Raw genomic sequence first — 71,327 nt, 5'->3', positions numbered from 1 at the left:
TGGGTTGCTCTGGCTGGCTAGGGATTGAACTCGTGCTGCAGAGGCTGTGGACCGCTTCATAGTGCAGTGCTTAACCCCTTGTGCCACCAGGGAGGCCCAACTTGGGTTAATTTTGATTGTACCTGTACAGTGGTGAGTTAATGGAAGTATGTTAGGCCCCCGCTAAATGCTAAACAAAAGACAAAATGAAGTTAACTTACCGGGTTATAAGTGTGTGGTCTAAATGGGGCACAGCTTCAATTGTTACAGTTTACCTAGAACTTAAGGGTTTCCAAGGAAGCAGAGCTTTCAGTTTTCAAATCAGGATGGTTGTCCACCCCAATATGGGATCCTGTACCTACACAATGTAAGCACAGAAACCTTACCCAGGCTTATCAACTTGGCGGAATCCAGGCTCTGCTTTGACTGTCTGGATTCCTGGTGGGGACATGGGTGAGGAGGTACCCAGATGAATTGACTCAGGTTTGTGTCGTAAGTCCATCTGATACTTGATCTGGTATCTTGAGTCAGCAGAAAACCAGCCTTTGCATTTAAAAGCCTATCACTTTGGACCTGCCAACTTACAACCTTCCAAGCTTTATGCTTTATTTATGTTCTTTATTATGAGAGACTTTCAAGACTTACCAAGTCCTAAGAGTTAACATTTGTCTAAGGTGGGGTCGTCAGAGGTAGGAATAAATTGACAAGAAGAATAGAAAAAGGGAAAGCAAGTAGACATGGGGTGGGGTATGTGGTTCTAGCAAGACTACACAGTTCGGCCCTCCCCCTGGTGCAGTGGGTTGAGCGCACACCTGCAGTGCGGGTCCGATTCCCAGCCAGCCAGGGAGATACCCAAATGGTGTGGCAGACCTGTCTTGCCGGCTGCTCCCCTCAGCAGTTCTTTTGGTCCATCCGCCTGTTCTGCTCCCCGCTCTGTCTTTGGTGATCCTCTCACCCCCGGCAACTCTGGCTTATACCTCAGCTCTGGCATAAATAAATGTCTTTTTTTTTTTTTTTTAAAGTGCATAGTTCTCAGCCAGAGTGCTGTCATCTGGGGGCACATAGCAAACAAAGTGGAGCAAGAAGTCTTTGCTATGGTGTTTGAGTAATGTTTGTGGGATGAGTGAGCCAGCCCTCGGCATCGGCTGAGCTGAGTGGTTTGGCAGAGTGTGTATACTAGCTGGTTCAGATAGTGTGCGAGTCATCGGACAAACACCTTGGTAGCCATCGTATATTGTGTGTGAAGGAAGCAGAAAGGTAAAGTGAGCCCCTAATCCAGATGTCCTGGGTAACTACAGTTTCGAAGTTTCTTCACTATCCCCTTCACTATGTTGGCCAGGAGACTGAAAAGATAACAGCCTTTTGTAGGGCAAACAGAAGGAAAAGGATTTAAAACTCCACGGAACAACTTACGGAGCACCTGTTGTATGCCAAGTGTCATTAGCTGCTGGGAATAAATACAGTGATGCATAAGACCAAATCTGTGCTTGTGGAGCTTACGTTCCTGAGAGACAAAAAGTCAAAAAGGAATAATGTGCTATGAAGAAAAATAAAAGTTGGGTAGGAGGCATAGGGTAAAAAGAAACGTACCCTTTTTAGCCAGAGCCTGTACATGCTATTATGCAGGTTGTTCACTGTATAATTTATCAACTTTGTGAATTAGGACAACTTTTTGTCTAATGGTTATATAATAAATTTTGATGTAGCTTTTAATTTTAAAAATCTAGATAAATTTTAACTGAATTTAATAATATACTGATTGGGCTACCAATAAGACCGGTGGTTATTGAGGAGGTGACTAAGCTGAGACCTAAAGGATGAAAAGGAGCTATTCCTTCTTGCCAGTCTGTTAAACATTGTTTATCACATTTTTTTCAATTTCCATTTTTTTTTTTTTAAGATTTATTTCCATACACAAGAACTGGGGACAGGCCAGAGGTGTGCGGGAAGGTGAGAGGATTCACCAGAGACAGAATGGGGAGCAGAATAGGCAGACTGACTGAAATACCCTGCTGAGGGGAGCAGCGGACGAGACAGGAGAGGTCTGCTGAGCCATGTGGGTATCTCCCTGGTGGGCTGGGGATCGAACACGTGCCGCAGAGGCTGCAGACAGCTTCATAGTGTTGTGCTTAATGCCCTGCGCCACAAGGGAAGCCCCTCAATTTTCATTTCTGACACTTTTTTTTAAAGGTTTATTATTTATATTTGTGCATATAAGAACTGGGGTGTAGGCCAGAGGGGTATGGGGGGTGGTGAGAGGATTCACCAGAGACAGAGTTGGGAGCAGAACAGGAAGATTCACTGAAATACACTGCTGAGGGGAATAGCAGGCAAGACAGGAGAGGTCTGCTGTGCCATGTGGGTCCACTCCCTGGCCTGGGATCAAACTCATGCTGCAGTGGCTGGCAATAGCTTGATTAGCACTGAGACTTTAACCCCTGAGCCACCAGGGAGGTCCTCTGACATTTAGTTTAAAAGAGAAAAACAACAGCTTGTAGAGCAGCACTGACCATGACCTGACAACTGGGAGCTGGAGGTCAGGGAAGCTGCTGGACCTGTTGTAGTCTGGGCTAGAAGTTTCCTTTATTTATTTTTTTTTCCCTCTTACCAGTTTAATGACACAAAGCTGAAAAATACAGGAAATCTGGAATATAATCTGAACTATTAAACAGTTTTATTTGACTAAGGTATTGCGGGGGAGAACTGGGGTATAGACTAGAGGCACAGGAACGGGGGTGAAAGAATAATAAAAGACAGAATGGAGAACAGAAAAGCCGGATTTATTGAAATACACTTCTAAGAGCAGCAGTGGGTGAGACTGGAGAGGTCTGCTACCTAGGCTGGAATTTTCTGACCAGAGCGTAATGCCTTCACTGGAGCAGCGGGACATGACTACAGAATTCAAGTGATTGTAGGGACTCATACTCATGCCAAGCAACCACAGTTACTACCTGACAACCCTTCTGCTTTCTGAGTTTCTTAGGCTTCAAAAAGGAGTGATTCAAAAAGGAAAAAAATACAGATTCACAAGGTCTCATCTCAAATGGCCAATCCCTCCCGCCCAAAACTGGAACTGATGACCCTGCCTATTAATACCTCAGAATACAATCAGACAACATAAGATTTCTTCCTACCTGCCACCACCTCCAGCCTTTCTGCAACTTAACCTAAACCTCAACCACCTCAATTCAATTATTCCCAGGAGCAAACACGACTAGTATCTTCAACCACAAAACCAAACTTTGACCTGACAACCACCCCTGACAACCCCCCTCTTAAATGTGTGCCCCCTTTGTAGGCTCCTCATTAGCAAAACTTGAAAGAACTGTTAGCTACTCTGTTCTCATATTATACTCTCTTCTCAGTACATAATTCCACGGAAATAATTGGATTTATCAAGGTTATTTTCACATTGCCAAGTATAATAGTTTTCTGACTTTATTAAATTGCAGTTTTTAGCATATGGAGCAACTGACCAAAATAATTTCCTGGAAATAATTTCTTCCCTTGTTTGCCATTGCACTAGATTTGCTTGTTTTTCTTCTTCCCTTTTGACTACTACCTCCCAAGTTTCTTGGCTAACTTTCCTGTCCTCTAAATATCACAGTGAACAACGCTTAGTATCAAATCATTTTTTCTGTTCTCCTGTGATTTCATCTAGTCTCCTGTGTATGCTGAAGAGTCACAAATTTACATCCTTTAGCCCAGCTTCTCCCCTCAGCTCCCCTATATCCAGCTGCCCATGTGCAACACACATCTCAAACTGAATTTCTGGCCTCCCACCCTAACTCTTGGTGTGCTTTTCTCTCAATAAATAGTAGCACCATTCATGCACTTACCCTGCACACCTCTGTTTCTTGTACATGGAGCCCATGAGTTATATACCTTCAAATTCTTCCTCCTCATCCCCACTGCCCTGGTCCTTGTTCAAGTCTCCTAAAAGATCTTACTATTTCCCTTCCTCCCCCTACTACAATCCAACCTCCACACCATCGCAAGTGAGCTTTCTAAATCAGATCATGTCACTGCCACTTACCCTCCATTCCCTGAGATTGCTAAGAGCAAAGTCAGTCTACAAACCTCCTCATGTTCTGGTTCTCACCTGCCTATCTTCAGCTCCTCACTTTTCCCCTCAGTCATTAAGCTATGATGCTGCCTTGCTCTTCCTAGTACATACCAAGTTCGTTCTTGAGTCAGCACACGCTCTACTTCACTTCCCAGCTCCCTTCCATGGCTGGCGCTTTCTTCAGCGGGTTTCTGTTTAAATACAGTGCTGTTCCTCCCTCCTTCCACTTCACTTTCTAGGCCAACTCTTTTATTTTCTTCACACTATTTACCAACCTAACAAACTTTTATTTATGCTTATGACATCTAACCCACTAAAACACAAGCTCTCTGAGGGCAGACGTCCTCTTTTTGCCTTGTTTACCACTGCCTACACCATGGAGAGTGGAGAGGGTGCTAGGGATTCTTTGACTGATCGGTGCAGTCCACACTGGGAGATTTCCAGGCCAATCAGTGGGTCATTGACCCGACCTGGACTCAGAGTCTCCTGGGGAAAACCTTGCCACTCTGGGGCCCCTTGGCAGACAGTCCTTCCTGTGCCGGTATTCCTCAGGGTTGTGACACATCCCCATGTCACACTTACCTTCACCTCACTGATTCTCCCCAAGTCAGGTTCCTGGAATGCTTAGGGCCTGGCCCCAAGCCCCATGGGCAGTTGCTTGGGTGGCTGAACTGCAGCTCTTTCAGACAGATTGCCCTCTCCAGTGGTCTTTGCCTCAGCGCGCTCGTTCCGGAGGCCATATCCTTTGGGTCCCTACATGGGCAGATGGGTGAAGGGAACAACGACAGAGGGTGGGTTATGCCTGTTCATGGTTTATCATCTGCAAACGAGCCCTCAATGCTCTACACTGCCCTGCTCTTGGTGTAGCCTACACAGCCCTTCTGCCAGGACTTGTGTGTGTGAATTCAATTGCACAGATGGACAAAGGGATGCAGGCTACTTCCAGGATCACACTATGAGTGTGTGATCAAGCTTCACTGAGCTCCAGCCTCTGATGACCACACCAGGGCTCTTGATAGGACTCTTCTGGAAAGGTGAGAGGGCAGCTTCTTTTTTTTAAGATTTATTTTTATTTATTTCTGCATACAAGAACTAGGGTGTAGGCCAGAGGTGTAGGGGGTGAGAGGATTTACCAGAGACAGAATGGGGAACAAAACAGGTGGATCTACTGAAATACACTGCTGAGGGGAGCAGCAGGTGGACAGAAGAGGTCTGCTGTGCCATGTGGGTCACCTCCCTGTTCTGGTTCAGACTATTGCCACAGTGGCTGCTGATAGCTTGATAGCCCTGAGAGAGAGAGAGACAGAGACCAAAACAGAGACAGAGAGAGGGGCTCCTTACTGAAGGTGCAGGATGGAGAGGGCAAGCCTGGTAGGAGGCAGGTGCTTTGAAGACGCTCTCTATGTACAGCTATCTGGCTCTCTGGCACCATCTGCTGACCAGAACCTGGCCCTGCCTTTGCGGCACCCAGCAGACCACTTTGAGCCCACAGGGGCCACCCATGTATCCTCACAGATAGGTGGAACATACACTCGTGGAGAGGGTGGAACAGAGGGTAGCCCTCGTTCTTCTGGGAAGTTCTGACTCGTGTGGTGAGCCAGCTAGACCTAGGTTCAAATTCCACCTCCCCACTTCCCAGCCGTGTGGCCTAAGGCAGCTTACTTAACTCATCTCAGCCTTTGGGAGAGAAACACTTTGGCTTGACAAGATCTTCTAATCCAAGGGCCTCCCTGGTGGCGCAGGGGTTAAGATGCAGCACTATGAAGCTTTCTGCAGCCACTGCAACACAAGTTCAATCCCTGGCCAGGGAGGTTACCCACAAGGCTCAGCAGACCTTTCCTGTCTTGCCCACTGCTCCCCTCAGCTGTGTATTTCAGTCAATCCGCCTGTTCTGTTCCCCACTCTGTCTCTGGTGCATCCTCTTACCCACCACACCTCTGGCCTGCACCCCAGTTCTTGTATGCATAAATACATAAATCTTTAAGAAAAAATCTTCCAATCCAGGCTGGGCCCACAGTTTTCTGCTGGTGCTGTGGATATGGGTCAGGAGATTTAGGTGTGGCTGCCACTTCTGGATAGATCTTCCAGAGCGGCTTCCAGAGTGTCCATAGTCCACCCGGGGAAGCATTGCACTGGCTGATGTAGAGGCAATAGAGGTGACAAGTGGCTCTTTCTGAAGCTTTGTTCAAGGTATTCATTGAACTCTTAGTCCGGGGCACACAAATCCTCCCTGGGCACAGGGGCCTTGCAACACCCTCCCCCACCACACACACATCTTCCATTACTCTTCTAGCCTTACTTGTGAAGGGTTGGGCTGCCATGTGAAGGAGAAGCTATAGGGGCTCAAAGTTCCTTCAGAAATTGACACCGGTGCATACAACAACATATACTACTGCATCTTCACACACCCTTTTTCAAAAATTGAGTTATGACGTACATGCAGTACACAAGTGTGATTATAACATAATAAAGTTTTATTATATTATACATATACATACACTCATGAAACTACCACCTGGATGAAGGTAGAGCATTTCTGCTATCCTGGAAGTTTCCCTCATCAATGCTCTCCCAAAAGTAACTATTATACCATTTTCTCTAACCTAGATTAGTTTTTGCTGCTTCTTCGTCTTTATAAGTACACATATCTAGCTGCTTTAGCTCAATATAATGTCTGTGAGATTCATTCATGAGATTTTTTTTATATTAATAGTCTTTTTCATTGCTGTTTAGTATTCCACTGTCTGAATATACTACAGTTTATCCTTTCATTTTCAGTTGATTTGCTATTTATTCCTTTCTTCTTTTATGAATAAAGTTGTGAAAAATTTTAACTATACCTTCTGGTGGACATAATACTTACTTCTGTTGGGTATTTGTCCAGAATTGGGAATGCTGAGCCATTGACTATTTATATGTTTAGCTTTAAGAAATACTGCAAAATTTCTGTAGTGTACCAGAAACATGTGAGAGTTCAAATTGTTTCACATCTTTCTTATTTTTTTAAGTGTGTATTGTCATTCTTTAAAGTTTAGCCATTCTGGTGACTAAAATAATTATCATGAAAATCCTGTAAGTGCTGTTATAAGCTCCATTCTAAAGATGAGGAGACTGAGGCTGGAAAGGGAAAGCAACATATCCCATCCAGATCACAAGTGAGTAGCAAGTGGGAAGCAGCAGGTCTGCATTATTCCTGCGTACCTGTGGCCTTGTAAAACTTTTAGGTCGGGAAACTTGGTGTGCCAAAATAACTCTCTTATTTTTTAAATTTCTTTCTCTTTTTTTGTATATTGATTTTATTGGTGACAAAAGAGCTTAAAACAAATTGACCAAAAATCAAGTTATGTTGCTATTTTTTTTTCATAGGAGAACTGGGATGTGGGCCAGAAGTGTGGGGGTGAGATTCACCAAAGTGGGACAGAACAGGTCGATTGACTGAAATACACTGCTGAGGGGAGCAGTGAATGAAACAGGAGAGTCTGCTGCAACATGTGGGTCACCTCTCTGGCTGGTGATTGAACTAGTGCTGTCATGGTGGTAGTGCTAAACCATAACTCCTAAGTCACCAGGGAGGCCCCCTGCCATTTTTTTTAAATTACTTTCTGCAGTATCTATGCCCACTTGCTAGCAGAAATATAACCTAGTCAATTCTTGGTTGAATTTAGTCAAGTGAGTGTATGATCACTCAGGCATTTCAGGTACTCTCAGTCAAGTTGAAGGTTTTGTCCCTCTTCTATCCAAGGTCACAGCTGCATTTTGCAGAGGTTATGTGGTCATGGCATGGAGTGGGAGGTGAAAGAATGGAAGTTGTCATGTCCTCAGTCATCATTCACTATCCTCTACTGCTCAGGAAAGCAGGCATCCTCACCTCTGCCAGTTGTGAACTGTCACTCTTGGTTTCTGCTGTGCCCACAGATGTCTGCATTTGTGCCATGGTCTTTGGCTTAGACTACTAAGGTTAATCTGCTTTAATGGTCCTTTATTCCATGCTAAAAGCTGTTTCCTGGACTTCTGTCTCCTTTCTGAGCAACTTCCATGCTGATTTAGGGCGTCAGAACATAGTCTGATGTTCCTTGGGATCCTTATACATTAGGCACCAGACTGATATGCTTCCTGGCCCACCTGCCCAGGCACACCAGCTACTATTTCTACTCCTCCGCTGCCATACTTTCTCATCTTAGAAGACTTTGGACCTTACTCACACGCCAAGGCAGATTCTCTACACCCTCACAGCCCCTAAATCTTTCTGGGGGACCTAAACTCTTGGGAGGTAGAAGTGGGAGATGCACCCAATAGCTAACTGCAATGCTCGCTTCTCTGTTTTCCGACCCCCAGCCTTTTGGGAAACCACCTCTAGCATCATCACACCTTCTTTCCAACAGTGCTGTTGCCGGTATAAAATTTAATATTTTAGTGTTTCAACCTCGAGGGCTTTCTGTGCTAAAACCAAACCAAACCAAACCAAACCAAACCAAACAAACAAAAAACCCCTTGCTTTAGAAGCCTGGGGTTTCAAAAGTCTAATTTGCAAATCAAGATTTAAGAATTTGACTTTTTTTGTCTGCATTTGACACTCTTCTCTGGATCAACAATTTGGTCTCATTTTAGGTGGAAGGCCTGGCAGTAAGGAAGAAAGTGGGGCTAAGCAGAGGAAAGTGAGGCTGAGAAACTTACCTAGGATCACATAACGGAGTAGCTGTGCTTACCATCCCATTAGAGGAGCAAGACTGAGAAAGCTGACACAGTGGAGTGCAACTATGAGCACGGGACTGGGTTACTTCCTAGTTTACATGCTGGAACCACATCTAGAGTCCAGAGCCTGGGTGGGAACCTGAGAAAAGGGAATGTAAACTGAATTCTGGGCAGCAAAATCCTTTTTTTTTTAAAGATTTATTTGTTATTTTTTAAAAATCTTTTGTTTTTTATTATTTATACAAGAGCTGGGGTACAGGCCAGAAGCACGGGAGGGTGAGAGGGCTCACCAGAGATAGAGTGGGGAGCAGGACAGGCAGACGGACAGAAAGCACTGGTGAGGGGAGTAGCGGGGCAACAGGAGAGGTCTGCTGCGCCATATGGGAATCTCCCTGGCTAGCTAGGAATCGAATTCGTGCTGCAGAGGCTGCCGACAACTTCGCTGTGCTGCACTCAACCTGCTGTGCCACTGGGGAGGCCTAAAATTTATTTATTTATGCATACAAGAACCGCGGTACAAGCCAGCGGTGTCGGGGGTGAGGGGATTCATCAGAGACAGAGCGGAGAACGGAACAGGCAGATCCACTGAAACACACTGCTGAGGGGAGCAGCTGGCAAGACAGGAGAGGTCTGCTGCGGTATGTAGGGAGCTCTCTGGCCAGCCAGATCAAACTTGTGCTGCAGAGGCTGCAGGTAGCTTCATAGCGCTGTGCTTAACCCGTTGCACCACCAGGGAGGCCCCCAAAATCCACTTTAGATACTGGTCCTCATAGGAATCTTCCTGTGAACACTTTATATAGTGAAACTCTGTAACAGGAAATCATCTCTGAGACTGAATTCTCCATAAAAGTCAGATTTTCCCACCTGAACTGCTTGAATCCAAGGACTGGGGTAGAATGTTGGGAACATCGGTAATCAGAAAATGTTCCTGGCAAAAAAAAAAAAAAAGAAAAAGAAAGAAAATGTTCCTGGGCCTCCCTGGTGGTGCAAGGGGTTAAGCACAGCACTGTGAAGCAATCCCCAGCCGGCCAGGGAGCTAACCACATGGCACAGTAGACCTCTCCTGGCTCTCCGGCTGCTCCCCTTAGCAGTGTATTTCAGTCATTCTGCCTGTTCTGCTCCCCACTTTGTCTCTGGTGAATCCTCTCACCACCACCGTCCCCCCTGGCCCCGCACCACTGGCCTGTACCCCAGTTCTTGTATGCATAAATAAATATTTTAAAAAGAAAATTCCCTTCTCTTTGGTTTTATTTCCTTCCCCTATTGAACACAGAGTTTTGATTACATGATGAAGAGTGACTGAAGAAAGGACAAGAAGTCAGCATTTTCAGGGCCAGCACTGGAAACAGAAAACTCCCTGCCCTCACACCACACCACAGGATCCCTGAAGGGGAGGGAGGAGAACTGTCCCTTCTGACCTGGGATGGTGATGATGGATAAAACAAATGGGAATGAGTCATCCCCAGCCTGTCCCCCAAAACCCTGAAACATCCTTATTCTTCCGGGATGGGGGGGGGTGGTTTGAAAGAAGGTAGGTTGGTTCAGAAATTACAGAGCTAAATGACTCACCTTTGACAGTCACTCCTCAGCAGTGCTTCATTACTGAACCCCTATTACAGAGGTTTCTCAATTTACCCTACACTTAAGAATCCCCTAGAAAATGTGTTTAAAAGGCAGAAAAACCTATCCCAGGATGTCTGATTCATTAGTTGGAAAGTGGATCCAGGAATTTGCAATTTTCTTGGCACCAATTTTTTTTTGAAGCAAAATTTTTTGAATACATAATACATTCATATGGATCGAAACCCAAAACATAAAAAAGGGTATAAAGCGAAAATCACCCCCAACCTCTGGTCCCCAACCACCAAGTTTCTCTCCTGAGGCATGAATTTTATTGTGCATCTTTCTCAATACAATCTATGCATTTAACAGTACATATAAGTGAAGTATGCATTTTAAAAACAAGTATCTCTTGGTGGGTCCCCATACATGTTAGAAAAACTCATACCTACGTAACGCCAGGCACTGTATTAGGGAATCTCAAGCTAGATGTGTAATTTGGCACAGTTCAGAGACTATAGGTGCCACCGTCTATGCCATGGGCAGGGGAGCAAAGGCGCTCAAATGGAACTTACCTAGGAGAATTGAAGCTTCAGTTGCTCAGGGCAGGTCTGTTTTGTGGAAAGTATGAGAGTTGTGGGTCCTTTCATCTCCGTGTCATCAACTGTGGCACCAAACAGACACTGGATACTACAGCTTGTAGACAAAGACTTGGTAACCCAAGGAGCTACTTGGCCTCCCTGCCCAGTGCCATCCCATAAAACTTGAACGCCTCTGATTTCTTTAGGGGCCCTGTGTGGAAGTGTCTTTTGTCTCCTGGCGTCAGGAATAGCATCACGTGCCTTTTGGTTAGATGAGCCCGGCACCTTATCTCCTAGGGAGGGGTAGCAATCTTCCCTAAGCAGAGCAGGGCAGAGCTCGGCAGCCGCAAAGTCCCTGAGGGGGGCGGGGTGTTCATATTGGCCCCTTTCTTTTAGAGTTGAGTCCATGGTATGGACCCCATCACAGCCTTCGGGGAGTTTAGTCCAGGCTGGACCCTGACACACACACACACACACACACACTGACACACACACAGACACACACACACACACACACACTCTCTCTCTCTCCCTTTTTCTTGATGCGTGTTTGCTGAATTAACGGATCCTCGCTGCCTCCTCTTTAGCCTTGGGGTTTCCCTACAACAGTGTTTATTTCGGGCTTGGAAGCCTCTTCAGAAGTCAATAGTGGGAAAAAGTGTAACGTTCAAATCTTTGCTCTGCGACTGAACGCCCTGAAACTAAACCTGTTCCTGCATCTATAAAGGAGAAAAAAGGCAACACTATTTCACCTCATGGGTGCCGTGGAGGTGAGCTGATTCACATCAGGTTCACTGGAGGACACTCAGGCCCAGAGCAGAGTCTCTGGGCGGCGACGGCCACGCCCATCTGCCCTTCTTTCTCTGAGCCCCAGTTTTCTCGTCCTGAAGGGGGAGCCGCAGCCCCTCCCACCCCCGCTCTCTCCCCCGCCCCCGCCCCCGCCCCCGCCCCCGCCCCCGCCCCCGCCCTCCCCCCTTTAGTTGTTTCTAGGTTTTTCAGCACTGGGGGCTTTATTTTGGCCTAGGACAGCTCCTGCCTGAAGGACCCTCGCAGGGCGCGGAGCACCCATCCAGCGCCCTGTGCCCACTTTGAGGGGAGCAAGCGGCACTTTCGAGGGGGACTAAGAAACCGCGCCCTGCCCCGTAGCGCCCGGCACCGCCTCACCTGACCTGGCCCCGCCGGGGCCCCGGACTCGCCTTGTGTCCTCCGCCTCCCGTCAGGCGATCTCCGCGGCCAGCCCCGCTGGGGTCTGTGACGCCACGGGCCCCGGGGTCCTCGACGCCTGCGCCCGTTCTTATAAAAGCCGCCGCCGCGCCGAGCCGCTGTAGTGGCCTTGTTGTCCGGCTCTCTGTCCCGTGCCGACGCCGCCCCGCTCTCGTCAGCCCCTGGCCCTCCGTCTCCTTGAGACCGAGCACCGTGAGTAGCCGCCCGCCGAGCTGGAAGGACCGGCGGGGTAGTGGTTTGTGGGTTAGGTGGCCGCTGCGTTGCGCCTGGAGCCTTCCGGAGCGGGAGCCACCTGGGCCTGGCCCTGCCTCAGGCCGGGTGGAACCCGTTGCCGACCCGTTCTCTGGCAGGCGCGGGAGGCCCGCGTTCTCGCGTCCCAGCCCTCGACTCGGCGAGGCCTCTGCTGGCCGCGCGTCTTCCCCGCGCCCCGTGGGCGCCCGCGCGGGGGCAGGAGTGCGAGCCGAGCCCGGATCGGGCCTTTCTGCACGGGCAGCCTGGAGCGCGGCTGCAAAGGCCCAGCCTGCGGCCCGGGCCTCCCTTGACGTGGAGCCTGCCGGCGCCCGGGGCTCCAGGGCGCGGGTGGCAGTGGAGCTTAGGATGGAGGCCCCTTGGCCGTCGTGAGCGTGTTTTTTGGAGTCTGGAGGGAGCGTAGGGGGGCAGTGGTAGTCCGTGAGGCTGGATCCTTTGCTCCCATCCTTGGGTCTGGCGTCAGCCGCCGGTCCTGGCTAATGTGTTGGGCCCATCTTTGCAGATAGCCGCCTGCGCCTACTGAACCTATTTCTCCATTATTTTGCCACAGCCTGGAGTTGCTGAAACAATTGCAATAGCAGATATAGCAGATAACCATCACCGTATTGGTTATTTGTAAAACTCTGTAACTCTGTAAAACTTAAGTGGAAGTTTCTGACTTTTAAAGGAATAGGATGGTCACCTGCTTTGGGTCACTTTTTTTTTTTTTTTTTAGAATTATTTATTTATTTATGCAAGGCGCGGGAGGGTGAGAGAATTCGCCAGAGACAGAGCAGGGAGCAAAACAGGCAGAAGGACCGAAGTACACTCTGAGGGGAGCAGCGGGCGAGACAGGAGAGGTCTGCCAAGCCAGGTGGGAATGTCCCTGGCAGGCCTGCAGAGGCTGCAGACAGCTTCACAGTGCTGAGCTCAACCCGCTGTGCCACCGGGGAGGCCCAACTTTGGGTCACTTTTTGATGGCGACATCAGGTTTGGGTTTTTGGGTCATGAATTTTTCATCAGTGTAACAATAGAATGGGTCTGTGTCACAGTGCAATGCAGACTTTTTCACCCTGCCCTCTAAAAGGAGATGTCAGATTTTCGTGCCATTTTTGTGTCATTTAAAATAGTTGTTTTTTCTTCTCTTTTGCGATGTGATCAAACCCACTACAAGCTGTCCATGGAGGGTGGTTTAATTTTCATGTGTATGGGAGCCTAAGGAGTTTGTAAATACTGGAGCTTAATTAAATTTGGTGTAATTTCCAAGTGTAGCAGCCTGAAGAATGGTTTTGAAAGCATGTCAAATCAAAATTTGATCCATTATTATCTGAAAATTTTGTCTGGAATTCCATTTGTCTAACTCTAGAAAAAGTTCTCTTTGAGTATCCAGTCTAGGATTACACAGTGCATTGAATTACAAATTAACTGATTGCCTTCTTGCTATTTAATAAGATCTCAAGTCCCTTAAGGGTAACCTAATATACAAATTTGACTATGACTAAGCATATCTTGCTGGTTTTTTTCAAAAATTTTTTTTAAGAAAATAGAAATGGTCTTGTTTACAAGCACTTTAATTAGCTGCACTGCCAGACTTATTCTGTAATACTCATTCCAGCACTATGGAATATAAAAAGAACAGTGTTTTATAATTAAAAGTTGGACTCACATTAAAATATTTCCTTTGGAAATACCTTTCATTGTTGCCTTGTCACAGGGAAGGCCCTCTGTTCTGGGCCCTTCTCCATTGAGCCAGGACTACTGCATTATTGGCAAGCATTAAGTATTATGGAGAAGCAGACATATTTGTAAACTGAAAAGTGAAATCTGATTCTCTCAAACCAAGGATGATTGAGAGCAGGATATTTCATTAGCTGATTTTGAAACAGTTCACCTTTTCACTTCCTTTCCCTAATAGCTTTCAGTTTGGGTGATGGAAATACTCTGGGAAAAGCTGAGTGAATGTTTTAACTGATTTAATGGGTCTTAAGTATTTGAACATAAAATGGGTGCAGTGAATGCTTTAAATGCCACATTCTACACTTTCAAATAGTGACATAACAGGATTATGCATGTGGTGAAAATTGAGGTCTTAAGTTAATCTTTGCAGCTAGGTATTGCTGTGCCTCCATACTTCATTGCATCATACCCCAAAAACCCCAGTAAAAAATCTGAAGATGGTAAGAAATTTCTGGCCTTAGATTTTTTTTTTTTTGCTAGGTCTCTGTTCCATTGAAGTTAATTACTTAATTAACTTTTATGTAAGAGGTGTCTTTTTCTTAATGACTCAGTTAATCTGAGTTAATAAACACATTTTTGGAGCAAGTTATAGGTTATTACTATAATTATTTTGGCAGAAGATCTCAAACTTGGACACCTGGACAGTCAGGAATGAAAGATAAAATTAAGACTCTAAAGTGTATTTAAGGTCCTTATTTAGTTTAAGGGATTAGATTGATTCCTTAATTTATCTTTAAATGTTTTACTCTCTTGTGTATGGTTTTACATTTATCCAAACACAAATAAATGTATCCTGATCTACTCTTTGGGTCTGAACTTATTTTTCACTGCTAGGTCTCACTAAGTGAGAATTACTATCTTTAGGTAGTAGTACTTTGTTTTGGAATGACCTCAGATTCGCAGGTGATTGTGTCAGTTAACTATTCAAATAGGAGTTGTCACTATTCAGTGAGAGCAGAAAGGCAAGCAGAGAATAAATAAGTCCATTTTAGTTACATTTTGCATCACCAGTAGTGAATTTAGTAGGGCAGGCCTCAAAAGCTTCTGTTGCTGAGAGTTTTACTCTGAAGAAATTTTATAGAATAGCCTGTGAATAATCCCTTAATGTTTCTTACAGAGGTATATTCTACAGGTCCTTAAGCTTTTATAGCTAAGATTGAGGGCTTCCAACAGATTGTAGTTGATGGAATTTTGTATAGTACTAATTAATAACTCTTAAATTTCAAATTCAGTTTAATACTTTTTTTTAGATGCCTTCAATTAAGTTGCAGAGTTCTGATGGGGAGATATTTGAAGTTGATGTGGAAATTGCCAAACAATCTGTGACTATCAAGACAATGTTAGAAGGTAAGCTTATTAAAATATGATAGTCAGGGGAAAGGGGGAAAACAAGTACTTTGAGATAACCTCTGAACATCAAATTTACACAGATAATCTGTCATTAAAGTGCTCAAGAGTATTAATTTTTTTCCTCTAAATTATTAATTGCATTATTCTGCTACAGGTCATCCTTTCTGCATTGTTTGAATTAATAAATAATGAGACCATAAGCTAATACTGAAATGATTTTCAAAACCTCAGACAGTGGTCCATTTCTGTTTCAGGTAAATTTGGTTTCCCAATTTTTAAAGATAAAAGTTAAAAAGCCTTCGGAAAAGAGATACCCTGTTACACGGTAGCTAAATAGAGTATCCTTTTGAACTGAAGGAAATAAGCTGAGTAGATTAGAAACTGAGTAGAGGTCTTTTTTTAAACTAAGTTTTGCCTTTTGTCTGTTTTGTTATTCCTCTGAAATAGAACACAATACATAACAACAAAGGCCAGAAAAAAACAGGTCCTGAAGCATTTTGAAACTCTTAATGTAGTTAATGTAGATCTCTTCTTAGTATTACTAACAGATTGGTGGATGTTAATAGTATATGGACACATACAAATTAGAGTTGGTGGGGAAAACCAGTAGAAGGATGTTCTTCAGTATTCAAATATCAAAGGTTTTTATTATCTGTAACTTACACATTCTAAAAATTTATGTGCCAAGAACCAGCTAAAGGCTGGTGAAAAAAAAGGTAAATGAGAAATGGTTTTTGTCCTTGAATAATTGATTTTATTTTTTTAAAGATTGATTTTTATTTATGCATAAAAGAGCTGGCGTGTAGGCCAGAGGTTCAGGGTGGCAAGAGGATTCAGAAGAAAAAGAGGATACAGCAGAGGCAGATTGGGAACAGAACAGGTGGATCTACTAAAATACATTGCTGCGGGGAGCAGTGGGTGACACAGGAGAGGTCTTCTGTGCCATGTGGGTTAGCTCCCTGGCCAGGGATTGAACTCATGCCACAGTGGCTGGTGGTTGCTTTATAATGCTGAGACTTTAACCCCCACACCAGCAGGGAGGCCTTGTCCTTGAATAATTTGTAAACCAGGAGACAGAAGACAAGCAAAGGAAACTGTCATGTGATATAATTAGAACATTAATAAATTTGTGTGCTAGGTGGAGATGTGGGAATATTGTGACTGATGTTATTCTTGGGGTTTGTGTAGAGATTGTGATGTATAGTACTAGTGAGGGGCTATTTCAATAATAGTAAGATTAGGATGTTTTTGAAGATCATTCTGAGGTAAAGTAGATAGGGTGTGTTAGAAAAAAAGTTAAATTGAGGTTTTTAGTTTGGGTTTATTGGAGTGGGATGAGATTGCGATGATGTAGTTGGTGGAACTACAGGTGAAGAATGGGTTTGAGAGAAATGGAGAAAGAGATGTCTTCGAGCTTGAACATGTGTTTGAGAGTCTTTCAGAATGTCTTTGTAACAATCTAGTAGGCATTTGCATATGTGGCTCTTAAGTGTCTAAGTTGTAGACTGCTGAAGATGGACTTTGTATGGTGGGTTATGGCAGTATATATGGGAGTAAATGAAGTTGGGGACCCTTTCTAGGATAGGGTTAGGGGGGATTGAGAGTATGGAACTCAGAAGTAGAGAATCACTGTTTGAAGCAAAGGGAAGAGGGGGCCATTATGAGGTGACCAGAATGATCCAGATTCATGTGTTGCACACTGGTCACTTAGGATTTCATAGTTAATTTAGAGGATTTTTACCAAGGATGGTAAAGGCAAAAGCTGAATTGCAGTGTGTGTGCCTTCTGTTTTCTAAGCAGGTAACTTGGGGTTTGCTGATAAAAGCTGAACATACAAATTCCTTTTTGGTAATTGTTACCATCATATGGCACTTACAGTCCTGCACCCTGGTAACTCACATACATAGATCACTTCTATTAAGTTGTAAACCCCTTGGTACATCCCACAGTAACTGTTCATCAAGTACCTGTTGAATGAGGAACTGTGATGTGGTCACTAATAAAGAGTGTGAGAGCTATCCAGTTGTGTCCCTAAAGGCAGGTGAGTAAGGCTTTATCTGGAAGATGTAGAAACTGATATCACATTGCTGCCTGAATACTTGCTTTGGCAATGAAAACGTTCTTTATTTCATGTTAGTTGGTGCCTGGCACGCTAATCTGTCCCGTGCTGCTTCAAAGAAGCATTTGCCAGTATAGGAACATAAGGCTCTTTGAAGGTTTTCCACTCCAGCTTTGATTACTGCAGCAAGTGGATGGATAGACAGCAACAATCAAAGGATTCTTTTCCTCCATAGCCTTTGGGCATCAGAATTGAAGGGTTTTATCTTAAGTGTGTCAGTGGTTTATATAGAATTGTGGTCTCTTGAGGACTGGAGTCTATTGAATTTGGCAACTTGATGGCTTTCCTTGTTTTTCATCTGCAGTAGGTCTTGTTATGTCTTTTTTATGTGCGTGACTTATGAAAACACAAAAAAACAACAGGACGATGAGAAATGAAAATCTTGGCATGTGTACATGTGAATTGACTGCTATATTCAGGTTCAGGGTCTGGTATCAGGAATCCGCCTTCTCTCAGAAGCCCTTGAAATAAAATAGCTTAAAAGAATGATTGTTTCTACTTGTGCATGCAGCCTAAAGCAAAAAACATTGCAAATCCTTAAATACTAGAGAAGTAATCTTTTACAACTATAAGGTCCTTATTTTTGTGACGTAAGCTTTCTTTCAAAGAATGTTTGGATTTAAACAAGCTGGTTTTCTGTATTTAATATCTTAATTCCCCCAATAGAAGTATTTTACGGAATGTAATTTTTTTTTTAATAAAGATTATCTTTTATTTATACCATAGCTGGGGTACAGGTCAGAGGCGCGGGAGGGTGAGAGGATTCACCAGAGACAGAAAACACTGCTAAGGGGTGTAGCGGGTGAGTCAGGAGGGGTCTGCTGCACCATGTGGGTTGCTCCCTGGCCGGGAATCAAACTTGTGCTTGCAGTGGCTGTGGTTAGCTTCATAGGTTGCGTCCTAACCCCTTGCACCACCAGGGAGGCCCCAGAATATAATTTCTTTCTCCTCTGATTAAAATCACTTCAGGGCCTCCCCAGTGGCGCAGCGGTTGAGCGCTGGGTTGCGAAGCTGCCCGCAGCCTCTGCAGCGCCGGTTCAATCCCTGGCCACCAAGCGAGGGTCCCACATGGTGCCCAGACCTCTCCTGCCACGCCGGCTGCTCCCCTCAGCAGTGTATTTTGTCAGTCTGCCTGTTCTGCTCTCTGCTCTGTCTCTGGTGAATTCTCTCACCCTCCTGCGCTTCTGACTGTACCCAGTGCTTGTATAAATAAATAAATAAATAAATAAATCTTTTAAAAATAAATAAATAAAATCACTTCATACTCGTTCAGGAAAAGCATAAGTGATTTTATCCAAATTGAGATACTGCTATTTTGCATTGCCATTTACAAGCTAAGACAGGAATAGGTAAAGGCATGGGTGGGAATGAGGAGATGGCAGATGATTGAATGGATCCATACAGGATAACAGGATACTGTTCTTCACTGTTCCCCTGCACCTGCTTGTTCAGCTCCATGACTTTCATCTTGTCAGGTGCATTGTCTGTTTAATTTCTCTCAACACACACTAACAGCATTTAACAGCTGATCATTTCTTCTATATCTGGCCTGCAGAAGACTATGCTTACTCCTTAAATAACCTTCTGTCTCACCATCTTCAAAGCTTGAATAATCACCGGCTCTCTTCACTAGATCTATACTCATTCATTTCTTTGGTCATCTCAGTCTAGTCTTGTCAACCATCTATATTTCATTACCCAAACTTGCTTATTGTTCTGAGCTCAAAAAAACAAAAACAGTTCTGCTGTCCTTCTTCCTACTAATTAACTGGACAACTCCAATCACAGTTCTGTCCATCTAGTTTCTCATGTCATAACCCTTAGCTTTCCTCGACTACTTTTATATTTTACCTGCCATCTGTTGGTAGATCTTATTTATCTGATTGCCTTTAAAAATGCACACTGGGGCCTCCCTGGTGGTGCAAGGGGTTAAGCACTGCACTTTGAAGCAGTCCACAGTTTCTGCAGCACGAGTTCAATCCCTATCGATCCCTGGCTGGCCAGGGAGCAATCCACATGGCGCAGCAGACCTCTCCTATCTAGTTGGCTACTCCCTTCAGCAGTGTATTTCAGTCAGTCTGCCTCCTCTACTCCCCACTCTGTCTCTGGTGAATCCTCTCACCCGCCCGCATCTCTGGCCCATACTCAGCTCTTGTATGCACATGGGGGGCCTCCCTGGTGGTGCAAGGGGTTAAGCATCAGCCCTATGAAACAATCCTCAGCTTCTGCAGCATGAGTTTGATCCCTGGGCAGGGAGGTGACCTACATGGTGCAGCAGATCTCTCCTGACTCGCCTGCTGCTCCCCTCAGCAGTGCATTTCAGTTAGTCTGCCTGTTTTGCTCCCCACTCTGTCTCTGGTGAATCCTCTCACCCCCTGCACCTCTGATCTGTACCCCAGTTCTTGCATGCATAGATAAATCTTTAAAAAAAAAATAAAAATGCACACGGTTTTAGACCATTTCTTCACTTTCCATTTCTATGAATCTTGTCCAAGTTACCATCCTGTGCCTGAATTATTGCCAACCCCATAACTGTCCCCCACACTGTCTTGTCCCAATGTAATAGCCAAAATATGCGAGGCCTTTACTACCAGGTTCCTGTTGTTGAGCTCATCTGCTCAACAACAAAAAGTAAAATTGCAACAATTCTTCCTTCTCTCCTTTATACATTGCTGACTCTAGGCCATCACCTCATTTATATCAGAGACTCCACACTGGTTATGTCAGCATAACTGATACACTGCTATAACCAATATAGTGCTATTGTAATTTGGCCTCTAACTTGGTGATTGCTGTTACATATAACTTTTTGGCAGCTCTTTTTTTAGTCATGTAGAAACTAAGGACAGACCCATTTGGTTTGAAAAAATAATCTTAGAATCTTTAACATGGATTTTATTTTATTTTTTAATGATTTATTTTTAATTTATTTATGCATGTAAGAACTGGGGTGTAGGCCAGAGGTGCGGGGGGCAAGAGGATTCTCCAGAGGCAGAGTGGGGAGCAGAACAGGCACATCTACTGAAATACACCACTGAGGGGAGCAATGGGTGAGACAAGAGAGGTCTACTGTGCCATGTGGGTTAGCTCCCTAGCCTGGGATCAAACCCATGCCACAGTGGCTGGTGATAGCTTGATAGCACTGAGACTTTCACCCCTGCACTACCTGGGAGGCCCCATGTATGGATTTTAATTTTAGATTTTTACTTTGGAATTCACTATCTTTGAGAACCTGAAAGGTATGCCTTTTCACCATAGCAACCAATAGATTCAATATTGCAGAGTTAGTATGTGTGTGATGAATAACATGAAAAGGATGTTCCTCAACCCATGCCCTTTAACTTCCCTAGACATAATATCATTAACAGTTTCTTACATATCCTTCTAGAAATATTTTAAAGATAAATAAGCATATTTTCACTTTTATTCAGGTAAGTTTTATTATTTTATACTTGACTTGAAATTACACTAGTGTGAAATCATAACAGTGTAGCAGGAGCTGCTTGCCTAGTTTTCGTCAGTGACTGCATGATCTGTTGTGTGTGTGTAAGTACATTTGGATTTCAGATTTTAATAGATTGAGATTCTGTTGCTTGTAGTACTTCATCATTTGATTTTTCATAAATGTAATCTATCTAGAGACTTTGGTATAAAGAGTAAGGATAAGGGTCTCCTGTTATTTTTTTTTCAAATGGTTGACTGTTCATCTCAGTTCCTCTTGTTTAATCACATTTTCTCCTAATGAAGAACTTTTGTAATACTATATTTCTCTGATTGTCAGCTCATAGAGTTTAATATAGTTTTGGGTGGTTAATGGACCTGTTGTTAGAAACTGCTAGTGTTAAAGTACTGTGCTTAGTACTTTTTGTGTTTCTTTCAGACAACCTGTCATTCATGTTACTTGTTTGGTACATAGCCTGGTTGGTATGTGTTATAATGAAGTTAGGAAATAATGGCAGCTCTCTCCTGGTTTTCTTAGATTTGGGAATGGATGATGAAGGAGATGATGATCCAGTTCCTCTTCCTAATGTTAATGCAGCAATACTAAAAAAGGTAAGGTAGCAAACTGTACTTGTAGATGACTTTCTTTTTCCATTTAACAATATCCTGATGATCTTTTAAGTTGATAAATAGCTTCCTTTAAGCAAAAATTTTTATGTAGTATAATTATGACTTTTTCGAAAGATTTATTTGTTTATGCATACAAGAACTGGTGTGTAGACCAGCGGTATGGGGGGAGGGTGAGAAGATTCACCAGAGACAGAGAAGGGAACAGAGCAGGCGGTTTGACTGAAATACACTGCTGAGGGGAGCAGCGGGCAAGACAGGAGAGGTCTGCTGCACCATGTGGGTTAGCTGCCTGGCTGGGTATCAAACTCATGCTGCAGTGGCTGCTGATAGCTTGATAGTGCTGGGACTTAACTCCTTGTGCCACCAGGAATGCCCTGATTATGACTGTTTACCCAGACTATAAATATTTGATTTGTCTAATCTCTAGCATGAGGACATTTAAATGATTGAAATAGTATCTGCTTTGCAAAAGGACATTTTTTGTATTGTTCATAGAATGGGTATGTCTCAAAGGGAACTTGAGAGGACATGTACTTTTGGTTTTTGTTGTTGTTGTGAGCCTTACCTTGTATCCAAGCATAAATAACCCTCCATACTGAGTAGGCCTTCAGTCACGTGGCCCTTTAACAGACCCAGTTACTTAATTCAATAACTTATCTGCAGAAACAGAAGCCAGTTTCCATATTGAAGGGAAAATTGGCTAAATTAGAGATGGTAATGATAGACTTCAGCTGCCTTCCTAAGGCATTTTCAAATATCATTGATCATAAATAGTGTCATCTCATGCTTTCTCTTGAAATCTACATGAATTACAGCAGCACTGAATATTTTTCCATGATCTTACTAAGATTGGGTATTACCAGACTTTTTAATGGTTGAAAAGTGATTTTTTTTTTTTTAAGCCAGAACATTTTACATGTGTTACTGGCCTTTTTCTACTTTGTTTTCCTTTGCCCATCTTTATAAGGAACTTAAAAAAAATTTGGTGAGAAAACTGTATTTATTTGTTTATGTACAGGCCAGAGGTGTGGGGGATGAGAGAATTCACTACAGACAGTAAGGAATAGAACAGTAGGATTGACTAAAACACACTGCTGAGGGGAGCAGCGGGCGAGTCAGGAGAGATCTGCTGCACCATGTGGGTCATCTCCCTGGCCGGGCATGGAACTCGTGCTGCAGTGCCTGTGGATCGCTTCACAGTACTGTCCTTGCGCCACCAGGGAGGCCCCATTATTGGTTTTGAACCTTTACTTTTTATTTAGTTAGATCTCATTTCTAATGTGTGGGCATTGTCTTATAATGAACATTCTATTTTATATTAATATAAAATGTCCCTAAGAGAACTTTGCTTATATTCATTCAAATGCGTGGATGTGCTGGAGAAATACAGTGGTGAACCAAGGCAATAAGGTTTCTGCCCTTAGGGAGTTTATGTTGTAAACATGTGGGAAAAATAAGTAGCATAATAAATGTCTGTTGGGTCGGCTTTGGTGTTTAAGTGAGTTGGTAGGTGGAGAGTTAGCTATTTTAAAAATAAAGATGGTTAAGAAATGTCTTAATGAGAGGATGATCTTGGAACAAAGACATGAATATGTTGGGGGAAAAACTGTAGGGAATGGGAGCAAATGCAGTGATTCTTAAGACAACACAATGACCTACTTTTTGAGGATGGATGGGAGGCTAGTGTAGTGGCTAGAGCAAAGAGCTAGTAGCAGATGTCAAGAGTTAATGGACTGGGTGATAAGGGCCATGTTTTTTTTTTAACCTACTTGTATTATTACTTATAAATATTTAAACTTAAGTACATTAAATAATAATTGGGATTTAAAGATTGTAAAAGATGTACAATAAAATCTCTGACCCTTGTCTCTCGTCTGATCAGAAATTCCTTCAAGTAATAATCAACTTTAATTTCTTACATATCCTTTTAAGAGTTTTTTATACCTGAATAAGCAAATCCTAATTGTTTCTTACACAAGTGGAATACTTTTTAAAAAGCTTTTGTTTCTTTCATTAAAGCATACCCCTACTGGGCCTCCCCTGGTGGCACAGCAATTGAGCGATGGGCTGCAAAACTGCCCGCAGCCTCTGCAGCGCCAGTTCAATCCCTGGCCGGTGGCGAGGGTCCCACATGGCGCGCAGACCTCTCCTGTTGCTCCTGCTGCTCCCCTCAGCAGTGTATTTCGTCAGTCTGCCTGTTCTGTTCCCGGCTCTGGTGAATACTCTCACCCTCCTGCGCTTCTGACTATACCCAGTGCTTGTATAAATAAATAAATAAATCTTTAAAAAAAAAATAATAAAGTCTACCCCTACCATGGTTAGCTTTTCTTCTAGAAATAATTCTTTCCCTTTTTTGCATCCTGACAGTGTAATTTCTTGCCTCCCCCATTTTCTGTCAGCATTGTTTAATCTCTGAATATTTTACTATGAAAAAATTGTAATGATGCAGAATAGTTGAATTATAATTATTACAATTATGTGTTGCTTAATGATGGGTCAGTTAACTACTGACTATGTGTACTGTGGTGATCCCTATGGGCTATACAATATGTCCTAGGTATATAGTAAGCTATACCATCTAGGTTTGTATGATTAACACTCTGACAAAATTGTCTAAGGATTTATTTCCTCTCCTTTGTTAAGTGACGGGTGACTGTATACAGCAAACACCCATTTACCTACCACCTAGGTTCTGCAACTTAACACTTTCAGTGTTGATTTTATTTTCTGTGTTGGTATGCATAGTCTAGCTAATGAACATCCTGGAACTTTTAACTATACTGTATTAATTTCCCCACTAAGGGAACAGTTGAGATGTTCTTGCATTGTTCTGACACAGAATAGTCTTGTGAATATTTCAGAGATATATATTTATTGAATGTATTCATGTATTCAGCTTCACTAGGTAGTACTGCATTGCTTTCAAAGGGATTATGCCAGTTTACACTCTTCATTACATGAGTTAATGTTTCTTTCACACTATTAGCAGTGATAATAAACAAAACCCTGAAATTCTTTGGGTATAGGGGAAATTGAGTGTCTAATTAGCATGGCTAATTTTACATCTAATGAGACTGAGGTTTTGTTTTTGTTTTTTTTTGTTTTTTTTTTTTTTGGTGGGACCCTTGCCGGTGGCCTGGGAACAAACCAGTGCTGCAGAGGCTGCGGGCAGCCTCGCAGCCCAGCGCTCAACCACTGCACCACCAGGGGAGGCCCGAGACTGAGATTTCTTTTTTGAATTTCCTGTTCATAGCTTTGGCCCATTTCTCTCCAGTGAATTTTTTTTTTTTTAAAGATTTATTTATTTATTATTTATACAAGCACTGGGTACAGTCAGAAGCGCGGGAGGGTGAGAGAATTCACCAGAGCCAGAGCGGGGAGCAGAGCAGGCAGAAGGACCGAGGTACACTGCTGAGGGGAGCAGCGGGCAGCAGGAGAGGTCTGCGTGCCATGTGGGACCCTCCTCCGGTGGCCGGGGAGCAGCCGGGGATCGAACCAGTGCTGCAGAGGCTGTGGGCAGCTTCGCAACCCAGCGCTCAACCACTGCGCCACCAGGGAGGCCCCCCTACTTTTTTTTTTTCTTACCTATGTGCACACATTAGAGTTGTGAAGATGTCTGCACTTTATATTTACTTTTCAAGCTTGATTACTAACTTCATTATTCAAGTCAACCCTCTAGCTGTTCTTTAGTTAAGGAATGATTTTTCCTTAGCAGTGGAGTGAGTATTTTACCACAAAGAGATGAACTGTTGTTGTAGGTCATTCAGTGGTGCACCCACCACAAGGATGACCCTCCTCCCCCTGAGGATGATGAGAACAAAGAAAAGCGGACAGATGATATCCCTGTTTGGGACCAAGAATTTCTAAAAGTTGACCAAGGAACACTTTTTGAACTTATTCTGGTAAGTTTTTAATACATACTGTAAGCCATCTGTAGAGTGTTTTAGTACTTCTTACTGAGTTAAATTTGTGAGATTCATTGATAGTGCATTTTAACATCCTCTGAACTCAAATGCAGTGATATTTAATCTACTTATCAGTAATCATTAATAAATGTAAATGATTGGAAAACCGCAATTAAAGAATAGAGATTGTTGGATTGGGATTTTAAAAAAGGAGGATCTAGCTGTGCTCTCTACTCACCTTAAATATAAGACACAAGGTTAAAGTGTGGGAAAAGATAAGGTATCCTAAGGTTAATCAAAAACTGGAGTGGTTGTTAAAGTAGATTTCAAAGCAAAGAATATTAGGAGGGTTCAAGACCGTCTTTTATTGCATAATGGTAAAGGGATTAAATCTATAATCACAGTAGAACTTTCGAAACCTGTCTCTAAATAATTGATAAAATAGGTAGACAAAGTCAGTCAGGATATTGAAGGTTGGAATAACACTATTGACTGACTTGTCTTAATTGACATAGGATATTAAAAATTTTAGAGCAGAATACACATTTTCTTCAAGTGTATGCTACCAAGATAGATGTGTTCTGGGGCTGTGAAACAAGCCTCGGATTGAAAAATAAAATCAGTTATATAAAGTATATATTTTCTGATGATGGTGAAAATAAATCAGCAACAGAAAGATAGTTGGGAAATATGCAAATAATTGAAAATTAACTCACTTCTCGACAAGCCAGATGTCAAAGAAGAAACAAGAAAAACTAGAAAGTATTTTGAACTGAATGAAAATAATAAAACAACACATGAAAACCTGTGAGATATGCTGTTCAGCAGTATTTAGAGGGATCTTGAAAGCACTAAATACTGTGTTGAAAAGGATGAAAAGTCTTCCCTTGATCTACCTTTTACCTTAAAAAACTAGTAAAAGATGAAAATTAAACCTGAGGACAGGGAATATTAAAGAGCAGAAATCAGTAAAATAAAAAACTGAAAAAGTAGAGAAAATCAAAGAAACCAAAAGCTGGTTCTTCCAGAGGATCAATAAAATGTGCTATAGCTGCTTATGTTTGAATCTTCCTAAAATATTTTTGTCAAGATTTGCCTGTAGTGTTTGTGTATGCATGCCTGTGTGTACACATACCCACTCATAGTCAGTAGTGGCCACTGTAACATTGGAAGTACTGTAACTTGCTTAAGGCAGCAAAAGAACTTGTTACTGTAGAGGTATAGCAAAGAAGGGAACATGCAACAATTTTTTCCACAGAAGAATTTGACATTTTCTCCCTTTAATGTCTCAAAATTGAATAGTGTTTTAAACTTTAATTAGATGTGCATTGTCAGTTGCTAGCTTTAGAATTAGTTTAAATCATCGAATATATTTTAATGAAAACAATCCCTTTCTAGGCTGCAAACTACTTAGACATCAAAGGTTTGCTTGATGTTACTTGCAAGACTGTTGCCAATATGATCAAGGGGAAAACTCCTGAGGAGATTCGCAAAACCTTCAATATCAAAAATGACTTCACTGAAGAAGAAGAAGCCCAGGTAAGGAGCCCACAGGTACTCTGTTGATCACCTGCTTTTTAAAGCAACTAAAAACCCATAACATAACTAGAAAAGAACTGCCTGTAAGTATAGGTGTTTTCTCTTTGCTAAAATTATTCTTGTTTAGATACTGGTTTGAGTCTGATTCTAAATATTTTTGTGATTATATTTTAAATATAAGAAAAAGTTTCCAGCCCGAAGTTGCACTTTGATATTATTTAATAGCTGCTAGTTTTGGGCCTCCCCGGTGGCACAGCGGGTTGAGCGCTGTGCTGTGAAGCTGTCCGCAGCCTCTTCAGCATGGGTTCGATTCCCAGCTGGCCAGGGAGAAACCCACATCGCGTGGCAGACCTCTCCTGTCTCGCCCGCTGCTCCCCTCAGCAGTGTCTTCAGTCCATCTGCCTGTTCTGCTCCCTGCTCTATCTCTGGTGAATTCTCTCACCCTCCTACCCCTTTGGCCTGTACCCCAGTTCTTGTATAAATAAATAAAAAATCTTTTTTAAAAAATTAAAAAATAATAATAGCTCCTAGTTTTGGCACCTAGGACCTTATATTAGGCCATGATATTTGACTTCAGAAAGCAGGACCGATGGATGATTGTATGCCAGGATATTTCAGAGCAACTTAGTGAATGGGGAGGAGTGAATGAATGAATGAGTAAGTGAATCAGTAAGATTTTATTGACAGCTAGAGACTAAAATAATGTGAATGACTTATTTGAATTTCCTCTGTCAGCTCTGGTGACTGAAGCTGTAAAAATGTTTGCTTTTTTACAATTTTAAAAAAGAGTAAGCAGCAAGTGTTCTATAACCTGGTATTTTTCCAGTTTTCTCATCTATTCCTTTCTTACCCACTTTGCAGACTATTGCAGATTCATTGCAAAGTGGTCTTGGAAAGACTAAAGGTTTTACCTTATATCCGTCTCCTCTTCTAGGTACGCAAAGAGAACCAGTGGTGTGAAGAGAAGTGAAATGCTGTGCCTGACATTAACACTGTAAGGATTGTTCCAAATACTAGTTGCACTGCTCTGTTTATAATTGTTAATATTAGACAAACAGTAGACAAATGCAGCAGCAAATCAATTGTATTAGCAGAATATTGTCCTCATTGCATGTGTAGTTCGAGTACAGATTCCAGACATAAGGCTATTTCTTCTAGTGTGATCAAAAGTTACTTTTTCCTTTGCTCTGAATAAAACTGAACTCCAGTTTCTCTATAGAAAAGTGATATTTGGGCTTTCCCTCTTTTTGTAAAGTGATTCTGCCTAGTTTATTGCCCAGTTAACTTTAGTGACCTTTTAAAAGTTGACATTGTAAATAAAAACAACTTGCAAAAAGTTTTCTGAAATAGAATTAACAATGTATTATCTTTATTTGTGAGTTGGAAACTGGAAAAAGGCTATTCAAAGTAAATGTTCTGAGTGCGGTTATTAGGATGGCTTCCAGCTTCCTGGGGTCAAGGAGTGCCACAGGTATTGATTAGCCTGTATGTAGCTGGGCTCCCTTATTTGGATCTGAGGACTTGTTTTTGCATATTTAATCCTTTCAGCTTTGACTTTGTTGCCTAGAGACTCAGTTACTACTCTGGTTTTAGGGGGGAAACATAAGTAGACAGTTCGTTAGCTTTTCAATTAAAAAGATACTTAACCCATGTGGTATGTCATCTTTTTATAATCAGTGATCCCATGTGGAAAAGATACTCATTGCATGTGAAAAGTAATTTAACTTTTAACATTAAAATGTGCGGCAAAACACAAAGCATCCATCTTGAATGCAAGATACTTTCAATAAAAAGTAAGCTATGTAGTAGGTAGTAAATGGTTTTTACTTTTGTGTACTTAAATGTGTCTCTTCACTTAATAGTAGAAAAATTAATATACAGTTGTGTAGCTAAAAAAGACTTAGAGGCAGTTAAAATTCTAACTCCCTAGAGGCTGATGATGTAACTGTAGGGTAGGTAGTCTCTTCTAATTGTCATTGATACAGGTCAGTGGAGCCGGTGCTGCAGTTCTTCACTGGTATATGTGGGTTCTCAGAACTCTATGGCCATTGTTTATAGCCTCTTTCCTACAGAACATTGATGTTTTCTTGCTGGCTTGATGGCTCACATGCTTGATATATTTTTCTTTCTTGTGCTCCCTCTTTTCTTTCTTTCCCAGTGAGCATCATCTGTATTCACACATTAGTCTTGTTGTGTTCTCTTCATGTTTACTGTGAGATGTCTGGGCTCAGATTATTACTTGACAGTAGTTTGCCTTTATTGCACCCCTTATTTGCCCTTGATCATTTAATAAAGTCCTAAGTGCTGTCACATATTAAGCCCTATTTGTCATCTGTATCAGAGATAGCAAACTACAGTCTATGTATGGACAACCTATTCTTGCAGTCTGGGTTAAAATGGTTTTATATTTTGAAAGAATCACTTAATACAGAGACAGTAGTAGACCAAAAGTCTAATATACTTACTCTTTGCGCAGAAAAGTTTGCTAACCTCTGTGATTACTTCTGGATCCCTGAATCCCTTTATTCTCAGAAATTAAGCTGGTTTTTCCTTTTCCTTGGTTATAGGGGGGAAGATGGCAAGAGTTCAGACCTAGCTGGAGTGTCTCATCTGCTAATCCCCACTATAATGATCAACTCTTTAAAAAAACATATCCACTCCAACTATATCCCTCACAATATCATGCAAAACATACATCTTTACTGAAAGTCTGGGATTATTAGCATATGCTGTGTTTAGTTTGGAAAGCTTCTCAGAAATGGGAGCCTATTAATACCAGATATTGATCTATATAATGCCCAAGAACTATTTGAATTACAGAGGTCGTAAATAATATCACCACCTATATTAAAGTATTCTGGGATCTTTCTGAATATTTAAGATTGCGTGGACAGATACTATAGCTTAAATTTTTGTTTCCTCCCTGACTTTTTATAGACTATGACCCTAATTTTTAAACAAAGTTCTGATACTTAGGTTTAATAAGATCTTGTAGCTCATCCAAGAGAAAGTAGGCCCTTTGTAGACCGTATGTGCCCAGTAAATCATAGGCATCGTGTTAACAGGCCCTTAAAGCTAACTGCAGCACTCTTTTCCTGCCCTTTTTACCCTGCTGTGTGCTTACTGTTTCTTGTCTGCAAAGAGTTTTCTAGGTTCTCATCTTATCCAGGGAAAATGAGTGGCCCTTACATGTAGCCATATCTGTCTTCAAGATACTTCTGCTTATCCTTTCACTTCCCAGTAATTCTAAACTAAAATTGTAACATGAGGCCATGCTGTGAGGCTGGTGTCCTGCTCTTCCTTCTTAGTGCCTGCCTGCATGGCCTTGGATGAGTTGGAAATAGTATTTACTATAGTTCACCGTTCTAGTATAGTCTACTTCATATTAGGTATTAGGTGGTCTAGTACTGAGAGACCGCTTGATAGCAAGACATAACATGTATTTAACAGCACTGTTAAAATAATTAAAATTGAGGGGGCACATCTGTATGAATTTTTATTAGGAACACAAGTGAAAGATGCTCGTGCAATGAAGGTCTAACATAATGAAAACAAAAATAGCTATTCCAGGGCATGGGAGGGCAAACCGGTGATAGCCTTGGTTTTGGAAGGTAGTCACTGCTGATTAATTATGAAGGTTCTCTCTAAATATTGGTGTATGTGGGAGACAGAAGGTGACATTTCTTGATTACCCTCAGGGCTAATTAGGGAATAGCCTATATTTTGACAGGAAAGAGAATGAGAAGAAGAGCAGATTTCAGCTGAGATTCAACAATGTTTGTCTTTTTCCTCTATATACATAGAAAATGCTTAACTAGTACCTGTGGTGGTGCTATTGGTGATCTTCATTCTCTGTGATAGTCCTTTGACTTACTTTCCAGCTGAAAAAATAAATCCCTTTGAATGTTAGCTTATTTCTCTCTGGCAATGTCAGGAACAACAGATGTGCCCCCTCAATTTTAATAATTTTTACTTTGTGGAAGCAGGTTACCTCTTTTGAAGTTTGTTATATGTTAGTAGCTCACCTTCATAAATTTACCTTTAATACACAAGGTAGGTATTTCTTTGTCATTTGTGTATTTTTCCAAAGATTTACAAAGGCATTCCCCTAAGTTGTAGGTCCCTAAGTAGCATTACAGTTGAGATTTGTTGGAATACCAACTATTGGAATTAAGCAAGATGTACATGTAACTTGGTGAACTGCTGGCTGCTTGGTGAACTGCTGCTTGGTGAACTGCTTGGTGAACTGTTGTAATAACATGTGACAGTAATGCTGAGGTTAACCTGGAATTAGCAAGAAAAGGAGGATAGTAATAGTGTGTCACTATGGGCATGTGATTCTGCAGGCAGATATTCAAGACTTGACGTCTTAATTTACTTAAAAAATGTCATTTGTGGGGCCTCCCCGGTGGCGCAGCGGTTGAGCGCTGGGTTGCGAAGCTGCCCGCAGCCTCTGCAGCGCCGGTTCGATCCCCGGCTGCTCCCCAGCTACCGGAGGAGTGTCCCACATGGCACGCAGACCTCTCCTGCCGCCCTCTGCCTGCTTTGCTCCCTGCTCTGGCTCTGGTGAGTTCTCTCACCCTCCCGCGATTCTGACTGTACCTAGTGCTTATATAAATAAATAAATAAATCTTAAAAAAAAAAATGTCATTTGTTTTCTGATCCTGGATAAAAATTAAGAAGAAATGAAGTAAGTTGCTTAGGTTTTTATTAGGGCAGTTTAAACAGGAAATGACTTCCACCAGGAAAGAGAACAGAGAGCAGTAGAGTTCTTGCTCTGTCTTGTCTGTGGCTATCAGAATCTCTAATTTTTCTTAGTTTAACATTTCCACTTCCACTTGCATTTGAAGATCTGGTTTTTTGTTTACTAAAGTTGAGTGTGCATTCAGGTGGCTGAGGAAATCAAATATTCTCCCTACAGAGTTGCTTGAGCTTTAAAAATAAAGTAATCTTCCGTTATCTGGATTTGTATGAAACCTGATTTCTGGCTAGGAAAGGAGAATAAGGGAGAAAATGGCAAATAAAGGAAAAGCATATGAAATGTTTGAATGTTAAAGTATAGCTCCAGCCTTCTTTGTAGGGAAGTATAAGAGTTGGTTGCCCTTTTGGAGTTTTTAGTGTCATTAGAGGTAAAGTATAAATGCTGCTGGCAGGGGATGAGTAACTAATGGAAATATTGGATAGAACAAGATTAAATAGCAAATGGGGCTGCAAGGTGCAGGAAAGGTTCCATGAGGAGAAACTAACTTGGTTTAAAAGTAAGTTGATTTGGCTGGAGACCCAGGGATGCGATGGTGAGGGGGAGAGCAGTGCTTAGTCAGGAACTAGAAGGAGAAGGTCTGCCGAGCAAATAGACTGGAAGAGACATTAGGACTGCATTGGTGACAGAACTTTGGTGATGGCTCTAGGGAAAATATTTTACCGAGAGTATTTATCAGATCCATGTTGGGCAGGGCAATGTTGGTTTAAACTAAGATATATAATAATGATGAATTTTAAAGTATTCTGAATATTGGGGGTCTTACAGCTAGAATCCTGATAACTTTGTTTATTGTTGTTGAAAATCACTGCCTCCATTCTGCTGCCAGAGTAAGAACTGAATGTGCATATCAAGATGAAGTAAGAAATAGTTTACTGCATGAAGTAGTGTAGAACATGTTACTTGGCCAACCTTGAGCCATTTGGACTCCTATACAGGATAGACTGAATATTGTCTATCCTGTTGAGCTGTCTGATGACAAGCTTGTTGGTGAAGGTGTTCTGTCAGATGGATTTTCAATGTGAAACTTCATTTGAGTGGTAGTTTTAACTCATGGATGACATAGTTGTATATTTTGCAGTTTTTGTATTGGTTACATCTGGTCTGTGTATCAGTATTGAGGAGCGTTTTGTGGGAGGAATATAGTGGCTCACAATATCTGCTTGCATTCTGACACTGCTCAGTCTGAGTTTTCAGGAAGTACTTAGCATGTTAACTTCCTATCTGCCAGCTGGTCATTTGATTCTGAGGCTCAGCCTGTTGCATAAAAGTGCTTTCACTTTGAATACTTTCCACCTGTATGGTTCAAATTCCTATTTGTCCTTTGTGTGTTGAGTGTGTCACTTCAGTCTGTTACAGTCTGTTAATCTGCATCATATGCTTTGCAGATTTTTCTGTTTCAGGAAACCTAGAGGAGGGGGGAATGTAGAGCTACACTATCAGGAAACCACATTGAAGAGGCTTTTCCAGAGTGATTTTTTTTTTTTTTTTTTTTTTTTTGGTGAATGGAACCCAATTCCTCCCCATCCATGTTTCTTACCCCCTCCCCATTACACTGACTGCACATGAGTGAGCAAGACTTTACTGAAGGAACGAGAGAATACCTGAACGGAAAAAGGAAGACTTTGGACAGAAAGCCCTGGTGAACTTGAAAGATGTGTCTGCTATTAACTATTTCCCATGTAATTCACAGCTGCTGTCTCTTCTTCAGAAATTACCTCATGAAGAATGCTTGGGATCAGATAGATCCTGCCCCTGAGACAGAATTTGCCCTTCCTAGTTAACTATGCCCATTTCCAAGCTATTCTTAACAGCTTAAAATCGCTCCTGATCTGAGTTAGGCTTTTGTTCTAGAAACCTGTGGAAACACTACCTCCCCCACCCCCGACCCCTGCCGCCGCCACCACCCCCCCCCCACACACACACCCCATCTATGTTCTCTTGTAAAACTCTGCTTTTTGAATATATGAAGTCAGGATCCCATTGTCCTCTGTGGACAGTACACCAGTGAAGGTCTGTTACCTATTCCAGACCATTATAGAGCTCAGGGTGATTTGTGATCAGTAGTTGATTGAAATAGTGGGGACCTGGAAATTTGACACATCCGAGGAACCAGGATCTGCATGGATGGCCAGCTGTTTCAGGGATGTTTGGGGAGTCTTAATTTCAGCTGTTTACTATAAAACAAGCTTTTTTTTTTTTTTTGGTTTTCTACTTTCTAGGTAGGCCTGGACTGATGTATAGATCTGGCAAGTCCTTGTTACCCTTTTTCTGTGTCTTTCTAGAAAGCAGATTGGTACTTTTATTACCAGTCTTACTCTGGCTTAATGTGAAGAACCATTCCTCTTCCCTGCACTTGTGGCCTTCCAAGTGGATTTACCATCCATTGAATAGTGCTAGGCAGCAGTGCTTATTTAGAAGATTGCTGCAGTTCAGAAGAGTCTAGCCACCGGGGCTACTGTAAAAGTGGGAAACAACCTCAAATTGGGAATCTTAAGAGGGCCCCCGCTATCTTGCTGAGCTGAGCCCTTTTCTTATCTACTGTGCAGAGGAGGGCAGGGGGAGCAGCTACAGCAGGTTAATAATCCGCATTTTGGGCAAAATCTGCCAGTTTTCTGGGAATGTGTAAGAGAGGTTGAGTATCTTGTCTTACGTCTCAGAAAAACAGGGTTCTTGGCTGACATGGTGGAACTGGTTTTTATGTGATATTGAATTTCGGATTGCAATCTCAAATCATCCTGTGGCCTCGGGAATGTGCTGGTGTGATTTGGGAGGATTTGAGTTTCCTCTTTGAAGTCAGTATTTTAAAAAGGCCAGTCTCATTTTCAAAGCCCCCTCTCCACCTTCTCATACACAAAGGGTGCATTGTTCATGTACCCAGTGTACTCTAAAGGAGACACCAAATCAGATGCAGCAACCCAGACTTGCATAAGACTTGGTTAGAATGTAGTTTTTAAAAACTAGGCCAGTAGCCAGAGCGGAATTCTTTAAATAGGACAGATGTCGAGAGAATGGCTGGTTTCCTCTAGCACCCTTCCAGAAAGAAGCAAGGCTGGGATTACAACTTCCAGTGGCCTACTTTAAAGAGACACTACCCTGGAAGATGACTTTATTTATAAATATTTTTAAATATAAAATCAAAAAATATAACTCAGTGAAAATTACAACGTGACTACTTCAAAGCACCTTGACAGTCATTGGGAGGGGGAGAAGGGGTGCTATTAAAATACCCTTATTTCGGACATGATACCAGATTATGAAGTATCGCTGTTCAATTTTTTTCATTGAAATAGGTTATGTGCTTGTCAAGTGTTTTGTATCTTTCTCTGCCCTCAGAGAACAATGGAGCCTGGTGGTCCTGTGTGCCTCTTTTCATTTGAGTTGTCATAGGATCTGTGGGCAGCAGCTTTAAACCCATTTATTCTGAGTACTAGGGGACAGGCTGGCCTGTTAACCACTTGTGAGGTCAGAGGATTGGGGATTAAGAGCAAGGCTTGGAGTAGGAGCTTATACCCAGCATGAGTCAGGATTGGGACAGGGCCCCAATCTCCTTAAGGGGAAATGAGAGTGATTTCTGGCTCCTGTCAGGGAAGGACTTCAGAACATGTATACTGCAATAGGGAGCAACCCCCAAGTTTTCATGGCTGCAGAGAAGGAAAGTGTGTTATGTTATGCTGTTACTGAGACCGCTTATTCCTCAGGGTCAAGCTTTGAAAAAGAAACCCAGTAAAAAGTATCTTTATTCTCATGTTAAAAAAGTTTTTCTATGATGATGCATTAACAATACAAAAATAACTTGGAACACTACAATGGTCCTTTTCTCTCTTGACTTCCTGCAACACTACACTAGAATAATGATCTTTGGATTCTGAGAAATCAGTGGCTAATGTAGAAACTAAAGGCTTTTGTTGGGGGTGGGGCTGGGGGTACGTGGACAGCCTTTTTCTTTGGATTCAGGTATATACAGTGAGGAGGAGGCAAAAAAAAAGTTAATTTAAAAGATTTGTTTAAGGCTCAGGGTTGAAGCTTGGCTCAGAAATGGGTTAAATTAGACTGTGGTGAAAAACCACTGTCCACCACTAGCGGTTTTCTGGGCTCCTTGCTTTGGCTGTAATGGTCCCTCTTTCTTGCAGCCCCATAGGGAAACAAGCTGGCCTGGGTTCTTGCTGGAAGTCGGGTGTCATGAAGTTTGGGGTTTGGCCCTTTTCACAACGACCCAAGAGTTAGCTGTACTGGCATGAATAAGCTGGATCTGGAGCTGTGAAAAGTGCTCTCGAAGTCAGGAGGAATGCACACCAGGTTTTAGGCTATGACTTTTTTTCCTTTACAGCCATTAGCAACAGGCCTGGGACCTTAGTATTGGTACTTAAGTGGGTGAGTTTCTCAGGAAATAATTTCAAATAATTTGAACTACAGCTCCTGGTGCCCCACCACACACACTTGCCTGATAAGTTAGTGTCAGGTTATTCTTGTTGCCTAGGGTGATAGACCTCAACTTGACCTACTCCATTCCCTCCTCTTGCAAGCTCCTGAGAACGTGGCAAGACTTATTCTCTGGTCCAGTTTACAAATAGCAGCTGATTTTCTGTAAACTGGGTTTCTCCAGGACATTGAAAGAAGCATTATTGTCTTTAAGCTTTGTGGTTGTAACTGCGCTCACATGGTTATTTGATAAACCAGCTCATTCTTGGCCTATGAAGTGTCTGGTGTAGGGAGGGCATAGCACTGTGGGGGTGAGGAGAGCAGGGTAGGGAAAGCAGCAGGGCCCACTCCAGCCCACTTGTAACTATAGCAGAAAGACAAGGGAGTCGGGGGCATGTGGCTGGCTAGATGGATGGTTAAGAAGAACAAACGCAGGCTGCCATGGGCATGAGGGATGCCCTTGATCAGATGATTTACAACACAGATCTGATCCCCACCACAGTCTGAATTGATGGCCTTGGGTTCAGGCAGAAGTTGTGCAGGCTTTGAAATCTCTGGAGCCTGGACCTTGAGAGGGAATTAGCAGGGCCACTGGCCGGTTGCCACGTGCTTTGGGACTCTGTCGCCTCCTCTCAGAGGGCGGCCCCCCGGAGGAGACCACATGTCCTGTGCACGCTAGGCCTCCTGTCTCTGAGATTCCTGTTTCTGTACCTGTATACTCTGCAGGGCGCTGCTGGGGGCCTATGGGGGCCCAGGGGGCTGGGAGGCTGAGAGTGGCCGAGAGACTCGGTGATGTAGGCGCTGGCTCCGCAGGGCTAGCAAGCAGTTCTGTGGGGAAGCGGGGCAGCAGGAGGTATGAGGGTGAGTCCCGGGGGGCTGGGGACCCTGGGCAGCCTAGAGCACTGTCATCGGAAGGAACGGGGCTGGGGCAGCGGCCTTCTCCGGGTAAGTACCGAATGCATTTCTTTTTCCTCCTAGGAATAGTGAAGAGAGTTATCTGTAAACAGAGGGTGAATTCATAGTCATACACCACAACCAAAAAATGCTGTTCTTGCACCGGCCTAGTTGTCCCCTCTCCCATCACTTGGGTGATGTGCCTGTGTCTTCAGATCTGAACCAGCACTACAACTCTGTTGGGCCTGGCTTAGACCTGGGACAGGTGCAGTTCCCGCGACAACCACAAGGTGGCACAGGAGCTTTATGTCATTAGGTCCTTGGGGCTGTTTTCCAGGGGCACCATCTCCCCGCCTGTACCACTGAGCCTCTGCTTCACGTGTACTTGTGTGGGCTCACACCTGCCTTCAGGCAAGCGGCTGCAATGCTTGTAGCTTCTTGGGCTGAGCAATCCCAGTGCTTACCCACTCTTGACAGACACCTCATAGTTCAGTTTGTCTCGGAGTAGCAGGGAATGGATGGACTAAGAACTCCTTTGAGGACAGGGTTGCCACCTATCATGGACAGGCACACACATTGCCCCCTCCCCATCCCCATCCCCCTTTATCCTCTGACAGGGAGCATAGTGGGCATTCTGAGGGGCCAAGTATTCCCGAGAGTCAGTGAACTGCTGCCTGAAAGTAGCCTCATTTTCACCAGGATTTGGCCTAAACCTAAACTAAGCAACTTTAGCCACTTGGTACTTACACCTTCTTCACCCAAACACAAATATTTGTTGTATAGAGAAACACAGGTTTAGTGCCACAGGTTCTATATGGCTCTCTGGCTAGGACAGCTCGGGGTATCCCTGCTCTGCCCTACTTACCCACCAGCCCTCTGGTCTCAGTACAAACAAGATATGATGAGTCACAGGGTGACTCTGCAATCAGGTTATTTAGGTTTTCTAGTTACCTTGAATGGTAGAGGCAGGGATCCCCACTTGAAGTGAGGGAGCTGGCAGGCTATGATTACATTGAGGCCTGAGAACGGATCGGGCTACTTGAATGGTGTATGTGTGATTTGTTGGTGTTAGCACCAGACTGCCATTACTGGGAGACCTAAGGCACCAGGAGCCAGAGGTGTAACTGGAGTCTGCCTTTCCTGCCCTTCTAAAACATTCTCTCCCTCCTCCTGTATTATTCTTCTACTTAGACCTAAGTGATTTTCCCCAGAAGCTGTATTCTGTGTTCGCTCCCATTCTTAGAAGGAAGGGACTCCCCAGTCTATGGGTTTGATTGGAAGCTGGGCGGGGAGGGCAAAAGAGGGCTACAGGTCTAGCAGAATGTGTGCAGAGTCAGGGAAGCAGCTTGAAGCAAAGGGAGGATGGTGGTGGGGACAAACCCACCTGCACGGACCACACCAATCCGTCTGCTGGTTGAGGCCAAAGCGAGCACGGCATTTCTTAGGCGAGCCAGGGTCTGCTCACAGCCATGCCAGAGGGGCAGAGCAGGGCAGAGGGCGAGAGCAGGCAGGCGGCAGGGCAGAGCGGGGCCCAGAAAGAAGAGGTAACATCATTGTTAGCCAGTCATAGACACCCCATAGCCCCCACAGGCAGTGTAGGCCTCTCCATGGCACAGCCAGCCCCAGTGGGAACCCTATAGCCCAAAGCCAAGATATCAGGAAAGGTGGGGACCCACCTGGGCATTAGAAGCAGTGAAAAGAAATGGTGGGTTGAGAAGGAAGAGACCCTGTCAGGCTGGCTCCTCTCTGTGGCTTGTGGGAGCAAAAGCCCAGCAAGGCCTATGAGATCCGGTCTCTCTGTCTTAGGACTTTATAGCCCTTCTCCGACTACCTGCCCATTTAACCAGGTTTTCATTATTGTCAGTGCCCCAGTCTGCCTGACCCCCTATCCTGTAGCTCAGGCTGGAGCTTAAGTCTCTTAAGCACTTTTACATATGGAAAGAAAGACCCATTCTTCAACCTCAGAGAAAGGGCTAAGGACTGCCCAGCCCCAGTTCTAGCCTCTCGCTTCCCTGTATGCGACATGAATTGGCTTCCGCTGGTTTTCCTGGGACATAGAGCTTGGTGTAGAGCTTGACATACAGGTCTTGCCCCCAGACGGCTAAGGGCAGGTCCTGAAGGTCTCTGACTGATACCTGCCTCACCCTCTGGACCCAAGTAGGGCTGCTGATAAAATGGGGGCCTGGAACGGGGCCCCCACTGCTGCTGAGGGAATGCCTCACCTGTGTTGGATTCTTGGTGCTTTTCTCTTGACCGCCTCTTCTTCTTCCCCTGCAGGGAATAAAGTTGCTGCTGTAAGCCCAGTGAGTGACTGGGACAGAACCTGCTGCCTAGCCTGGCTGCTGCTGGGATTCTGGGCCTGAAGTCCATTTCTACCTGGGGGCCCTCAGTGTTTCTTGATTGCAACTCTTGCTAGATGACCATGGGGCAGGGAGGGGCTCCTCCTTCCTCCCCTTCTGCCCATGTGGCCCAATCAAGTACAGGGCAGTAGTCGTGTGGGGGAATGTACCCTCGGTGGGCCTGTTTTTAGGGGCAGCTCCCCTCGTCCTCTAACGAGCTAGCCAGGGGACGCCTTGCACCCTCCACCTGTCCTCACTGTGCTTTCCCCGCCGGGACTGGCCTGTCTGGGCATGGCTTCTTTGAAGGTTACCCTACCTACCCCTGCTGTGTGTCACTACTCACATAGTTGTCCCGCGCCGACCAGCCTGGATATAGCTGCATGTGTAACTGCCTCTCCTTTCGTGCCAGCTCATAGTACTTGGCCTGTTCTTCCCGTGACAGCGCGTGCCACTGCAGGGGGGGAGAGCGACACAGGTGAGTGGTATTAGTCAGCAGCCTATATCAAGATGAAAGGTGGTCAGAGGCCACCTCTGATGCCCACCAGCCCATCGTCATACCCTGCGGCCCAGGATCTGGTTGATGGCAGCACTCTCCTTGAGCGTGCACTCTGCAATGACCTTGGCTCTCATCTCCTTCATGTACAGCATGAAAGCATTGAGTGGCTTCTTGATAGTTGGCTTCTTGGCTTCCTTTTCTGCCTTGGACTCTCCCTGTGTCTTCCTGAGGGCACAGGTCCAGATCACTTGGGAACTCCCCGTGCCACCGCCACCCCCCACCCCCACTCCAGTGTCTACTTAATGCTACCACCCTCTAGTGTGCAAGAAGCAGTGGTCAGTGAGAGAGTTATACAAGATGGCTTGACCAGAGGCGACCTCTGGCAGTTCTGGAGCTTCAAGGCAACAAGCCTTGGGCCTGGCAGGAAGAATATGAATCCTGGCTGATAATAGATGGGAACTTCTACCCCATTCCCCAGTTGCCTTTTCACTTACAGGCTGCGATCATAGGGCTGCAGCTCTTGCTTCCCTGAGGGGGGCACGATGGCCGGGTGGGGAATGGCTGCCGGGTGACCGGGTACGCCGGAGCCTAGCATCAGGGATGGGTGGGTGAACCTAGAGGCAGGAGAAGAGTTAACACTGAGGCAGGTATGTACTGGTCAGACCTCTGGACACATGGAGGCCCCTACATGGCACACGAGGACAGCTAGGAACAGACACCTCACTGCCACTGTCCTGCACACAGTACACACAGATACAAATACCTGCTCCCCACGCATTACACAGACACATTGCAAAAATGTACATGCCGCCCAGGTAGTTGGTAATACCCTAAATGGCTAGTGAACCTGACTCCTCGTCTCCTACCTGTATCAGTTCAGCATCAATGGCCTCTGGCTGCTCTGAGGCTTTCTCACTCTGCCCCTCTAAGCCTTTCCATCCTACACAGTGGCCTTTTTTAAAAACACCTGATGGTTCCTGGCCACTCCTACAATTCCTCCACTGCCTGTAGACTGAAGACTGGGTGCTACCTGGCTACTCGCAGATCAGGAGTGCAGCTGCCATGACATCCCTGCTGCCGCCCCTTTACCCCTGTTGGCTGTCACTTTCCACTGACAGACCTGGCTGGGGTCTCCTTGGTTCTTCCCCACCCCCAGAGAGCTGACTGAACTCTGCTGCGTGTGTTTTCCTCCCTGGACTGTGCTCCAGTAGGGCTGGAAATGGCTGCTGAACGGCCTGTTCCATACTGTCACTGAGGGTGTGAGTTAAGTGAAGGGCTGTAACTCCTACCTTACGTGCAGTTCTATGATTTGTACATTGCCTCTTGCTGCTGGCATAGATGTAGGGGTCCCTGAGCAAGCAGCCAGAGGGTGGAAGGCAAGAGGTTGGAGAAAAAATGTAAGTAGCCTCGGACATAGCCCAGGAGCATCCTCCTGACCCGCCCTTCCCTCAGCAGGGATGCAGAGGTGAGTGCACATACCAGCTGACTCACCCATGCAGAGGCAGGGCACAGGCACGTGTGTGTGTATGCACTGTTCCTGGCTGCTCTGTGCTGCTCTGCTGCACACAGTGGCCTGGGCGCAGTTCTTGTTCTCAGGCACAGGGCAGCAAGGGGCTGCAGATTGACAGACGGACGGCTGGACAGACGACTAACACAGGGCAAGCACTGGCCTGGGCATGGCTTCGTGTGGGCACTGAAGCCTGGGCAACAGGAAGCGGGAGCCTGGCTGCAGGGCTGCAGGGTAAGGGACTCACCTGGGGTAAGGGGTGCCAGGGGCTGCTGTGGGGGCAGGGAAGTGCTGTCTATATCCGCAGGAAGGGGACAGGGGGTAGAGAGGAGGGCTGGGCCTGTGGTTGGGAGAGACAGCTGTTAGCAGTCCGGCTACTGGCCAGATGTGGGCAAGGACTTCCCCACCTTGCTCTGGTTTGACCCATACTGTGATGCTACAGGTCTCGGCTTTGAGGACTCCAGTGTACGTTTCAAGCATCTGCCACCAGAGGGCAACCTGTGCTTCACCTTTTTCCTCTAGTCTTGAATTGGTGTTTAAGGGGTGCTGGTGGCAGCTTTCTCCTGGGAACTAGTTCAGTTTCCTATCAAGGAGCTGAGAAGCAGCAGCCTCTCTTGTAGCAATTCCTGCTGTCACCTGCCTACTCAGGCCTGCCTCTTCTTCCTCACATACTCACAGGTCCTGAGCAGCCAAGAGTCCCCCACTAAATTTATCTTAGACTCTGAGTTTAAATACAACAGGGCTGGGACCAGGAACCGGTCTCCCACCTCCCCAAAGGGAGTATGTCAGGTTACCTGGGGAATGGATAGTACTGCTAGCCAGCACCTCAAACCTCGGAGCTGGCAGCAAGGTGCTCGGCACAGAAGGATGGATAGGATAGTAGGGGTCTGACCAGCACACATCACCCTTTTCCCACAGGACCCACACTCACCAGCTCACAGTGTGGGGAAGCTGTCCCATGCTGCTTGAGGTCAGAGAGTAGAAGCCAGAGAGGTCAGGGGTCTGCAGGGGCCTGTGAACTCCTGCAGTGGGGAGGGCCAAGTCAGTGAGCTAGCCTGACCTGGAGCCCTTCAGCTAGTTATTTTAGTTTAAAGCCACTTTTGTGGGGGGAAGGGGAGAACCTCTAAATGCCATTCCCCTACCACCACCCCCATTTCCTAGAGGACCAGATAAATTGGTTTGTTCAGGACTATCCCCCCTATGTAACAGTACCCCCTTTTACAGGCCAGGAACTTAGGCAGAAGGATTGCGTGACTTGCACACTGACTGGCTGGTGGCAGAGTTGGGAGTCACTCAGGAGTGGGATGCTAGGCCTTGCCACACCCTTCTCTGCTGGTCTGCAATTGGGGCTCCCTACTGGGGGCTTTGACCTGGCTTTCTGGGCAAGAGGCGGGCCCCTGATCTAGGGGAACCTGGTGTGGGGAGACTGGGCTCCATTCTCCCCCCTCTGCTCCCCCAGGGTTGAGTCAGCAGGTTTCCCACAGCCAACAATGGCTGTTTTCAGAATGACTTTGCCTGGGGCTGAGGTGAATCAGCCATCACAACCACCACTTTCCATTTTCTCACTGGGGGAGGGAAAGGCTAGGAGCTTTATAGTTATCAGCTTTGCTCTATGCCTACTGTCCTACTGGCACTGTGGCAGCATTCAGGTTACGCTCCTACTGCAATATAAAGCCTTCAAATTTTGACCTGGCATCACCTCCCCCAACCCTCTGGTATTATCAGGTCCCCAATTCATCTTTCTGGCATTTTCTTTGGGCCCAGGGTTTGTACAACCTCAGATTCCCAGTTTTCAGACGGACAGCCATGAGGTATGAGAAGCTGGGTACTTGGCCACCGAACTCCAGGTCTCTTACCACCTCATCCTGGTCCCTACCTTGCTTTTGACTGATGTCAGCTGGTGCAGCTGTGGGGTGTGGGCTGCTGAAATGTTCATAGAGAGGAGAGAGTTGTGGGACGCCGTGAGCGGGTTGACTGGCCTTGTTGTGCTGAAAAATGAGAAGAAGTAGGGGTGAATATGGGGAGATCCAAGGGAGGAGGCATAGGAATAGGGGAATAGTATAGGCTGAGCCCCAATTAGTTGTGTACAGGTAACGTATAGAACAAAAGTTGAGGTGAATCAAAACTACAGGCTTTGGGAGGAGGAACCATTCTAGCCCTCGGTGTCTAGTAGCCCTGCCCGACTGCCCACCAAGCTATCCCCATGCCACCCCAACTTTACCCAAGTAGTCCCACCTTCTAGACCCTCTTTCTGCACACAATCCCAGGAGGTACATCTTCCCTGTCCAGGAAATTCTTCCTGGCCTTCTGGTCTCAGATCCCCGTTTCTGGGGGGCTACTCACAGCCTTTAGCCACAATAGCAGGGCATCATGGCCTGAGGACACCAGGACCATCTGGCGCTTTCCTGCCTCTTCCAACCCCCAGACTAGGGGTCCTGAGTCAGATCCTCTGTCCTTTCTCAGCCTTAACAGAATTTGTTAACACAGGAAAGGGCCCCCTAGCCCTCTAACTTGGGAGGTGGGACAGGGTAGGGCCAACCTGTCTGGCCTCTGTACTTCCTGTTTCCTCAACGCCACAGGACTCTTACTTTTCACACAGATCACATGGATCTGTCATGAGGTGACTCCGGCAGGCAGGGAAGGGGGCTCTCCATTGCAACCCAGCCACCGGGAGTTGCTGCTCAAGCCCAGGACCCAGCTCTGCATGTGCCCAGTGTCCTGGGCAGGATGGGCCCTGGAGAATCATCTACAACTTTGGCCCAGGTTCTCACTCAGAAAAGTCCATTTGCAGGAATGCTGCTGGCTTGGAACGCAGAGACTGACTGCTGACCCGTGTGTGTGCAGAAAAATGACATGGTAATGAGAGGGTTAGGTCCAGCTCCTGCCTTATGGGTAAAATTTCCTAATGGTGAATTAGCCTCCTTCACATCTCGGGGCTTCAGTTTTCTCTTGTATAATGAATGGGGTTCTGGTCCCTCATCACTGGTTTAGGGTAACTTATGGGAAGGAGGCCTGAAATGGACCCTTGGCGCTGGCTGATGAAGGGAAGGCTAGGTATGAGCCACACTGTAGCTAAGGCTTGAGGACAGGTGCCCATACCTTCCAGCAACAGCCCTGGCCACCATCTTCCCCCACATTTCTGCTGTCAGGGGAGCTTGAGGCTGGATAACAGCTGCTCCCATCCTCTGAACTGGGAGGGTGCTAACACTCCTGTCAGTCTGCTGCTCTTCGTCGCCAGCAAGAGAAGCCATGCACAGAGCTAAGCAGGCTTCCTTCTGTTATCAGGTGGTTAGCCTGATGTCCCCATGGTGGTGGGTCCTTCCAGGTTGGCATGAATTTGGGACTATAGCCCCATCCTGAGCCTGATGTCCCACCTGATTTGACCCCCTTCTGGGGCAGGACAGAAAATCTTCTATCAGCCCCGAGGAGGGCTCCTACTGTGAGCTGGAGGAAGACTTGGGCCCACCATGTTCAGCTCCTCTTCAAGACCTTACAATATCTGAGCGCTAGTTTTTTTTCCTCAGCTACTTGAAGGTGATTGAGTCAGACAACACCAAACAGCTCAACCATTCAGATGTCAGGTAATGAAGAGGCATGTAGAAAGCCCCTCATCCACCCTGAAGAACCTTCACAGGCAAGGAGAAAATGCTACAGTCCTTCCTCTGGTGCTGGACCTCACACTGGGTCCTGATGATGCCATTGAGGGTTTGCCTGGATGGGCGGGCATGTATGGCACCCAAACTGGCAGCATCACCTGGGGCGGGAAGGGGGGTGATGATGGAGCCATGTCCCCACATTTTGGGTGTCATGACTCCCTGTTGCTGCCTCAAAACCAGGCTACCTGGGCAAGCTGGGGGAGTCTCGGCTGCTTTCAGGCTTTCTTTTCACCCCAGCACTGATCCCAGACACAATCACCGTAGTTGGGATTGTGGGAGAGCACTAGGAGGGCTGGCAAGAGAGGTATGAGCCAGCTGTGGCACACGTGGGCGCACACGAAATCTTCTGTACAGAGTACCTGTCATGAGCCCGGCACTTGCCAAGCACCTTGCAAAATCCACCTCATGCCTGTTATCAACAAATGGCCATATCGCCCATCAGTCAGTTGTCCCCCAGCTCCCACACCATGTCTCACACTCTCCTTCGAGTAAACCTCAGTAGAGGCGCCCCCCCCTCCAACTCACTGCCTGTGGTTCTCAGCCACCATTCTCCAGTCTCGCCAGTCTCCTGCCCAGATGACGTCAGGGTCCCTAATGATTTCCATGTGCCTCAACCCAGTGGTCCATTCTCAGTCGTCGTCTTACCTGACCTCTTGCCCACATGAGACACAACTGATTTCTCCCTCCTCCGCGAAATGCTTCTTCACTTGGCTTCCAGAATGCCACAATTGTCTGATTTTCCTCTGGCCACTTCTTAGGCTCATTTCTGGCTCCTCTTCCTAACCTGACCTGAGGTTGCCTCTCAACTATCTACTCTCACTCCTCTAGGCTTACAGCTTAAACGTATTCATCTGATGGTCCACATATTTATCTCCAGCCCACATGTCAGAACTTCACTCTCCAGATGTCCACGCAACGACTCAACTTGGAGACCTCGGATGCTGCCCACGCTTAATGTGTCCAAATCAGCCTTTGACTTCCTACCCCAAATGCTGGCTTCCATCGTTGATGGCGACTCCTCTTCCAGTAAATATCTTGAATTATTCCTTGACTCCTTTTTTCTCTCATCCAGTTTGTCAGCCAGTTTAATGGCTGTACTTTTAAAATATATCTAGAATCCACCACTTTTTCTTTTCTCCCCGTGTCCCACCCCCAAACACCTATTGTCTCTGTCTAAAACGCCCAAACACCTCCATATCTCACCTGCATGACTGCAGCCAGCCACTATCCTGCCACCACACAGAGCGGTTCACATCGCTCCTCTACCTAGTCTCCAACCCAAGTCTACCAACTGAGCTCTGCGAGATCAGGCCCCCACACCCTTACCAGCATATGACCCTGCTATCGCCTGGCTCACCGTGTCCAGACTTCAGCCTTCACCATCCTGCTCCACTTACTGTAGTGATACTTTCTTCTAAAAGTGCCCTTGCTGGCCTTTCACTGTAGGATCCTGGCCAGTATGTCTCTTGTAAAATAAGGATGAGACTATCAGCCCTCACTATGCCATTGGTCACATATGCACAAATCCTGCTTTATCCTAGAATTTTGGGGTTCAGGAGCAAAGGACCTATGAAGGCTAGAAACTTCTTGGGCCTCTTTTTCCTGATAGGTAGGGAGAAGATGACCTCAAAGCAGGTTTTCCAGTAAACCACCGTCCCCTGGCCATGTAGGATAAGTCCCAGGTTGCAGCACAGCTCAGACTAGGCCTAGGAAACCTCAGAATCCAATCCAGCCTCCAGCCACTGGCTTGTATGTATGTGTGTAATGGGGGGTGGGGGGGCTTGAAGAGAATGTGTGTGTCGGGGGAGGGGTGTTGCATGGTGGGCAGAGGACTCTTCCTGTCTATCAGCCTTCCCTGAGAACTGGGGAAGAGCCTCATTAAACAGGAATCTGCAGCCAAACCACAGGAGCGATGCTGGCTGGGGCAGAGAGCCTGCCAGCAGCTGGAGGCCCTGGGCTGGCCAGGGCAGGGCACTGAGGGCCTGGCCAGTCCTTCCCACATTCATTCAAGCTGTCTCTCAGCCTCACTCCCCAGCCTTCTCCATGCCAGGGGGAACTGTCTGGCACAGGGTCTGGTGGCCCATGCTCCCCTCAGCCAGTGGAACGTCCCGCTCCATGGCCTCAGCACAAGGCTGTCCCAGGGCCAGGCTGCCCAGACAACAGGGTGGGGTTGCCTGGGGCCTGGCGCGCATATGGGGAGCCCAGTGACTGCAGCTCCCCTCCTCTCCTCCCCCTGATGGGGACTGTGGCCAGCCTCCAAGGGAAGGAAGCGGGTCTGGGTTGATTGTTCCCACCAGGCTCTGAGCAACTCCACAGAACCACCTCATATCTCACCTCTGAGGGAAGAGCGTCGAGCACAGAGCTGAGTAAGTGTTCCCGGCATGGTGGACTTTTACATACGAATGATAAACTCAACAGTAGTCAAACTCCCTGGTCATGACAGTCCAGGTCCCCTGGCCTTTGCCCATGCCTGCAGCGCAACCCCCAGCCCCACCAGAGGTTGCAGCACTCCAGCACGGGTCCAGGACTCTGAGACCCCTGGACTGGAAGTAAGGTCCACTGCAGTCCAGCACTGCTCCTCCTGTTCTTGCCTGTGCCAACACAAAACCTGTTGTCCCCAAGGAGGTCCTCATCCTTCTGGGTTAGTTTCCACAACCCATGGCTAGAAATCTCTCCCTCTGGTGCTACAGCATGCCCTCCTCTTGTTGAGCAGGCTGGAGCCAGGAAGAGGCCCAAGGGCAGGGTTGGGCAGAATATATAAGGGGGGGGACCCCTGAGGTCTTCTCTGCTCTGAAGTCAAGCTTGGGCCTGGCTGGGCTGCCCCTACCTTCCCCCTTCACCCCCCGCCCCTCACTTCCTGCAGGCTCAGGTGAAAAATAAACACAGTCGGCATTTTCCCTGCAGACCGCAGCGGTCTGCTTACAGGCGGTGTGCACACTGAGAGCCCTTGCCACCACCAGCAGAGAAACTCCCTCGCCTCTGACGGTTGACTCCGAAAACCCCCAAACGCTTGAACCCCACAACACTTTCCCAGCGAAGAAAGTTTCTGCTTCCTCTGGCCTCAAGCCTGGGGGTGGGAGGAGCATGTGAGGCCTGAGCAGGCTCTCCCAAGGCCTCCCTGTGGCAGGGGACTGTGCCACCCACCACACGCACACCAGGATTCTCCGGTGACTGCTGTGGGCAGACATGTTCAGTCAGGATGTGTTCACGGAGCTCACATATGTGCCAGGAGAAAGAATGTTTCAGGCCAAGAAAATAGCATCTGGTACTGATAGTTGAGTGGCACAGTTCTGAGCGCCTTCAAGACTTTAACTCAAGCAGTCCTGAAACAGTCTGTGATCAAAGGTGCAGTGATCCCCATTTGATCGTTAGGAAACCGAGACACGCGTTATGTAGCTCACCCGAGATCACACCACTAGTGAGTGGCAGGGCTGGGATTCCAGCTATACACAAAGGCCCTGTGGTTATTGTGAGGAACAAGGGGGAGCAGGGGAGGGAGTCCCAGTCCTAACCCCAATCTCTCCTTTTCTCTAGTCTGGTTAGGGTTACCCAAGTCAATCCTTCCCTGACTCTAAAAATGGTCCAGCAGGTTCTGGGACTCCTGGGATTGGAGTTCTGACCATGCCCCCCCCACCCACCCCCCCACACACCTGCCAGGACTGCTGGCATCAGGAGACAGTGATAGTGATCAGCCTGGCCCACATCTCCCCTGCTCACCACCACACAGCCCCGCCCCTCTCCTGCCCAGGTGCACAGCTCTTCTCCACTCCTTCCCGCTCCCTCCTGCAACTCTCCATACTCTTCTTTGCCAGATCTCAAAGGGTCACTTCTTAGAAAGGGGTGTGACCAGCAGGCAGGCAGAGATGCCCCTTGGTGCAGAGATCAGCCTGAGGGTCGTGGAAGGCAGAATTGACTTGTCATCTCTGCCTCTCCAGGTCTGTCTTTAGAGCATTCATGAAGACTTGTTGCCTGAAGGCCTCTAGAATCCCTGGTGCCAGGACTCCAGCAGGCCCCCTCCATTCATCTGCCATGGAGCTCACTTCAGTCTCTTGGCTTCCGGGGGCTGTTCCTGATGCCTGTTCAGGAGCTGGGGTGAAGCCTTTGGGGACAGGTCCACAGAAGTGGCAGAGCCAGACCTGGAGCCTCAAGATCCTGGGGTACAGGCTGATGAGGCAGAAAGGTAGGCTGCTTAGATAGTAATGTTCTGTCCGCCAGGTACGTAGGGGTGAATCCAAATATGGAAATAGCACATCTGGGGCAGGCATTATCCTTCCCATATTACTCATGAGGGAAGTGGAGCTCCATGACAGCCCCCATCAGGTCTATGCTAGGGGTCTTCAGTGGTGCCCTCTCCTCTGTGTTCCAGCCCCCGAAGGCTCTCGACTCCCAGTGCTGTAGGTAACTTTCTTCCCCCTCCGGTAACTCTCTCCCTTGGGTCAAGGGGCTTGGCCAATTTACCGTGATTCAGGCTTCATCATAAATGAGATTTCCCCCCTAGTCTCTGCCTGAGACGGGGTCCCCTGCCATAGACCTTACTGCACAGTCACTGTTCACTCGACCGTCTTCAGGCCCTCCCTGAGGGCTGAGATTGTGCCTGGCACACACTCTACTAACAGAACTAAAGCTAGGCCTCAAAGTTGGGTCTCTAGCTGTGTAGGTAGATGGAGCCCAGAGTGAGCCTGTATTTAAGTAGAATGTGCAGCACTGGGCAAAGCATGCTAGGTACATGGCAGCACACAGGTTGGAAGGCTGGGAAGAGTGGGGGCCACTACTTGGAGTCCAGGACTTCCTGCCCGGCATCCCGAGACCTGTGCCACCTCCTGTCCCATACCTTCCCGCCTGCAATTCTGTGGGAATCAGAATGATAATCAGCACCGTGACTACCACTAGTTTATGTGGCACCTTTCTGCTGATTAGAATCACTGCCCCTTCCTGTGAACAGACCTGGGCCCACACACCACGGCGTACTGCCTGGAGAGTGTAGTGTGGGCTGGGTTTAGCCCCTTGGCCCAGCTTCCCCGGCACAACCCCACACAGAGGCCCTGCTCAAAAGGTCCCCTCTGGTTCTCACTTCTTTTCCTTGAATTGCCAGGAGCCAGACCTGTAGCTACCAGCCAGGCCCATCCAGAGCCTCTCCCTGAGCATCCACTGGCCTTGATCACTTCCTCCAGGTTCTTCTCACTGTCCAGGACTGACTAGGCAGCCCCACAACTCCCCCAGACATGTGTCTCAAACTGCAGATCCACTGTCCAGCACTAATGGTGCTTAAGTGCTGAGAAGTCTGGCCACTGGCTTAGTGGGAAGCTTCCTTGAGACCTGGGATCATGAGAATAAACTCCTCCATCACTGTGGCCCAATTTTCCAAGGAGAGTCACCTGCATATCAACCGGGGCTCAATACGTGGGCTCCCACAGATCCCACCTCTGCAGACATACCCAGCTGGGCTCGTGCACTTTTATCACCAGCCCCCGCTCTGGGCCCCACTGCTTAGGACACGGTGCTCTCCAGAGAAGGACCTGCAAGCTCCTCGCCCACAGTGAGCTGGACACCCTGTGCCAGACGCCCACCACAGAGCATGGAGCCGTGGCGATGTGGCCAGCCTGGCTGGAGGGCTGGGGGATGGCTGGGCCACACCCTCGTGGACCAGGAGGCTTGGGTCCCACCTGCTAGTACAGGGCCGTTGCCATGGTTGCACAGAGCCCTGCCAGGTGCGTGTGGCCCGTCCACCAGCTGCCTGGCCTCGACATCAGATAACAGGGCTTTGCCACAGCAGAGGTGAGGACCCGAGTCCCTGCACGCAGCCCTGGCAAACCACAGGCCTGCTGTGGGCCCAAGCCGGCCCCAAGGCACCCTCAGTGTTAGCTGAACCTCACTGAGCTAAGTGGCCTGGCCCCCGGCCTCCAGTGGTTTCTATGCATTCGTTTACTTGCGTTTTCCTTCCTCCTCTTTGAGGTGAACGCCCCTCAGGACAGGATGTTTTCAGAGGAAAATAAAAGCTTCCGGGAGCTGCTGCAGCTGAGCTGCTAGTTGATGTTACTGACACACTAGGGACTCTGCAGCAGCCCAGACGCTGGGCATTCCCCAGCCCTGCCTCAGTGCCCAGCCATCCAGGAACAGGCAAGGACTCACCCTCCGAGCTCAGCCTGTCTTTGGCAGTAGTTGGCAAACAAGGCTCTAGAAAGGGAGGCATTTGATAAATTCAGAGGTTTTATTCCCCTAGGAGCAGTCAGAAGGCAGGCAGGAAGAAAACAGCAGAAGTACAGACTTAGAGATGGCAGTCACCTCTAGTAACAGCCGACTGCATACCTCAGACTGATCAAGGCCCAAGTGAATGCTCAGGGTCAGAGACCCTGCAGAGTCCTGCTTCCTCCCCTCCATCCCACTCCCGAATCCCAAGTCTTCCCACCACTCTGTGATATGTGTGCGATTTGCGATTTGCTGGTGCGATTTGCTTCTCACCACTGCGATGTGTGTGCGCTTTGCTGGCGAGGCAAGGAGGCCCAGCCAGGTTAAATGGGACTTGCCCAAGGTCTCACTGACAGATCTGAATTTGATTCCAGTCCCTTGGGGTTCCTGCTGGAGCGGCAGCAAACCTTACAGGCAGTGAGCCAGCGTGAAGACCACACACGTGAGGCCCAGGAGCCAAGTGATTCCCAGATTCTACCTCCCAGCCCCAAACCACCCCATTCCCATGTCCTTACTGAGACCTCCAGCCCACCAGGGACCTGGAATCACTGATTTTGCCAGCCACACCCTGCCAAGAATCTTTCTAGGAAAAAACTGAGGAGCAGCATGGCTCTGAAGCTTGCCCAGTGGGAGGGGCACGTTGACTCGTTCCCCTAGGAGGGGACTGTGGCCCTCAGTTGTGCATGACTAAAGGAGATGTGAGAAGTCATCCTCCCACAGGCTGGTCTGGGTCTCCTCTCCACATTTGAGGAGGAGGAAGGGGCGAGCCCCCTATTTGCTGGGGTGGCTCTTGTCAGCGCTTATCTTGGAGGGTATGTGTGCTGCCTAGGAGTGAGTGTGCAGGAGGCGTCAGGCCTCAGAGTGCTCCCCCCAGCTCCTTGCACCCAGTGTAAGCAGAGGAAGGTGGGCAGGGCTACCCCAACTGCCACAGGGGCCCTCGTGAGGCAGAGGCCCCCAATGAGGCTGAGCTTGAAGGTTCACAAAACCACACCAAACAGCTCTACAGATACACACCTGGGTGTAACAGTAAAAAACACAGGGGACAGGGTAGAAGATCAAATTCCTAGGGGACAAGGTATGGGGAGCAACGGGACAGGGGGAGCCAAGGGGACCCAGCTATAGCGATTAAACACATTTTTCAAAAACAAGTGGAATATGTTGCCCAAGTGTTAAGGAAGAACGATGCGGAGCCAAGGGAACACAGGTAGCTGCCGGGGTGTAAATGCCCTCCATGGCTCAGGGTTGCGGTCAGGATCACATGAACTAATATTTATGTCCACTAATATTTTTTAAATTAAGTTAAAATGAAAGGAAAAAAACGACGAAAGCAGGCAGGTCGCTAGTCCAAGGCTTTTCAGGAAGGCCAGCCTTTGTGCCAGGCCAGGGCCACTTGTCCTCGGTTTCCTTTGGACTATTGCCTGATTGCTATCGGGCCAGACTGCTGAACTCCCGACTGGCCTTCAAAGACCAGAGCCAGGGACTGGGGAATGGCAGAGGGCAGCACCTCAGCGGAGCTGGCAGGCGGCTCTGGTTCCCAAGCAACTTCCCCATGGCAGGGGCTCGGGGCACACCGATGCCCAGGCGCGCCCACAGATTCCTCAGTCCAGCCCTTTCCAGGGACCGAGGGTCTAGGGAACCCTGTAGCCCACCCTGGGCCGCACAGAGGTGGGTGTCTGGCCCGGAAGGTTGGACAGCAAGCGCTGAGCTAAACCAGGACTGTGACCAAAGCTAGAAAGAGGAATGAATCCACCTATAGACAGCTCAATCTCAGATGTCATTTATAAACACTTTCCCCAGCAATATTTATTCTGGAAGTGCTGTGTTCCTGTCTCCAACCAAAAAACGGAACCCTTTGGCTCTGGGAGTCCTGCCCATGCCAGGCATCCAGGGAGCCCCTGGCCGAGAGCTGTGAGGTCATGCCCAGGAGGGACAGTCTTCCCTTGGGGCCAGCGGAATCCAGGGGTCAGCTCCTGAACCCAGTAGGGGTGGGGTAATGCCTAACTTTGCAGCCTGCAATGCCTCCATCTCTGCACATTTTACAGCAAAAGGGCAGAGTGGTGAGAGCATGGGCTTTGGGATAAAATAAATCCTGACTCTGCCAGGTACTAGCACATTCTTAACCCCTTGACCTCAGTTTTCCCCATGTATAAAATGAGAGCAATAATAATGCCTACTTTCTCAGCTTCTTCTAAGGATCTTGACATTGGGATTGAAAGCCCCTGGCACTTGAGATAATCTCTGACCCTGCCCTGCTATAGTGGTCTTGTTATTCCTTCCAGGATGGTTTGCCGAGCACCTACTGTGTGTCCTGACCTATGCCGGGCACAGAGAGCCCAACTGTCAGGAGGACAGATGTGGCCCTGGCCTTCTAGATCCTCTTCAGCCCTTTTTGATCCAAACCACCATCCCTGAAACCCCCACGGCCATCAATCCATGGGGCTTCGACAAGCCCAGCTTTGTGTGTCCCCACACCCTGTGGACGACCGTCACCTCCTAGCCCCACCCATGGGGTTGCCCACCACAGCTGGGCGGCTCCCCGGGGCTGTATACTGCTTCAAAGCCTACCAGCAAGGTCTGGGTGGCTGCCGCAGCCCGGCACACTCAGTGGCCGCCCTGCCTGGGCCCCACCATACCGGCAGAGCCCTTGCTGCCTCTGCTGCTGCTGCGGCAGAGCTCTGGGCGCTCTGAGCATCCCGAGGGCCCACCCACCCTCCGCTGCTGGGCCACCAGGCCAGCCACAGAGCATCTGATTTGAATGAAACTTCAAACTTAATGACTTTCATGCTGGTTATTTAAAACGCAATGTAATTTTCTTAAACACCCTATTATTTCCTTTGATAGCTACAAAGCTTCCCCCAATCCCATAAGCATGTTTATTTTTAGGGAAAAGAGTGGTTAGCTGTTGGTCATAGAGACCATAGGGAGAAGGAACCCACAGAAAGCAGGGCAAAGAGTCAATTCTAGCTGCCCAGAGGCCCTCTGCCGCCCTGTCTTCCTGCTAGGGCAGGCTCGCCACTGGCACCAGGGGTCTCAGGCAGGCCCCCGCCCTCTCACACCCGCACATCAGCCAGTAGCCCTCCTGTCCACCACTTGACAGTGGCCAAGTCCCCCTGCCACAGGGGCCCAGTGTCGTCGTCTGTGAAATGGTTCCACTCGTTCCCAATGAGCCTCCCACAGACATTCCGGACTTGGACATGGCTGAGGGAAAGGTCGTGGGCCACCAACACACCCTCGGCTGCCTCCTCTTGGCTCCTCCAGACAGTCCGCCCTGGGGGAGGCCGGGGGCCTGAAGTTTGACTAGCTGCATGAGATCTGCCCCCAGATAAAGTGGCCCCAGGCAGTGGCTGCCCACGCAAGGAGGGTAGATGGGTGCGGCCCTGCCAGTCCGGCTCCCTGGCAAAGGAGGTGGCCTGGTGGGTGTGCGTGCAGAGGTCAGCTGAGCCCCACCAATGCGGGGCGTCCTCTGGGAGTGGCTATTTTTAGATCCCAGGCTTTCATGTGGCCGAATGATGTGGAGTTTACAAAGCATTGGTAATGCGTTTCAGATGGCGGCCCAGCAGGCCGGGAGGCTGGGCCTGCTGCCACCAGAGCCAGGTCAGAGTTAGTCAGAATAACCTCAGCCTGGACTCTTGTCACCTGTCCGTCTCTCCCAACCCCTTCCTGCCTGAGCAGGATGCTGGCCCTGGAGTGGCCCTTGCAATGCCCAGAAAACCCCACCTGCTGCTCACCGAGCAGTAGCCTCTCCAGGCAACATTCTCCAAACCTCAGAAATCTTCCATGGCCAGGGATCCCCACCCCCATTTCAGAGGAGTAATCTGAGACCTAGAGGAGTTAACAGATTTGCTGGAGGTCCAGCACGCAGGAGGGGGAGGAGGTGGGCCTGGTCCCCCAGCTTCTTTTCTCTCACAACTCCCTGCCCTCATGGGCAACATGGGCTTTCTGGGAGAGTGATTTGCTACCACTCACTAGGCTAGACCAGCCCAGATATGGTAGGGCAGGCAAACCCCCAAAGCCACTATTCCCTGGGGCCATTTCCTGCCCATCCATGCCTGTAATCTCAGTCACAATCTTGTCATTTGGAAGCAGATAGTGTAGGGTCCAGACAACTCTCCTGCCCGGGGAGAAGAGCCTTGCTTGTTTTAATGGCAGGGGCGGGGGAAGCTAATGTGCTGGAGTGTCTGCTTCCTCTACTCTCCTGGGAGCTGTGGCTGTGGAGTCAGCCACAGGGGTGTGAAGGCTGTGTCCCCCGTCTTCTCTGGGCTCTAAAGCTGTCTGCTAGCATGGTAGCCACCCCCAGGAGAGGGGCAGGGCCAGACTCACGCCCATCTCGGCTCCACCCCAAGCCAGGGCTCCAATCTGGCCAGGAGAGAGAGAGGACCTCGACCCAACAGGGGATGTGGCCAAGAGGAAGCCCATGTTTTAGCAGGCCCAGAGGGGGTGAAAACGTCTAACCCGGACAAACCCACCAGGGCGTGCATGCACGCAGAAGCTGAAGCGGGCCACACCTTCTTTTCAAGGAAAGAGGAGTATTGGATCAAATCCCAGGCATCCTAGGCAGCAAGCCACCTGAAGAAACTACCGATGTTCTAGGTTCTCAGAGACCCTCCCCAGAACTGGGTTCTTCAAGTCCTACCAGAGCCAATGCTGATGAGAAGTGCTCTCCACAGCCTGGCTGAATCACCAACAGACGGAGGGACCTGACCTCTGGAGTCCCGCCGCCACTCTAAAAAATGCCAAGACCCTGGGCTCATGACGCTGGAGTCAGATGAAATAATTTGAAATAAAACTTCCACCTTGGAGGCACTCTTGCCTGGCACGTGCCAGCACCCTCAGGTCACCAGGACCCAAAGCCCACTCCTCCCTTGGCCCGGCTTGCACTCCTCCAGGCACCCCCTGCCTCCTGGCACCCGCTCTACCCCAGCTGCCAGCCTCGCCCTCCATGTCCTACTCAAACCGTCTGCCGATGGGCACACCCTGCCCTTTGTGCTGCCAACACGCTGCATGTGCCCACCAGCCACTCCCAGGCTCCAGAACCAATGCCCGCCTGGGTGCCGAGATCACATGCTGGGCCCTCGGTGCCAGGCCTTGTCCAGCCTCATCCCATGCCCCTCATGAACCGGGCTTCAGATGGTTCCTCCAGTGACCAAGAACACGCTGATTCCTCTCTCCTCCTCTGTGCAAGCTGCCCCCCCCACCCCCCCGGCCAGTCAGTCTTGTCCTTGCCCCTGCAGAGGCTCCGGGCTAGCTGGAACCTTCCTCTGTCAGGAAGCCTACCCGCGTCCACTGGCTTCTCGTCTTCCTCAGTGTCCCTTTATCCAATTTCCATGGAACCTCGAAGCTGACTCTGAGTCCCCAGGAATCTCTTTGCCTTGCTAGTCTGAGCTCTGGGAGGGCAGAGGCCAAATATGGGGTGGGCCGTGGGGGGTTCACTAAATGCTGTAGGTTCCAGGAGTCTCTAGATAGATACAACAGGCAGGACTGAGGGCCGACAGCTGTCCCCTTTGCACTGCCCTGCAGAGCTGGCTGCGCACTGAAGAAGGGAGAGCGTCACAGGTTCTAGCCCAGGCTCCACCTCAGGCGTCTTCCACCCACTGGGCACAGCGACCTTCACAAGAGTCCTTCAACAATGTGGACAATTCCCACGCATGAAGCACCTGCTATGTGCCAGGTATTTCACATACGTTAGCTCATTCCATTCCACAGTAATCCCAAGAGGTGTGAGCCTTCATTCTCCTCACTTTCAGATGAGGAAACTGAGGTCCACAAGGGTTAAATAACTTACCCAGGGCCACTCAGCCAAGGACTGGCATGCTTGGTACTGGAGGGTGGATCTTCCAGACTCAGTGCCTTCCCCTTCCATTCCTCTGTGGGGCTCTGAACAAGTCCCCCCTAACCTGGCCTGCCCAGCCCCCCTGCAGGGGGGGGGGCAGTTATGGAGGCTCCAGGCACTGTGCCGTTGGGGGAGGGGGCCCTGTGACCTGATAAAAACACCTGTTTCCTCCAACGGAGTCTTGTTTGTACACAGAAGCAGGAAGCAGCCCGTCACCGGGTATGAGGGAGCGTGAGTGACTATGGCTTCGGGACCGCAGCTGCTGAGAAGGCTGAGGGAGGTGGTGGCGCCCTTTGCCCCTCCATGCAGTCTATGCCCACCCCAATCCAGCCTGACCTTGGCTCCTAGGTGACTTGAAACTGTGACCCTGTAGCTCAGTTGAGCCTCCCTTTCTGCAGGGGGTGAGGGAGGGGTTACAGGAGACCTAGGGGAGGGGACCACCAAGCCTCTCCCACTTCAACCCTACTCACACCTCAATCTCGGGGTACCTAGGGAGGTATGCACAGCTTCCATGGATATTCCTGTGCTGGCTTTGGAAGCTGGTTCAGTGAAAACCTGGAAGAATATCTGGGTCCCAGTGACCAATCGAGGGTTCACTGGGAGCCCTTCCAATCAGCTGAGCTAGAGCAGTGGGCAGGTGGTCCTAATAGTGCAGTGCCTGGGGACAGGGTAGGGTAGGATCCTCAGGGATGGCCTTCTTCATGGGGCTTGCCTGGCCCTGAGAGGCATCTAGGCAAGGAGCCACTTAGAAAGAAAGCTCCCAGGCTCCCCCTGGGAGCAGCTGAGGAGGGCTACAGATTCCCCAAATACCACAGCCAGTGTTATACAGCCCTCCCAGTCAGGAAAAAAAACGCAAATCAGAAGAACCTTCCAGTTCCACTGCCCACCATGGACTTATTATTAAAAAGAACAACAAAAGAGAGCAAACTCCACGCTGGCCCTGCTTAGGAACTCAAAGGAGCCTGCGGTAAACCTAGGACAACAGGGAAGCAAAATGCTGTGGTTCTTCCTACCTCCTGACCACATAATTCTCTTTGAATATTATGCTCCAGGAAAACAATCACGATGAACACTAAGGAGTGATTGGTACAGAGCACCGTTCCACTGTTAAAGAAGGCAGCCTGCGAGCAAATGAGAAGGCATTCGGGCCATACACAAACATGGAGGCCAAGCAGAGATGCTGCAGTGGGATCAGGTGGGGGGGGCTGTAAAATGTACCCCCCACACCAGGGAACAAGAACAGGTATGCAGGGGTAGCCCCGTGAGAAAAGGCCTGAGAATGGTTCAGAGGCTAATGACCACGAGGGCCATTTTGCTTTTTTTCCTTACAAAATAGCTTAGGCACCCCTATCTTGTACAAAGCGTTTCTAAATTGCTGGGATGGGACACATTCCAAGTAAGTTTTGGGGTGGTAGGGGAGTATTCTCAGGATAGAGTGATAGGTTCCCATTCTGGTCCTAGGAATCCTGGTTGAGGTAGGAACATGAGGGGGTCCCAAACCCCCCAGGCCCCTGTGACCCAAGTGGAGATATGGGCCTTACTATCCAGAGGAGCCAGGACAGTAAGAGATCAATCAAGGACAAACCCCTCTTCCCCTTCTGGGGTGCAGGCCATGCCGGCATTTCCCTGGCACGCGGACGCCGATCGTCACTCCAACTCTGGCAGGAGAGCTCACCGCTGCCACTGTGCAGATGAGGAAATGGAGGCCCAGATACTTCTGACAGAGGGCTGTTTTTGGCTTAAGCATGTCAAGTGCATCATAAAGCAGTGCCCACTACCTTGGCCTGCAGAGCTGCCAGGCAGGCGAGGTAAATGGGGTCCCAGGGAAGAGGGAGGATCCCACGGGGAGGCCAGGGAAGTCCCCCTGAGGAAGTGACATCTGAATTTGGCCGGGAATGAGGACTGAGGAGGTAGCAGCTGTGTGAGGATCCGGGGAAGAGTATCCCAAGCTCCTAAGCTGAGGGAAGGACACCAAGGTGCCGAGGTGGGAAAGAATCTGATGGCTGTAAAACGCCTCAGGACGCTGAGGTGACTGCTGCTCGGGGAGAGAAAGAATGGTGCAGATGAGGAGGGGCAGTCGGCAGGGGCCGGCCACCCAGGCACTTGGGCTGTGGTGAGTGGTTTGGACTTTACTTCAAGAGCAATGGGAAGTCGTTGTAGGGCTTAATCAGGCCAGAGATGTGATCTGATTTATGTTTTTAAAGGACCCCTTTGGCTACTATGTGGTGCCCAGATTGTGGGTTAGGGTGGAGGCAGGGGGACCCTGGAGGAGGCTGTTTCTGCTGTCTGGGTGAGGGAGGGTGACTAAAGTGGAGAAGTGGAAGATCTGGGGTGCTTGAAGGGGAGCCCACGTGCCTGCTAATCCCTTCTTTGTCTTCATCTGTCAGACAACTCTGAACCGCCAAGAAGCTGCTCACTGGAGCCTCCTCCACAGCCCAGCCAGGCCAGCTCTGCCCAGGACTCCCCCACCCGGGCCTGTTGTGACAGCACTCCTCCGGCCAGGGCCTGGTTTGTGTCTATTCATCTGTCTCCTCTGCTTAGCCAGGCACTCCCAGAGGTAGACACTGGTTCTGAGCCGTCTGGGTGCCTGACTCCCTCCTAACAAGTGTCAATCCAAACAGGGCTGGTGACCAGCCATCACTAACCCCCTCGCTTTCCCACCCCCCAGCAAGGTCCATTTCCCTCCAAGGGGTGTGCAGGGCTGGGTAAATGCATTTCTGCAGAGCTCCCAGACAGGCTGGCCACGCGTCAGCAGCACTTCCTTCCTCTGAGTCTTGCTTACACCCTTACCTCCCGCTCCCTCAGCGCTGGTTTCCACAACCCTCACCTGGACCTCAAACCTGGGAGTCAGGGAACATGGGCCTGATGGCCAGAAGCCCACGCAAGAGTCCACCATCTCAACTGGACACCTCCCCACTGGCATCCAGGCCTACTGGGTTGAGGCATGCCTGAGCACCGGGCCGGCTGTGAACATCAGGCCAGTGAAGCAGCCCAAGTCCCTGCAAAAGCCAAAAGGCTCAGCTTTCTCTCTTTTTTTTTTTTTTTAATTGAGGTAATTCCCATACCATAAAATTCACCATTTTAAAGTCCACAGTTCAGTGGCTCTTAGTTTAGTCACACGGTGGTGTTACTGTCACCGCTATCTAATTCCAGAACATATTCATCACCCCCCTAAAAAAATCCACACCCATTAATGATTACTCCCCATTCCCCTCTTCTCTCTCCCCCTGGCAACCATTCATCTGCTTCCTGTCTTCATGGACTTGCCCATTCTGGACAGTTCATCTAAACGGCAAATGGCTCAGTAGCCTTCCAGGCCACAGGCTCCAAGCAGAGCCCATTGCAGGTGTCACAAGAGCAACGTGATCTATCCTTTTCAAGATGAGATTTTGCACCCGGCTGTCAGTCCCACACTTTCATGAATCTGAGTTTCCCAGAGGAGTGCAGCCCTACTCATCCCTGAATTGCCTCAAAATCTGGCCCGGGATCACTGCCCCCAGGTCTCAGAACAGAGAAGAGAAAACAAAACAAACACAAGCAGTAGCTAATGGTCTAGGCCAGTAACCCTCCACAAGTCCACACTAGCTGCTGACAAATGTCAGCCGTGAAATAAACTTTGACCTGCTCTACCAGTCCCAAAATAGTTTGCAAGAAGCCAAGAATCAAAAAGAAACAATATTTTTTTTTGGAAAAAAACTATCTCCTTTTGCCCCATGAGCAGGCTGTGAGGTGGTCACTTGGCTCATTGCTCCTGGCAAGATTCGAGTCAGCCTATTTTGAGGTATTCAACATGGGAGCCTTGTGGGCATTCTACCCACACAGGCAGGTGGATGCCCGGCGTGTTTTCCCACTCTAGGGAGGTCAAATGATGGGCTTTGAGCTCTTCTGCACAACTGTTGACCACTTGGATTCTTTCAGAGACGGTGAGACAAAGGGTGAGGGGAGCATGTTCCAAGGCCCATGGCAGGAGCCGGGCAGCAGGTCAGCTGTCCCCCGAAGATGGGCACGGGAAAGCATAGCTTTCGAAAAAAATCTCCAAAGGCTGCTTTTCCTCAAGGTCCCGGCAAGGGACTCCCGACCCACTATAAGAGTATCTTTTCTGATTCCAGACACATGGACCTTGAATCCCATGATAAATGTGCTCCCAAAGCACTGCTTTTGCTTTTTAGAACCCAATCATATTTTAAATGTCCACACAACTCTGCGAGTAACCCGAGCAGCTACTCTTGCTTGCTATGGGTAATTATCAAAGTGGCTTAAAAGAGGCTCCTCTATTTCACATACACCTTCCATGCCCAGCTGAGGCCCTTGTCTCTGTCCCTGTCTCCAGCCGTGTGGCACAGCCACAGTCAGGACACAGAAAATGAGTGCAAAGCCTGCACTGGGCGGGGAAGAGGGTGACTTGCCCCTATAGGAAGGGTGTGACACAGAGAACTGTATCTTCGTAAACCAAAGTTACCTCAATTAAAAAAAAAAAGAAAGCAAGCAATGCATCTTCGGTAGCCTAAGATCCTGAAGTTGATAAAACTGGTGAGTGGTGTTGTGTCTGCCCCTCCTGCCCCAATCCTGCTGCAGAGAGCCGCTGCCTACTCTCACCATGTGAGCTAAAGGACACCACCAAATGGTCCCCTCGCCACACCCTTACAGAGAACAAGGCCCCCCGCACCCCAGCACGCTCACCACTTGCCTACACTGTGAGAGCAGCTCAAAAACACTGCCTTTCCCTAGCACTGCTGTGGAGTCATACGAGGTCGGGATGGAGCCTGCCCTGCTAGGGCCATCCTTGGGCCTAGGCCTTCTGTCAATCACGTCAGGGACCCCAGCCCTTTATCCAAACACCTCACCTGCTGGCGGTATGGCTGTGTTAAGTCAATGTGGCCCCAGCCAATGGGTTCACACGGTGCAGGGAACCCCAAAGCATACTTGTTAAGCAGCTGCTCACAAAGAGTGGGAGGTCTCTGGAGAGAATGGCCGCATGGGGTGGCAGCAAGCCCCCTTCATCATTGATTTAGAAGGAAGCAAACAAAGCCTCACAGAGCCACCTCGAAGCAGAAAGGGGACTCAACCACAGGCTCACTTTACAGATGAGGAAATGGGGGTCCAAAGGGGAAGGAGCTCATTTCTACAGTCAGACTCTATCTACCAGGTTCTACATCCCAGTTTCTGGAGAGAAACTTCATTCTGTCTTCTCACCTCCCACGAGCTTCAGCATGAAACTACTCTCAAAACCAACCCTCCTCCTCACTCCTGATTTGAAACAGCTCAGCAGTCACCCTCCTCCCTCCCAGTGACCCCCATCTCTAGCCATGTGAGCCTCCCACCTGCTGACCCCCAACTGTGTGCTGGGTTTACATTTGGACCCAACACCCACCCACCAGAGCTCCCCAAACCTTTCATGTGCTATGGGGAGCTCTAACCTCACCCCCAACTTGGGCCAACTGAGGGAAGTCTGCAAGACTAATCTGATTTTCCCACTTCAAGTGCAGTTTTACTGCTCCAAAGCACTCAGAACAGGCTCTTCACACTTTAAGTCATCTGTACCAATGGACAGAAAAGCATGGGAATGATCATGAACTCTTTTCAAAGCACTGGTACTTCAACACTTAGCTTGCAAATTCATTAAACAGGCTTCTTGCCCACACTATTGATCTGAAACACCTCTGCAAAGCCTTTCTCCCAGGTGCCGTGCATCTGAGACCCAGCCAATTTCACAAAACCCCACTTTCCACACATGGTGTTCAGGGTCCCTGGCAAGGGTGCTGATGCTCTCTACGAGTTGGGCATGTTTCTCCTGCACAACCAGGAGATCTGAAGCCGACGGGCTTTCTGCCCATTCCTAGCAGGGAGGTCTGGGGCTCAGTGGAAGAAAGTGAGTGCAAAGCTCACAGCTCAGACCACACTGCACTCATCACCTCCCCAGCGGAGGAGGGGATTGAGAGCAAATGTTCCCTGGACAGACCCCACCCTAGCACTGCACAGCACCAGGACCCAGCCTGCACCTGCTTGTGCGCAAGCTGGGAAGACAAAAGCCAAAAGCTAGAGGGGAGGGAGAGTACCCAGGACAGGCCTCCTTTCAGCAGAGTCCTCCTTCTGGTTCAGATCCCATTGGGTGTATATGGGAAAAGAAACTAGAAGAGTTCTCAAGGATCAATTCTGTTCTGGGCACAATTCGCTTCTTACTCATGCCTCACATACCTGGTCAAGAAGTTAGCAGGCAGGAGGAGGTAGGCTCGGCTGCTGGGGCCACTTACCAGAGGGGGCTGCGGCTGGGGGTGCTGCCCTGCTCCCGAGTGGGGTGGGTAGTGCATGAGCAGATTGAAAGCGGAGTAGACGGTGTCTTTGTACATGCCGCTGGCGCACTCCGGGGCCTTCAGGCCTGGAAAAACCACAGCTGGGTCAGAATCCCCGGCCTAGGAGGCTCGGGTTGAAGACTGCGCTCCAGAGAAAAACCTGAGAATTGCCAAGAAGTCTTCAAGTTCGTGACTTGAGAAGGTACGGGCTGGGGGTGCCTGCAGTGCAAGTTTTGACTCAGGACTCCGAGTCCAGACCTCCCTTAGGCGGCCCCTGCTTGACCCCCCAGTCCGGAGGACCGAGGAACTTAGGCTAACAGCTTTCTCCTCAAGACAGGGGATTAGTCAATCACCTGGGCAGGAGGGGAGGTGGAGATGGTGGGGGTCTGTTTACTCCTATAAAGGTCAGGGCACCGGAAGTGACTCGAGCCTAGCGGCGCCGGGAAACCCGCCCCCACTCCCCCCACCCCCTCGGTTTTACCGCCTCCTTGAGCAGCAGTTGGGGGGAGGTACCCCCTCCGCACCCTCGGGTTCTCCGCAGCCCGGCTCTCTCCCACGGTGGCCTGCGCCTTAGCGGGAGGAGGGGTCCGGCCCGTGCAGAAACTCACCATCCTCTAGAGACTCTGGAAGTTTGTCCGGGAAAAGTCTCTGCGAAGTGTGTTCCCGCCCGAGAGCCTGCGGGGAGATCCAGAGGGGTCTTGAGGGGCCCTGGGACAGCCGGGGGCTCGGGGTCCGGGGGCGGGGGGGACTCTAAGAGGTGGGGACCCCGGGATGGCCGCGGGAGGGAGGGGAGGGTCTGCGCAAACCGAGATCCAGGGGCGGGCGCGCTCCGCGGCCGCCGGGGAGGAGCGGGGCGGGGGCCGGCGCTCACCTCGGCCCCGACCTCGGCCTCGCCGCGGGCCCCGGCGCCTGCCCCCGGGACCCCCGCGCCGCCGGCCGCGCCCTCGGACTCATTGACGAGCGACGACTTGAGCTCGGCCAGGTCGCGCTCGGGGCCCGCGGCGCTGTCGCGGCTCTTGTCGTCCTGCTCCTCGCCCTCGTCCTGGAAGGCCAGCAGCTCGTCGGGCGCCCCGAGATCGTCGCCGCCGCCCGCGCCGCCCCCGCCGGAGTCCAGCTGAGGCATGGTGCGCGCCGCCCGTGGGGGCGCGGGGCGCCGGGGTGCGGGACGCGGAGCCGGCCCGGGAGGCGGCGAGCCCGGGGTCCGGACCTCCGAGCCCGGAGCGCGGCGGGCGGAGCGCGGGCTGACTCCGCCTGGGCGGGCGACGGGCGCGGGGCGCGGGCGCCAGGCAGAGCTGCTCCGGGAGCTGGCGGGTCGCAACATCAAAGGCGCCGCCGGCGGAGTGCCGGGGGCGGGGCGGGGACGCCGGGGGCGGGGCCGGCGGGGGCGGGGCCACATCGCCCCGCCCCCTCCTCGCCGGGAGCGGCCGCGGCGCGCCGGGTCCGCGCAGTCTTAAAGGGCTCGCTCGCTCCCGCGTCCCCCGCGGCGGCTGGGGACCGGCCTGGAGCGCGCCTCCCGCCCGGCGCCTGCGTCTCCACCTCAGCGGCCGAGGGTGCGGGTGCCCCGGACCCCTGCGTCTTGACGTAGCTTGGAACACGATCCTAGGTGTTAACTGCGTACGTGCCCCGAACCCACTGCGTCCTGTGCTTGGAACAGAGGGGGGGGCTTTCTAGAACTTGGGGCCTTCGCCCGCCCCCTCGACCTGCAGGGTTGACTTACAGCCCCGTTCTCTGGTCGGTGCTCCAGCCACTCTGGAACCGCCTGCCAGGCCGCCCGCACACGGTGTGAGCACAAGCTTAACCCCCTCACACACTCGCTGAGCGCCTGCGGCATGTGGGGGCTCAGACATCAAACATCCGTGAGGGGCGCCTCGGCCCTGTGGCGGCTGCGAGGCCTGGACAAGCCGCAGAGAGGACCAGGAGCCCCCCCCCCATGCCTGTCCTCCACCTGCACCCCACGGTGCCCCACGACTCTCCCAACTCAGCTCCATGCCTGCAACCTGCGGCCTGGGGGTGCTAGGCCTTGGGCAGCTGCCTGGACCGCGGAGCCCAGCAGGGGTGGGTCAGCTGGAGGAACTCAAGCCAGGACATCCATGGCCGCGAAGCCCGGGACTGGGACCCGGCGCAGGCTGGCCTCAAGCCCGAGGAGCGCCGGGACGGGCGCGCGCCGGCTCCCCCGGCGTCTGCGAGGCCCCCAGAGTCACGTCCACGCGGGCCACCCCGGCTAGGAAAGACGCCGGCCCTTTGGGATCCCGGTACTGTAAAAGTTACCCCCCTAAAGTTTCTATGTTGGATCCAGTGTAGACGCTCCCCTAACACCACCTCTCCCGGGAGCGACTGGGGCAGAGCGTCCTGGGAGGGGCGGGTGTCTTGGACGCCTCTCCAGCTCGGAGCCCCCACAGGACCCCTGGAAGCCACACCAAAGCCAGGCCGGAAGAGGGCTGCGCCGCCCCTCCGGGTCCAGGCCCAGCCTGGCTGGCTGCGGATCAAAGAGCCAGGGCGGTCCTTCTCCTTGTTCAGATCCTATCGGCTCCCGCCTAGCGGGGCGCCTCGGCCCCCCACTTCAGGACTGGATTGCTCACTTTTCCTCCTTTCTGGGAGCTGCAGGGTGGTTGGGGAAAAGTGTTCAGCTTAGCCATGGAGGTGTGGGGAAGACCGTGCGCTTTAGGTCTCCCATTCTCCCTTCCTGGCGTTAGCTTGCTGCTCAGCGTCATCTCAACTGCTTTAGAGGTGGGGGAAGGGGCTCCCCCCAACCCCCCCCACACACACACTGCCCAGTCAGGGGGGAGGGGCGGAAGCGGGTTCCACTGCCTCTGCCACCTCAGCTCCTGAGTTTGTAAGATCTAAGGTGGGATGAGCCTCCTCTGGGGATGGTGAACAGGAATACAGGATCTGCCTAGCCCAAAGGCTTTGGGGTGTCCTCGTTTGAGGGTGACCCCAGCTTAGAAGGAGCCCCCTCGGAACGCGGTCCCCAGACCCATGAAGTGCTGGTGGACTCAGGCCAGTGGGAGCTGAAGTTTTATCCAGTCCATGGAGAAAGGAGAAAAAGTCAGAGCAACCATGAAGTGCTTTGTTTGTTTTTCTCATTAAGGCTAAATTTTTCATTTTAAAGTGGTCAGCCTTTAATCAGAAATTATGAACTTTCTGCTTTATTGGTGTGAAAAACAACTTTTCACTAAAATGATGGTATGAATAGGTTTTTTTCTTAGAAAACTATGGCATCTCAAGCATCGCTCCGGACCTGCTGGATCAGAATCTGCACTTTCTTTTCCTTTTTTTTTTTTTAACTTTGCTGATTGACTGACATCCAGATGACACGAATATATAAATATGTATCTATGACTTAAGAACTTTGCTTACCATCAGATTTTTAAAAATAAACTATCATATTAATTTCCTTAAAAAAAACAACTATTCCCCCCCATATTGTATCATCAAACAATTTGTTGAAACTATTAGCTGTTATAAAGGGGGAAAAGTTACCTACAGGTTTTTATTTTATTTATTTTTCTTGTTTTTCTCCCACAACCATCCCTTGCAACCCCTAATCTTTTTCCCTTCTCCCTCCCTCTTAATCTCAGAGACCTTGCAGTGTTTATTAATGTCTGCTAGTTTTGGTATTTTACTTTATCAAATCATCTGTTCTGTAAATGTTCAGTATTTGTTTTTTTTTTTCAGTATTTGTTTTTATTGTTCTGATTTGCTTTTCTATACATCATTCTCTCAAACTCCCTCCATTTTGCTGAAAATGGCTGCATATTGTCTTTCCCTATGGCTGAGTAGTATTCCATGATGTTGCTATACCGCATCTTCTTGGTCCAGTTTTATATTGATGCACATGAGAACAGACATAATTTTTAATATCTTTATTTAGCAAAAGAAAGCCTTGGCCACTCCCTCATTTTTCTTCCACCCCCATATTTCTTTAGACATCTTATAGGGCTGCAAAATCCTAAAGTCTAGGAACCACTGCCCTATGGGAATATAGCTCCAGCTATGGGACAGGCCCCACTGGGTGGAACCAGGGGCGAGACAGGCTGAGTCATAGACATCCACAGTCACACTGAAATCAGCCTGAAGGCTTGATGGAACATCTACTGTCTACCTAACCTTGGGTACAATCCATGGAGAGGGGCAGATGAAGGAGGGGGCTCTGCCCTCCAGGAGGTAATCACTGCTGGAGAAGCTGAGAAATTATTCAAATTGAGTTTGTTGCTGGATAAGTATATACAGACCATGGGTAGGAGTTGCTCAGATATGGTGGGATTAATGTGGCTGGAATAGTCAGCTTGGCTTATTGGAAGAGGCCAACTTCATCTGGGCTTAGGAGGCTCTGGAGGGTTTAGAGAACTTGAGAGTGAAAGGAACTTGAACTTGTCCCCAAAGGTAGGTGCAGCCCTACAGCAACTCCTTTTCTGGTTAGCTCTGATTCTGTCATCATGGCATCATGTCAAGAGCTGCACACATATTATCTCATTTCATCTTCATGCCAACCCTATGACATAGGGACTATTATCCCCATTTATGAATGGAAATGCTAAAGCTCAGAGAGCTTGAATAAGTCACCCAAGACCTCACAGCTTAGAAGTGAGGGTGTCAGAACTCCAAACACAGGCCATCTGACTCCTGACCCCACACACCAACTATCACACTGTGGAGTTCCATTATGGCCCCTATAATTCCATGATGCTTTCTGATCTTTGAACTGTCACTAATAGAATCCTGACTTTCTGGGTGGGTCGTGTCACATGGAAGGACCACAGAAGGATTGGGGAATCTCCCTGGCTGGTCTGTATGGGGTGACAGCACTTTGGTGTGAGACAGACCTCAGCCTGTACCATCTCTCCCCTGGGACCACCCTAAACCACCTGCTTTGGGCACTAATTCAGATTCCCATACAGGATCAACAGGCTCTGGGGTTATTCGACTGGGTGGTCAGTGGGATCTGCTGCTGCCCCTTCCTGGAGGTGAGTGGGGAGTTTTGGGAACAGGCCCTACTGCAGGGAGGCCCCAGAGTCTTCTGGATTCGTGCAGTCCAGGTCAAAACTGGAAATTTAATAAGGCTTCAGCTTTATGCAAATGAGTCAGGTGGAGATGCAATGCCCTTATGCTAGTGCAAGACAAAGCTGTGCTCTTAGGGACTGACAGTCAGAGCAAGAGAGCTCTGACTTTGGATTTCAGCAGCCCTGAATTTCTGACTGTGCCCTGCCATTTACTCACTGGGGGACCCCAGACAAATCACTGACCCTCTGTGTCCTTGTCCTCAGGTGCAAATTGGGTATCACACCCAAGTCCGCCTTACACTATGTGACTTGGTTGAGATGAATCATACATCCTAAGAAAGAACTTAGCCCGACGCCTGGCACATTCCAAGTGCTCTAATAAATGGGTGCTCTTGAGCTAGATATTTTTCGGAAGTTGTTAGGCTAATTGGCTCTTCATGTAACGTCATGTAAATCATCTAAATGTTCTCATGGCCTGAGCCCCCTTAATCACAGCTAAGGCCGAAAATATACATTTCCTTTCCTTTCTTTCAAGTTCCTTTAACATGAAAGGCCTGTGTGAACTCCCTGACCTTTTCTAACAGGGAGACCCTTGAAATGTGGCATTTCCAGAAAACGGCTCAAAGGAGCCCCAGATGGATTTAGTAAATTACAACGGGAGAGGTTTGGAGTGGCGTCTCTTCCTGCCTGCCTGGCATCCTGTCGGGGCATGATGTGCTGCCTGGAGGCTGGGCTCTGGCTTGGGGCAGGAATACTTCCCGTGGAGCCTTCGCTCTTGGGCCTAAGCCTCGTCACGCTTTCTCGAGGCAGACCGTGGTTGTTACTAGAAACATCATTTGCTCTCTGGAAACTCTAGTCTCACTGCGTGTTTGTGCGTGTGTGTTTGTGTGTCCACGTGGGTGGTTGTGGCTTGCAGAATGGCAAATACACACAGTTGCCGCAATGAGAACTCTCTGGGTCAGGTACAAAGCAGCAGCCTTTAAAATGAAGCAAGAACGGTTTGGTGTCATTTTTTTTTCCAACTTTATTATCTTCCTTGGGGGTCGCTTCCCCTGCCCCCAGATTTAATGCCATAACCACGAATTGCTCTTAAAACAAAAAGTTGGTAATAATCCTAGATGTTAGCTATTCCTGTGAAATGCTAAGGTAAAGTGCAGTCAAATTGGCTTTAGGGGTGTGGTGTGATCACAGACAGAGCAGCTCCAGAGCTTCAGAAGGCTTGTTTTGACAATTTCCCACGAGCTGATTTCCCACATTGTGCTAGCCATTGTTCCCAATGAATGGGCCTGAGATTCCTTTACCCAGAGGAATAAAGAGCTCTGGGTTTTCAGTGGAAGGGGTCTGGAGTCAGAACTAAGGAGTCAGCAGCAAAGGCAAGCTGGGAGAGGCTGCTGTGTGGCTGCTATATATTGTACCCGCCAGGGCACGCTAATGACCCAGCAGCTTTGTAGCAGGAAGTCTGTGTCCTGGTCCCCACTCCACCTGGCTTGCTAGATGAACTCAAGTAAGTCCTCTGCGTTCTCTGGACCCAGCAGCCCTCACCTAATTCCAGGGATGCAGTGAGGAGCCAATGATAGGGCCAGAGGTGAGAGACAGGAGGCATCACAAATGCAACTGAAGCCCTGTGTCCATGTGGGGGGTTCACCTCAGCAGATATGTTGACATAGGAGTGTCTTATTAGGAAAGTGCCATTAGACACTTCTTTTTGAGACAGGGCTATTAGGGCTTTGCTGCTTATCCTTAGGGTCTGAGCCAGGACTGGAAAACTAGAGTGCTCAGAAATTTTTGAATAAATGAATACATGGATGGGTAAAAATGATTCACTGCAGCAATCGCTAAAAATCTGAGAAGAAGTAGCAGGGCCTGTACCTACTTTTGAGAAACTTGCTTTCCTGTGGAGGATAGTAAGCTGGATAAAAGTTCTGGGAGCCGGGGAATCAGAAAAATGGTGTGGCATGCAACCTGGCAGTCAGCGAGGGCTTCCTGGAGGAAGAAGGTCTGCCTAGGAGGCAAGTAGGATTTAAGAGGATCAGGATGAGTTCTTGCTTGTAATGTACTTAGCACACCGCCTAGTTCAGAGTATGTACTTGCTGAGCGGGAACCAGTGTCAATTATTATTATTGTTCCCAGCCCATCAAGGCTGAGCTCTGCACCAGGCCCTTAGATGTGTTTGGCAGAGACTGACGGAGTGAGCAGCTGTCCCTGCAATCCTGCTAGTCGTGGGTGGAGAGCAGAGACGAGGGTGGGCAGGCCCCAGGAGCCTTGCCTTCTGAGGCCAGGCTGACGCTTCTGAGTGTTCAGCCTGAGTGGAGGCTCCTCCTGCCAGAGATGGCCATCTCCAGATGTCTGCAGGCCGGAGGGAGCTGGCTGGCCTGTGGAGCCCAAGGGCAGAGACAGAACTAATGGGAGGAAATTACATGGAGAGATTTCATCTCAGCTTGAGGAAGCACGTCTACCAGTCAGAGCTGGCCAACCCTGGCCTGCCCGGGCTGCCGACAAAGGCCGTGAGCTCCCTGTTATGAGAGGTGTGTGAATAGAGACTGGGGGCTTCCCCCGCAGGGAAGGCACTGAGGGGATTTTCTATTCTTGAGGCGCCTCCAAAGCCGTGGGCTGTCCATTGTGCTTCCTGTGTGGCTCTGCCCGGCGCTTGACCCAGTTGAACAGGGCTGCAGTGGCTGAGCAGCAGCAGGTTCTGAGGTGAGTGTGAGGGCAAAGGCTTGGACACCTCTGGTCAGAAACTGGCCTGGAGGGGGAATTACTCTAAGAGGCTGTTCTCGAGGAGGTTAATAACTAACCACGTCACCCATTTGGGCTGAGGGCATAGAGCCTGATCAGGCCCATTCTGTGCCCAGATGTGCCCCTTTGGACTGTTGGGGTCCAGAGGACAGATTGGTGGT

At 48.5% G+C, this 71,327-nt stretch overlaps 2 protein-coding genes across 2 annotated transcripts; one reads left to right on the top strand and one right to left on the bottom strand.

The window, feature by feature from the left end:
- Positions 1-15,317: 15,317 nt before the first annotated feature.
- Positions 15,318-28,021, top strand: SKP1 (S-phase kinase associated protein 1; the record flags this gene model as incomplete). Its single annotated transcript, XM_084252778.1, has 5 exons — positions 15,318-15,414; positions 21,516-21,589; positions 25,366-25,509; positions 26,911-27,051; positions 27,986-28,021. 5 exons carry the CDS (start codon positions 15,318-15,320, stop codon positions 28,019-28,021), a joined length of 492 nt encoding a protein of 163 aa, XP_084108904.1.
- Positions 28,022-36,907: 8,886 nt separating this feature from the next.
- TCF7 (transcription factor 7) lies at positions 36,908-64,553 on the bottom strand (the record flags this gene model as incomplete). Its single annotated transcript, XM_084252080.1, is given in 12 exon segments — positions 36,908-36,973; positions 36,975-37,206; positions 38,511-38,583; positions 39,349-39,397; positions 39,809-39,916; positions 40,024-40,186; positions 40,456-40,575; positions 42,400-42,490; positions 43,345-43,456; positions 63,392-63,516; positions 64,039-64,105; positions 64,302-64,553. Coding segments are annotated over 12 exon segments (1,458 nt in total).
- Between the last annotated feature and the right edge of the window lie 6,774 nt (positions 64,554-71,327).

The sequence above is a fragment of the Talpa europaea genome, assembly GCF_964194135.1.
Source record: "Talpa europaea genome assembly, chromosome: 13".
Classification (NCBI taxonomy): domain Eukaryota; kingdom Metazoa; phylum Chordata; class Mammalia; order Eulipotyphla; family Talpidae; genus Talpa; species Talpa europaea.
This window is presented reverse-complemented; position numbering and strand designations above follow the sequence as displayed.